The 60,948-nt window shown below is 38.1% G+C and overlaps 1 protein-coding gene and 1 pseudogene across 2 annotated transcripts; one reads left to right on the top strand and one right to left on the bottom strand.

The window, feature by feature from the left end:
- Nucleotides 1–1,707: 1,707 nt before the first annotated feature.
- LOC309861995 (vomeronasal type-1 receptor 90-like) lies at nt 1,708–55,054 on the bottom strand (the record flags this gene model as incomplete). Its single annotated transcript, XM_082725244.1, is given in 3 exon segments — nt 1,708–2,734; nt 54,427–54,561; nt 54,563–55,054. Coding segments are annotated over 3 exon segments (651 nt in total). The 3' UTR covers nt 1,708–2,710.
- LOC309861901 (vomeronasal type-1 receptor 90-like) lies at nt 24,713–25,794 on the top strand (annotated as a pseudogene). Its single transcript has one exon. The product of its transcript is annotated as a vomeronasal type-1 receptor 90-like (transcript).
- Nucleotides 55,055–60,948: the final 5,894 nt, after the last annotated feature.

Here is a 60,948-nt window from a genome sequence, read left to right as displayed (position 1 = left end):
GGTCTTTGGTGGATTACGTCATCAGGGCTGACCAGGAAATTCCAAACTGGTTAAGGCTGCATTCTTGAGGAAGATTGAAACTGCATTCAGGTTGGGTATGAAGCCCTGTTTAGCAACACAGGTGACTCCATTTTGGATCTATTGTTTCTTTTTAACCGTTTTCTCTCTTTTCTGGTGGATTTTCTCTCTTCTTCCTGGTGGATTTTCATTTGTGAGGTAACAGATGCATCAGTGTGGACAAATGGGTGATGACCCTGACCATGTTTTCCCTGAGCTGACCTCCCTGGGTGTGTTCAGAATCCTGCCAGGACTGAGGGGCAAGGGCGAGGAGTGAAACATGGGGACCAGGGAACAGTAGGGGACCAAAGGTGGGAGCGGGTGCTGAGGCTGGGGACCTGTCTGGCCTGGAGGGGTCTGCGTTTGATGTTAGATTTCAATGCCTTCTAAAAATGAAAGGTAGGGTCGCCTGGGTGGCTTAGTTAAGCAGCTGCCTTCTGCTCAGGTCATGATCCCAGGGTCCTGGGGAGTCTGCTTCTCCCCTGCTTGCCGTTCCCCCTGCTCGCGCTCTCTCTTTCTCTCACTGTGTCAAATAAATAAAATCTTTTAAAGAATAATAAAAAATTATGTGTTCACACATGACAACTGAAATTCTTTTTTTTTTAATTTTTATTTTTTAAATTTCTTTTCAGTGTTCCAGAATTCATTATTTATGCAGCACACCCAGTGCTCCATGCAATACGTGCCCTCCATAATACCCACTACCAGGCTCACCCAACTTTTCACCTCCCTCCCCTCCAAAACCATCAGTATATTTCTCAGCGTTCACAGTCTGTCATGGTCATCTCCCCCTCCAATTTCCCTTAACTCCCTTCTCCTCTCCATCTCCCCATGTCCTCCATGTTATTCCTTATGCTCCACAAATAAGTGAAACTGTATGATAATTGACTCTCTCAGCTTGACTTTTTTCACTCAGCATAATCTCTTCCAGTCCCCTCCATGTAGATAAAAAAGTTGGGTATTGGGCACCTGGGTGGCTCAGTGGGTTATGCCTCTGCCTTCAGCTCAGGTCATGATCTCAGCATCCTGGAATCGAGTGCCGCATTGGGCTCTCCGCTCAGCAGAAAGCCTGCTTCCCCCCTCTCTTTGCCTGCCTCTCTGCCTACTTGTGATTTCTCTCTCTGCGTGTCAAATAAATAAATCTTAAAAAAAAGTTGGGTTTTCATCCTTTCTGATGGAGGCATAATACTCCATAGTGTATATGGACCACATCTTCCTTATCCATTCGTCCCTTGTGGCCATTGCTGCTATGAACACTGGGGTACAGATGGCCCTTCTTTTCACTACATCTGTATCTTTGAGGTAAATACCCAGTAGTACAATTGCAGGGTCATAGGGAAGCTCTGTTTTTAATTTCTTAAGGAATCTCCACACTGTTTTTCACAGTGGCTGCACCAACTTGCATTCCCACCAGCAGTGTAAGAGGATTCCCCTTTCTCCACATCCGATCCAACACTTGACAACTGAAATTCTTAAAGGCCACTTAGCCTTTCTTATTACAAAAGCAATACGTTTGCATCTTAGAAAATCAGGAAGCAGATGATAATAAAAATATTCACACTTCCACATTCCCCCTCGTCTCTATTTATACCTGCCAAATTTCTTTCTTGCATAAATAAATAAAACACTTATTCTTCAATAAAATTCATGAAGGCACAGAAATATTTATTTAGCTTTATATGAGTGGAACACTTATATATGCCCTGTACACTGTTTCATAACCATGTCAAATATTTACCTGTGTCAAAATTTTCCTCGCTTATCCTTTTTTCTTGATAATCTTCCACAAATGCTGGATTTCAGGCTTCCCAACAGGATTTCTGTAGAGATCAGTGGTTTGCCTCAGGTGGGGGGCCCTTGAACCTCCATCCGTTGTCCCAACCACCCTCTGTCTAACCTGGGCATGTCACAGAGAGCTTATAATTGGAGCAGAGGGGAGGGGAGGAGCACCACCTCTGTTCTGAGGCCCAGAGACCGTGCATGGTGGTGAAGTCCTGTCACGGGAAGACCTATGCTGGGCCCAGCTCTGCCTCAGCCATTTTGTCCTGCCAGAGCCTCTTCCTGAGGGGCAGGGACAACAGTGCCGGCCTCCCTTTAGGGTGCTTGTGAGGATTAGTATGCGTGAAAGCAACCGTCCATGTCTTTGAGAAATCTCTGTCCTGGGTGCTCTCTTTCCCCAGGTTTCCTTTTTGACCCCACCTGATGGTGGGAGGAAGGCGAGTGAGTACAGGCTTAGCTGTTGAGAGAAAGGGGCCTGGGTGGTCCTGAGGCTGTTACTCTCTCTCCTGCTGCCCCTTCAGGTTCCTTGAAATCTGGCTCTTGATACTAAAACGCTCGGACAGGACGCTGGATCAGATCCAGATGCATACAGCAGAAAACTCGTCACGACGTCTTAGGGAAGCGAGAGCCAGGTGGTCTAGGGCTCTAGGTGGGTCTAGGGCCCAGCTGTCTTCTGTCTCTGTGTCTCACTGCTTCGCAGGGGATTGCCATCCTAGATGTTACTCTTCGGCTGTGGGAGCTCTGGTCGGCATGCTCACATTTTAGGCAGGACGAAAGAGGAAGGAAGAAGGGCAAAAGGTGAATTCCTGTGGCCAGCACTCCTTTCTTGGAAGCCAGCAAACAGCCCGATTATAGCTCCCTGGCCGGAACCGGCTCACACAAACATACCACCAGCCTGCTGGAAAAAGTAACTGTTTAGTCAGATTCCTCTTACTAAGGGAGGGGCCAGTGATTGTGTAGGAAATTTTGGGACCTCTGGCACACACTGGGCCCAGGGGCCTGATTTAGGACAGTGACAGAGAACATTTGAGAGGGCAGGGTGGTGGAGAGATCCTGGGGAGTGCATTAGGAACCTTGACCTGGAGGGGGGCAGAGTTTAAGCCGCCTATGGCCCTAATCCTAGTGGACTGTGTGAGAAGCAAGGCCAGGGTGCTTCCGGGAGCGAGGCTTTCCCAGGGTCACACATGACAACTGAAATTCTTCTAGGTCACTTAGACCCAGAAATGCTTACTGAGAAGGGAGCAGATTGTTTTTCCTTAAGTGTTTTTAAAAAGGTTTATTTATTTGAGAGAGAGAGCGCACACAAATAGGGGAGGAAGGGCAGAGGGAGAGAGAGAATCCAAAAGCATATCCCCCCACCCAGCACAAAGCCTGACACGGGGCTTGATCCCAGGACTCTGAGATCTTGACCTGAACTAAAACCAAGAGTCAGGTGCCTGACCGACTGAGCCACCCAGACACCCACTATTTTTGACAGTATAGACCTCACATCCTTCCCAGACCCTCTGGCTGCTGGTGCACTGTTGTGGGAGACCCTCCAGGAAAAGTCAGAGAGCCTGGCACCTTCCGATTGATCCCCACTTGATGTTATAATTCCATTTTATTTTATTTATTTTATTTTATTTTATTATTCCTACTGCTCTTTCTTTCTAAGGGGAGGAGAAAGGACTTACTTACATTCTTGTGACCATTGCCTAAGCCATGTACCCAGGGATCTGTTTGCTTTTTCCCAGGAGATGCACAGTCCATCTGTGTTAAAAAGCAAAGGACTTTTATCTGAAGGGGTGTCAGTCTGGCAGCTGGAACAGAGACCCAACATGATCCTGGCCTAAATAAGATGGCCTGTTTCTCACTTGCTCAAGGATCCAAGTGGGTGTGTTTCTGGACAGCTCCAACACATCCACACCTACTAGGGACCCAGTCTTTCATTTGTCATCCTAATATCTTCAACACGCGCATCCCAGCTCCCAGTTAAAGATGATGTCCCGGCTTCGGTCAGGACGGAGGAGAGGATGAACTTTTTTGTTTTAGAATGATACCCAGACTTGTACAGAAGACCTTCCCTCACCTCCCACTCACAAGAACTTGTTCTTGCTCTCCAGCTTTCAGGGGAGACTAAGTAAATGGAGTGGCAGCCATGTGTTCAGCTAAAACTTCTCTCACCCTGTAAGATATGATGGTCAGTCAGTCTTCTCTGGGTATGAGCCATGTGGCCAAACCTATCAAAAACCTCTCCTTGAAGATAGCGTTTGCTTATTATTATTATTACTATTTTTTAAGTTTCTATTTAGGAAAAAGGAGCGCCCCTCAGCTCCAAATGGGGTAGGTGAGTGGTGGTCAGGCCTCACCAGAGCCCTTAATGCCCTCCTGGATGAAGATAACAGGAGCAATCCACCGTGGGACCAACCATGAAGCCATGCAGCAGGACTGAGGTCAGAACATGAAAAGGGACCCAGCTTCTGGTTTGCTGGGCTGCTCAAGCTAGGAGCCTTGGGCTGGGCAAAGCTCCCATGTAAGAAGTCTCATGACCCTGAGACTGTCTTGCTGGGGGCCACGGCCATGTGAGCGAGCCATTTTGCACCAGCCTGCTGACCTCCAAATGCACCTGCACAGGACATCCCAAGTGACCACTGCCCAGGCAAGACAAGCCCTTCCTGCATTTATGACCCACAAACAGTGAGCAAACTTAAGTGGTTGGGGTAATTTGTTAAGTAACGACAGTACCTGGTAGTCTATGTTCTGTCATGGAAATGTTAGAAGATTTTTCATAATCAGAAGGGAATGTTTGAACAAATACTTAATAAGAATAAGAATTTTTCAACATTTGCTCATCGGTACCTAGGAGTGAGGGTGTCTAATAGACTGGTTCTATTATTTAGATAGAAGTCCTAGAATTTATAGATGTAAATTGCTTTTTTTCTCCTAAGACCTTTCTCAATTTTATATTCAAGGTATTCCCCAAAGTTTTATTACAAAAATTCTCAAACCCACAGAGTTGAAGGACCCGTGCCAAGAAGATTCATATTTCTTCTACTGAGATGATTCAACAATTGGTATTTTGCCGTATGGCAAATACCTATAATTTTCTGTACTATTTGACTAGAAAGTTGAAGAATGAATTTTATTTTCAAATAACATTTTTTCCTGATCATATAAATAATATTGCTCATAGTATAGCTCTTGTAAAATGTAGAAAAAAATAGAAAATATAACAGTCCTTCTCCAAAATAAACTCTTCTAGATCTGAAAAAGAGAAAGAAAAAAGGAAAGTAAATAGTTTTACAAATAACCCAACTGACTTGATTCTTGGTTTCCTGAGCGCGCTGCGGATCTGAATTCTGTCTTCCTTGGGCAGGTACGCCCTCTGCTGACAGCTTGGTGATTTGTCAAGTAGTGGGATTTCCACTTGCTTGGTCTCTTGGGGGTTTGGGTTGAATGGATTCCTCAGATTCCTTATTCATGGATGAATCGAAAATTTGAGTATTTATTTATTTATTTGGTTTTATTTTACTTTTATTCATTTCATTTCATTTTTTCAGTTTCCAAGAGTCACTGTTTATGCACCACACCGCAGAAAAGATTCTTATGGACCTCTGCCTGGGGATTTTACCAGGGTCTTGGGTGAGGCCTGACCTCCAACAGCTCGTCTGACTTGTCTGATCTGCTATATTTCTCCTGCGAATGATGAACATAGGCTCCAAACTGCCCCCGGTGTTCTCCACCCCATGAAGACACATGTGTGTGGCTCCAAATACCGGTTTTCTCCCACTCATCTAACAACCTCGATTTTTCTTAGATTATTTTTCTGTTTCTTCCTTTGGTTCTTCCTTCTTATCTCTTTTTCTCCAATCATGTATTGTTTACACGTACCACTTCTGGGGCCACGGGGATGAATTCATTTTACTTTTCTTCTTTTTTCCACCAACTTACGTCTCATTGAAAATTAGCACATTCAAGTATTCACATTTCTATAACAAGGTCTCTATAAAATTTATAAAAAGAATAACACCTCTCTCCATCTAACCCCTGCTTAATATTCTGCCCACTTCTTTTTAAAAAAAATTATTTAAACTCAATTTAGTTGACATACAGTGTATTATTAGTTTCAGTGATTATCGGTTACTTGTTCCATCAAGTGCCCTCCTTAATGCCCGTCACCCAGTTACCCCATTCCCCCCACCCACCTCTCCTCCAGCAACCCTTAATTTATTTCCAAGTCTTAAAAGTCTCTTGTAATTTACCTCCTTCTCTGTTTTTATCATACTTTATTTTTCCTTCCTTTCCCCTATGTTCCCTCTTTTGTCTCTTGAATTCCACATATAAGTGAAATCATATGGTATTTGCCTTTCTTTGACTGACTTATTTCACTTAGCATAATACCCTGTAGTTCCATCCACATCATTGCAAATGGTAAGATTTCATTTTTTGATGAATATTCCATCATATATATATCTCACATCTCCTTTATCCATTCATCTGTCCATGGGGCATTCTGGGCTCTTTCCGTAGTTTGGCTGTTGTGGACACTGCTGCTATAAACATTGTTCCAAACATCCATCACACTGAGCTCACCTTTAATAACCTTGTTGTCTACCTTCATCCCATGTTAGGAACTGAAGTGATTTAAGGTAAATGAATAGAGTAATTTAAAAATTTCAAGGTTTACTGCCATAATCTTTCTACCAGGAGAACTCAAGGGATAATTTGGGTTTTTGATATGAGTGTGGTGAGTGGAATGAAGGAGGGAGGGAGGCATTTGAAGATCTCAAAAACTGGAAGCATCAATCTAGAATGGGCTGAAGTCCAACAAAGGGATAGGACTACATTACTCTCAGACTTTTCAGCCAATAGTTCCCCCATTGCCTCATTTTTTTGTACGTCAGGCAGCTCCTTCCCAAGGGGCTCCAAATAATAGTGCTTTGGAATGTAAAACTGTCCCAAACCTTTTGCTGTTTCAGCCATTCAGAGAACCTGATGTGATGTCTAGAACAGATGTGTCTCACAGTGCTCTCCACTTAAGCTAACGTGGACCTGCTCTCACCTTCCTTCCACTAGCAGGTGGGGAGCCTTCTTAAATACCTGACCCATTTTCAGTGGGTGGTGGACAACTGCCCTGACCCAGGCCACACAGAGTTCTTTGAATTCCAAATGTGTGGAAATAAAAATGAGCTCCATGTAGACAGATCTCAGGTCCCTCATTAAAATTAAATGTTGTCATCCAAATAGGCCTTTAAGAAAGTAGGGAAAAGGGCACCTGGGTGGCTCAGTTGGTTAAGCAACTGCCTTTGGCTCAGGTCATGATCCTGGAGTCCCAGAATCGAGTCCCACATCAGGCCCTCTGCTCATCAGGGAGCCGTCTTCTCCCTCTGCCCCTCGCCCCTTTCATGCTCTCTCTCTCTCTCTCAAATAAATAAAATATTAAAAAAAAAGAAAGTAGGGAAAAAAGTCATAAACTGTGAAGTAATCATTATAATATGTAAAATTGACAAGGGATTGGAACAATGGATAAAGAACTTTTACAGACCAGAAAATATATTCAAACGTTTTTTTCAGTAGAAAAAGGGCAAAAGATGTGATATGCAATTCTGAAAAGAGGAAAATCTTTTAGCCTTTAAATATATGAAATGCTTAGTGAAATAAGTCAAGCAGAGAAAGACAACTATCATATGATCTCCCTGATATGAGGAAGTGGTGATGCAACATGGGGGCTTAAGTGGGTACGAGAAGAATCAATGAAACAAGATGGGATTGGGAGGGAGACAAACCATAAGTGACTCTTAATCTCACAAAACAAACTGAGGGTTGCTGGGGGGAGGGGGTTTGGGAGAAGGGGGTGGGATTATGGACATTGGGGAGGGTATGTGCTTGGGTGAGTGCTGTGAAGTGTGTAAACCTGGTGATTCACAGACCTGTACCCCTGGGGATAAAAATATATGTTTATAAAAAAAATATATGAAATGATCCCTAATTTCTACTAATCAGGGACATGAAAACCAAAACCGCATTAAGATAATTTTATAGACACTTCATTGATCAAAATTAAGACATTTGACATTGCCAAACATAGAAGTGGATCCACTGTTGGGGGTCAAGGGAATGTGATTTAGAGCAACTGCTTGGAAAACAATTTGCGATGAATTCAGATCATTGAATATTTGCGTACTTTAACACCCATGAGTAGAACCTGAAAAATTCTTGCTCACGAATCTCAGGAGATGTGTGCAAAGATGTCCATACCAACACTGTTCATGGTAGCAAAAAATTGAAAACACTGAGATGCCCATTTGTGGGAGCAAGTAACATAAATTATGGTATAGCCGCACCATGGAATGGTAATCCCAATACAAGGAAGTGCCCCAATTAATGGGGGCAACTTTGCTGAGTCTTTGTAACAATGGTGAGTGGAAAAAGCAAGTCCTAGAAGAATATATACAGTACAATGCCATTTGTAGAAGGGAGCAAAACTAAACAATGTTGGTTAGGCATACATCTCTGTGTATCTTCCTCCCTGCTTATCTGTGATGCAAAGGAATTAAAAACACAAATGCAGACTAGCACTTACCACCTGTGGGGAGGTGTGTGGACAGGATGGTGCAGAAAACAGCGACAGATTACAATAGAGATATATGAATTATTGGAAATATATAGCTCTTGTGTCAGAGTGTTTCTATATAATGTTTATATTATAAACGGGTAAATTAATTCACACATAAATAAAACATGATGTGGGAGTCTATTGTTAAAGATGAAGAGGAGAATGGAGATAGAAGGTGAAACAGCAGGTGACTCTTGGATTTCTTGCAGGAGTAACTGAAGAGAAGGAGATACCATTGAATCATGAGATACTATGGACCCTGAGAAACAATCTGGGGGTTTCAGAGGGGAGGAGGGTAGGGGAAGGGGTAACAGGGTGATGGGTATTGAAGAGGACATGTGCTCTTATGAGCACTGGGTGCTATACTTAACTAATGATTTACTGAACACTGCATCAAGGGCTAATTATGTACTACACAGTGGCTAACTGAACATAATAAAAAAAGTTTTTTAAGAATTTAAAGAAAGAGAAAATTTTCAAATGATGTTGACAGGAGAAAATAAACCAAATGTAGTATATAAAATATCTTGCTTTCTAAGTATGCAACAGCCTTTGATTTTCTGATTGAGGTATCCATGAGAGCCTAGCTGATGATCAATTAAAAAGGAATTGTCTACAGCAGTAAATATTTACTCAGTGCACACATAATACACAAGGTATTCACTTATTCCAACTAAAAAAAAAAGAATTATAGGAAAAAATTGAGAAATGAATTGTGAGTGTGAGGATAATGAATTCACCTTTGAATGAATATATATATATATAAATTTTTTTTTTACTTGTCTGTGTGACAGCCAGTGAGTAGTGTAATCTGTGGGTCAGGATCTCAGAGGAGAGGTTTAGGACAGAAAAATAAATTTAAAGGTCAACACCAGAAGAGGTGGGCTGTGGTTGCAACATTTAGAAGTCAGACAGGGATGGGGCACCTGGGTGGCTCAGTGGGTTAAAGCCTCTGCTTTTGGCTCAGGTCATGATCCCAGGGTCCTGGGATTGAGCCCGGCATCCGGCTCTCTGCTCTGAGCCTGCTTCCACCTCTCTCTGTGCCTGCCTCTTTGCCTACTTGTGATCTCTGTCTGTCAAATAAATAAATAAAATCTTTTAAAAAAAGAAGAAGAAGTCAGATGGGGATGAAACCAAGCAAACTGTTTCATACAACGAATGGCCATTTGGATATCTTCTTTCAGAAATTATTCTCAAGTATTTGCCCATTTTTTTTTTAAGTGGGGTGTTTGTCTTTTGATTTGTAAATCTTTAAAAAACATATTCTGGGTATAACATCTTATTGTTTATATCTAGTGCACGTCATGTAATTTCTCAGTCTGTGCCTTCCTTTTTTATTCTCTCAGTGGCATTTTTTGATAAGTAAATGTTATTTTTTCCCCTCCTGTTCAAGTTTTTATTTACCTTCAAGGAAGGTAACAGTGATGCAGTGTTGGTTTCAAGAGTAGAATTCAGTGATTTGTCACTTACACGCAACACCCACTGCTCATCCCAAGTGCCCCCCTTGCCCATCTAGCCATCTTGCTCCATCAACCCTAAGATTGCTCTCAATTGTTGAGAGTCACTTATGATTTGTTTTCCTCCTTTCCTATATTTTCATCTGTTTTCTTTCTTAAATTCCACATATGAATGAAATCATATGGTATTTATCCTTTTCTGACTGACTGACTTACTTTGCTTAGCATAATACCCTCTAGTTTCATCCATGTCATTGAAAATGTAAAGATTTCATTCTTTCTGATGGCTGAGTAATATGCCATTGTATATATGTACCACATCCTTTTTTTAATTAAATTAATTTATTTATTTTCAGAAAAACAGTATTCATTATTTTTTCACCACACCCAGTGCTCCATGCAATCTGTGCCCTCTATAATACCCACCACCTGGTACCCCAACCTCCCACCCCCCCCGCCACATCAAACCCCTCAGTTGTTTTTCAGAGTCCATACTCTCTCATGATTCACCTCCCCTTCCAATTTACCCCAACTCCCTTATTCTCTCCAAGATCCCTTGTCCTCCATGATATTTGTTATGCTCCACAAATAAGTGAAACCATATGATAGTTGACTCTCTCTGCTTGACTTATTTCACTCAGCATAATCTCTTACAGTCCCGTCCATGTTGCTACAAAAGTTGGGTATTCATCCTTTCGGATGCAGGCATAATACTCCATAGTGTATATGGACCACATCTTCCTTATCCATTCGTCCATTGAAGGGCGTCTTGGTTCTTTCCACAGTTTGGCGACCGTGGCCATTGCTGCTATAAACATTGGGGTACAGATGGCCCTTCTTTTCACTACATCTGTATCTTTGGGGTAAATATCCAGGAATGCAATTGTCGGGTCATAGGGAAGTTCTATTTTTAATTTCTTGAGGAATCTCCACACTGTTCTCCAAAGAGGCTGCACCAAATTGCATTCCCACCAACAGTGGAAGAAGATTCCCCTTTCTCCACATCCTCTCCAACACATGTTGTTTCCTGTTTTGTTAATTTCGGCCATTCTAACTGGTGTAAGGTGATATCTCAATGTGATTTTAATTTGAATCTCCCTGAGGGCTAGTGATGATGAACATTTTTTTCATGTGTCTGATAGCCATTTGTATGTCTTGATTGGAGAAGTGTCTGTTCATATCTTCTGCCCATTTTTTGATATGTTTGCCTGTTTCGTGTGTGATGAGTTTGAGGAGTTCATTATAGATCCTGGATATCAACCTTTTGTCTGTACTGTCATTTGCAAATATCTTCTCCCATTCCGTGGGTTGCCTCTTTGTTTTCTTGACTCTTTCCTTTGCTGTGCAGAAGCTTTTGATTTTGATGAAGTCCCAAAAGTTTATTTTTGCTTTTGTTTCCTTTGCCTTTGGAGACATATCTTGAAAGAAGTTGCTGTGGCTGATATAGAAGAGATTACTGCCTATGTTCTCCTCTAGGATTCTGATGGATTCCTGTCTCACATTGAGGTCTTTTATACATTTTGAGTTTATCTTTGTGTACAGTGTAAGAGAATGGTCGAGTTTCATTCTTCTATATATAGCTGCCAGTTTTCCCAGCACCATTTATTGAAGAGACTGTCTTTTTTCCACTGTATATTTTTTCCTGTTTTGTTGAAGATTAATTGACCATCGAGTTGAGGGTCCATATCTGGGCTCTCTACTCTGTTCCACTGATCTATGTGTCTGTTTTTATGCCAGTACCATGCTGTCTTGGTGATCACAGCTTTGTAGTAAAGCTTGAAATCAGGTAATGTGATGCCCCCAGCTTTATTTTTGTTTTTCAACATTTCCTTAGCGATTCAGGGTCTCTTCTGATTCCATACAAATTTTTGGATTATTTGGTCCAGCTCTTTGAAGAATACCGGTGGAATTTTGATCGGAATGGCGTTAAAAGTATATTTTGCTCTAGGCAGTATAGACATTTTAACAATGTTTATTCTTCCTATCCAAGAGCTTGGAATGGTCTTCCATCTTTTTGTTTCTTCTTCAATTTCTTTCATGAGTGTTCTGTAGTTCAAGTACAGATCCTTTACCTCTTTGGTTAGGTTTATTCCCAGGTATCTTATGGTTCTTGGTGCTATAGTAAATGGAATCGATTCTCTAATTTCCCTTTCTGTATTTTCATTATTAGTGTATAAGAAAGCGACTGATTTCTGCACATTGACTTTGTATCCTGCCACGTTGCTGAATTGCTGTATGAGTTCTAGTAGTTTGGGGGTGGAGTCTTTTGGGTTTTCCATATAAAGAATCATGTCATCTGTGAAGAGAGAGAGTTTGACTTCTTCATTGCCAATTTGGATACCTTTTATTTCTCTTTATAGTCTGATTGCTGTTGCTAGGACTTCTAATACTATGTTGAACAAGAGTATGTACCACATCTTTATCCATTCATCTATCAATGGACATCTGGACTCTTTCCACAATTTGGCTATTATTGATAATGCTTCCGTAAACATCAGGGGATATGTGCCCCTTCAAATCTGTATTTTTGTATCCTTTGGCTAACTACCTAGTAGTGTAATTGCTGCGTCATAGTGTAGCTCTACTTTTAACTTGGTACTGTTCTGCAGAGTGGCTACACCAGTTTACATTCCCACCAACAATGCAAGAGGGTTCCTCTTTCTCAGGATCCTCGCCAACACCTGTTGTTGCCTGTGTTGTTAATTTTAGCCATTCTGACTGGTGTGAGATGGTATTTCATCACAATTTTGATTTGTATTCCCCTGATGATGAGTGATGTTGAACATCTTTTCATGTGTCTGTCAGCCTTCTGGATGTCTTCTTTGGAAAAATATCTATTCATGTCTTCTGCCCATTTCTTAACTGGATTCCTTGTTTTTTTGTTTGTTTGTTTGTTTTTTGTTTGTTTGTTTTTTTTAAAGGAAACATCAAATTTAATTTAAGGACAAAACAAAAACAAAAACAAAAACTCCAGAAATTGTCTGAGAAGACAACAGACCAAATAAATTCCTAAAACAAAGAGTGCTGCATGTTGGTGATCACATTTATTCAAACAGTTGGAAAAAAAATAAAAGTGCCCTTTAGATTAAGAATTCTTGAGTTATCAGCAAATTAAGTTCAGTAGTGGAGGAATCCTTGATCATGCCTTATATCAAAATTTACACAGGTTTTGGGACGCCTGGGTGGCTCAGTTAGTTAATCGGCTGCCTTCAGCTCAGGTCATGATCCCAGTGACCTGGGATAGAGTCCCACATCGGGCTCCTTGCTCTGTGGGGAGCCTGCTTCTCCCTCTGCCTCTGCTGCCACTCTGCCTGCCTGTGTGCTCTCACTCTCTCTCTCTCTCTCTCTCTCTCTGGTAAATAAATAAATAAAATCTTCAAAAAAAAAACAAAAAAAAATTTACACAGATTTCTATTTTGAATGTCTTCTACATTTGAAGAGGCAGCCATACGAAGTCTTCTGTATTCCATACACAATAAATTCTTTGTTTCGACCAACTCTTAATGGAGGAACAACTCATACGCTACCATCTCCTCTGACAAAAAGCATCAGAATATTCTATTTTGTTGATTTATATATTTCTTTCATGTGTTTCCTCATCAGTTTCTATAGCAGTCACCGGTTCCTCCAAATCATATTTAAATGTTGACCATAGGCATGTAATCTGGTTTGAAGCTTTCTGTCATTTCTCATTTTCATGTAAATTCATTCATCCAGGCTGAACCTGATGAGACCCAGGGATGGTTCTGCAGTGTTAGTCCTTTGTTGCTGGTACATATCATCCGCCATGTTTCAAACCCTGTGTCCTTTCCCCTGGCGTTGAATTTGATAAGTTCTGCATAGATTTTGGTTGCTAACCCTTTATTGGAAATGCCACTTGCAAATATCTTCTCCCATTTTGTTAGCTGCCATTTAGTCTTGTTGACTGTGCAGAAGCTTTTTTTTTTTAATTTTTAAAGATTTTATTTATTTATTTGACAGAGATCACAAGTAGGCAGAGAAACAGGCAGAGAGGGAGGAAGGGAAGCAGGCTCCCCACCAAGCAGAGAGCCCCACCTCGATCCCAGGACCCTGGGATCATGACCCGAGCTGAAGGCAGAGGCTTTAACCCCCTGAGCCACACAGGTGCCCTGAAGCTTTTTTATCTTGATGAAGCCTCAATAGTTCATTTTTGTTTTTCTTTCCCTTGCCTCTGGAGATATGTCTAGTAAGAAGTTGCTCTGGTGAAGGTCAAAGAGGTTACTACCTGTCTTCCCCTCTGGGCTTTTGATGGATTCCTGTCACACATTGAGGTCTTTCACCCATTTGGGGTTTATCTTTATGTACAGTATAAGGGAACAGTCCAGTCTTATTCTTCTACCTGTGGCTGTCCAATTTTCCCAGCACCATTTATTGAAAAGGCTGTCTTTTTTTCCATTGAACATTCTTTCTGCTTTGTTGAAGATTAGTTGACTATAGAGTTGCTGGTCAATTTCTGGGTTCTCTATTCTCTTCCACTAACCTGTGTGTCCATTTTTGTTTTAGTACCATGTTGGTGATTAGAACTTTGTAACACAGCATGAAATCAGGCATGTAATGCTTTGGTTTTCTTTTTCAACACTCCACTGGCTATTTGGGGTCTTCTTCTGGTTCCATACAAATGTGAGGGTTGTTTGTTAAAGCTCTCTGAAAATTGTCAATGGTATTTTGATAGGGATTGCATTGAATGTGTAGATTGCTCTGGGCAGCATAAACTTTTTCACAATGCTTATTCTTCCAATCCATGAGCATGGAATGTCTTTCCTTTTCCTTGTGACTTCCTCAATTTCTTTCATAAGTGTTCTGTAGTTTCTAGAGTATAGATCCTTTACATCTTTGGTTAGATTTCTTTCTAGGTAGCTTATGGTTTTTGATGAAATTGTAAATGGGATGGATTCCTTAATTTTTTTTCTTCAGTTACCTTGTTAGTGTATAGAAATGCAGTTTATTTCTGTGCATTGATATTGTATAATGCCATATTGCTGAATTGCTATATAAGTTCTAGTAATTTTAAGGTGGAGTCTTTTGGATTTTCCACATAAATTATCGTCACCTGCTAAGAGAGAGAATTTAACTTCATCTTTGCCAATCTGAGTACTTTTTATTTCTTTTTATTGTCTGGTTGCTGAGGCTAGGAATTCTAGTACTATGATGAACAAAAGTGGTGAGAGTGGGCATCCCTGTCATGTTTCTGACCTTAGCGGAAAAGCTCTCAGTTTTTCCCCATTGAGTATGATATTTGCTGTGGGCTTTTCATGGGTGGCTTTTATGATATTGAGGTCTGCTCCTTCCATCTATATATTTGATTTTTAATCAAGATAAGATGCTGTATTTTGTCAAGAGCATTTTCTGTATCAATTGAGAATATCATATGGCCTTGTCTTTCCTTTAATTAATGTGCTCTATCACATTGATTGATTAGCAAATGTGGAACCACCCTTGCCTCTCAGGATTAAATCCCAACTGGTCATGGTGAATAATCCTTTTAATGTACTGTTAGATCCTATTGACTAGGATCTCAATGAGGGTTTTGGCATCCATATTCATCAAGGATATAGGTCTGTAATTCTCCTTTTGGATGGGGTCTTTGATTTTGAGATCAGGATAATGCTGACCTCATAGAATGAGTTTGGAACTTTTCCTTCCATTTCTATTTTTTTGGAACAGCTTCAATAGAATAGGTATGATTTCTTCTTTAAATGTTTGGTATAATCCCCCCAGGAAGGCATCTGTCCCTGGACTCTTGTTTTTGGGGATTTATTCTAATTTATTTTTTATTTTCAGCATAACAGTATTCATTATTTTTGCACCACACCCAGTGCTCCATGCAATCTGTGCCCTCTATAATACCCACCACCTGGTACCCCGACCTCCCAGCCCCTACCCCTTCAAAACCCTCAGATTGTTTTTCAGAGTCCACAGTCTCTCATGGTTCACCTCCCCTTCCAATTTCCCTCAACTCCCTTCTCCTCTCTATCTCCCCATGTCCTCCATACTATTTGATATGCTCCACAAATAAGTGAAACCATATGATAATTGACTCTCTCTGCTTGACGTATTTCACTCAGCATAATCCCTTCCAGTGCCGTCCATGTTGCTACAAAAGTTGGGTATGCATCCTTTCTGATGGAGGCATAATTTTAAAAAGATCTTATTTGTTTATTTGACACAGAGAGACAGAGCGAGAGCAGGAACACAAGTAGGGGAAGTGGGAGAGGGAGAAGCAGACTTCCCACTGAAAAGGGAGACCGATGCAGGGCTCAATCCCAGGACCTTGGGATCATGGCCTGAGCCAAAGGCAGATGCTTAATCATCTGATCCACCCAGGTGCCCCTTTTGGGAGGTTTTTGATGACTGTTTCAATTTCCTTGCTGCTATTGGTTTGTTCAGATTGCCTATTTCTTCTTGTTTCAGTTTTGGTAGTTGATAAGTTTCCAGAAATGCATCCATGTCTTCCAGATTGCTTAATTTATTGCCATATAGCTGCTGGCAATGATTTCTAACAGTTGTCTCTGTGTCCTTGGTGTTGGTCATGATCTCTCCTTTTATTCATGATTCTATTAATTTGGTTCTTATTCTTTTCTTTTGGGTAAATCTGGCCAGAGGTTTATTGATGTTACTAATTCTTTCAAAGAACCAGCTCAAAGTGAGTCTTTTGTAGACAGCATATGGATTGGTCCTGCTTTTTTGATCCAATTTGATACCCCATGTCTTTTGATGGGAACATTCAACCCATTTACATTTAGAGTAACTATTGAAAGATATGCATTCAGTGCCATTGTATTGCCTGTAAAGTCCCTGTTTCTGTAGATTGTCTCTGGTACTTCTGGTTTATATTTCTCTTGGGGTTTCTCTTCACTTACAGAATCCCCCTTAATATTTCTTACAGGGTTGTCTTGTCCCATATTCTTCCAGTTATGCCTGTCCTGGAAGATCTTTATCTCTCCATTCATTCTGAATGACGGCCTTGCTGGATAATGTATTCTTGGCTGCATGTTCTTCTCATTTACTACCCTGAATATGCCTTGGCAGCCCTTTTCTGGTTTGCCAGGTTTCTGGAGATAGGTCTGATATTATTCTATGTTCTTCCCTCCATACATTAGGAACCTCCTCTCCCTAGCTGCTCTCAGGATAGCTTCTTTGGCTGTAAGATTCGCAAGCCTCACTATTATATGTTGGGGTATTGATCTATTTTTGTTGATTTGGGGAGGGTTTCTCTCTGCCTCTTGGACATTAGTGCTTATTTCATTTCCCAGATTAGGGAAGTTCTCAGCTATGATTTTCTCAAATATACCTTCTAGTCCTCTCTTTCTCTTCATCCACCTCAGGGATCCCAATTATTCTGACACTGGAACATTTCATGACATCATTAATCTCTCAAAGACTTTTTATGGGCTTTTAATTTTTTTAAAGGTTTTATTTATTTATTTGACAGAGAGAGATCACAAGTAGGCAGAGAGGCAGGTGGGGGTGGGGAGAAGCAGGCTCCCCACTGAGCAGAGAGCCTGATGCGGGGCTCAATACCAGGACCCTAAGACCATGACCTGAGCTGAAGGTAGAGGCTTAAGCCATTGAGCCACCCAGGTGCCCCCTTTTATGGGCTTTTAGTTGTTTTCCTCAAGTTCCTTCCTTTCCATCAGCTTATCCTGTAGGTCAGTTATTCTCTCTTTTGCTTCTTTGACTCTAGCTGTTTGCCTATCCTGTTTAGACTGAATCTCATCCATAGTATTTTTAAGAGTGGCCTGACTAGATCTTATTTCTGTACTTAGAGATTCTATATTGTCATTTATGCTTTTTTCATGCCTAGCTGTTAACTTTCATTGCTATCCTGAATGCTCTTTCTGACATCTTACTTATATTCATATCGATGATCTCTGTGGCAGAGAACACTGCCTCTGGTTCTTTTCTCTTTTCTTTTCTTCTTTCTTTCTTTCTGTGTGTGAATTCCTCCTTCTAATAATTCTGCCCAGAGAATGATGGGTGGGCAAGTGAACAGAGTCCAAAATATCAATAGGACCCAAGCAAGATGAACCCTAGAAAAACCTGGAGTGGTCAGAAGCCACCACAGAAAAATAAACAAAGCCAAAAGGAAACACAAGGATAAAATTGAAAAAAAAAAAAAATAAGGGAGGGGAAGGGAGACTATAATCTCACAGTGTGGAGAAAATATGGTGATTCACTTATTCCTGTGTGAGTTTTGGTCTGTGTGTTAGAAGACAATACATTGCAAGGAAAGTAAAACTTCATATATGTGTATGTGATATGTATACACACATACACATATATGTGTGTGTATACATATATATGCACATATACATGTTTATATGTGTATACACACATATGTATATATTTACACATACATATATTTATGTGTGTATACACATATACACGTGTATATGCATATGTATATATGTGTATGTACATATACAGTATACATATGTATACATACCACACACATATATGAAGTTTTACTTATGTATATATATACACTTATACATAATACATATACCTATGTATATGTATATATGTATACACATATATGTATATATACATATATATGCTTTTATATATGTATATATACATATATATGCTTTATATGTGTATACATATATACATATATACATATATGTGTGTATATATACATATATACATATAAATATATAAAGCATACATATATATGCTTTATATATATAAAACTTTATATACATATTATGTATATAACTTTATATATGTGTGTATGTGTAAAATTGAATAAAGTAAAAAAAGAGTAAAATGACACATATATCTATAAAATGTAGATGTGAAAAAATACAAGTTAAAAAGCAACTATGAAATATAAGTTGGTATAATAGGTATCTAGTCTAAATAGGAAAAAGGAAAAAAGAGAAAAGAGAAAAAGCATAAGAAAGAAAAAATAAGAGTTTTATCTGAAAAATAAGTGAGTCATGTGGCAACACCTGGAGCTCAATATACTATTCTACCCTGATGCTGGAATTTTGCAGTCTTGTGGAATCCATACACTTGTCATCATCTGTTCTCCAGAATATTTTCTGGGGGAGGACCCCACCACACTATTTCTCAGGTATCCCTGCCTGGGCAGAGTTGTCCCACCCCCTGTCACGGAGATGGGTTCAGTGTAACTTTTGTTTCCACACTTCTTTAGAGGATCAGAGCAAAAATGTCTATGCCCAAACCTCTGGCCCAGAAAAGTCTAGCCTGGCATTGGAATTTTACAGTCTTGTGGGATCTGTAGGCTTGCAGTCCACCTGTTCTTCCAGCCCATCTTCTGGGGGAGGGGCCTGTTGCACTGTTTCTCACCTATCCCTGCCAGGGTGGAGTTGGCCAGGGGGATGGACTCATTTCAAATTGGTCAGGGGGATGGGCTTAATGCAAACTGTCCTCTGTGTGGCTTTTGTTCCCTGGAGGCTTTCTGCACCTCTTCAGAGGATCAGAGCAAAAATGGGCATGCCTGCCGGGCCTGGGTGGCTCAGTGGGTTAAGCCTCTGCCTTCAGCTCAGGTCATGATCTCAGGGTCTTAGCATCGAGCCCTGCATCCGGCTCTCTGCTAAGCAGGGAACCTGCCTCCCCTGCCTCACTCTTCCTGCCTCTCTGCCTACTTGTGATCTCTGTCTCTCTGTCAAATAAATAAATAAAATCTTAAAAAAAAAAAAAATGGCCGTTGCCCAAACCTCTGGTCCAGAGCAACAAGATCGCAGTCTTTCTGGACAAATAGTCTCCACTTCTGTATGCATTGCTGAAAACAACAGCCTCCCGTGGTGTGTACCCACAGCAGCTCTCTCAGAGGTAGTCCCAGGGACCCAGGAGTGCCACTGCCCTTTGTGATTCCAAAACTGTAAGTGGCTGAGGGCTCCCATGCACAACCACAGCTCCTGGATTGTGTTTGGGTGTCACCCTAACGTCCTTTCCAGGATGCTATTGCCTGCAATCTTTTCCCCAGTCGTGGGGACAGCTGTTTCCCCCTCCCAGGGGATGGTAAAATGCCCCCAAGTTCCAGTCCTCAGGCTGCTCAGGAAAAGAGTGATTACCAGCTGGCCTGGATCATGGTTTATGGCAACCCAAGCTGAGAGTCTTCCCGTGGCTCACGGACCATATCCTGCTTCCCTGCTCCACTGTTCAGGCACTCTACAGGTTCTGGCATGCCCATTCACTCTGTGACTCCTTGGATTGCCAGACCACAGTGCCTCACCTAGAATTCTGCCTTTTCGTTTCCAGAGCCCCTTTAGAGGGCTGCCTCTCAGTTGAGCAGATTACTAAGGGTTCCAAATTTTTGCTCCAGTGCTACATCACTTTCCAGGAGCCAGCTTATAGAGGCTTTCTCCCCGTTCTGTTTATCTTCCAATATCTCTCCTCAGATTCATGCCTCTGCATGTCCTACTTTGCAAAAAGCAGTCACTTTTCTTCTTGTAGAGATCCATACACATAAAATATCTCAGGCTGATTTTGTGGGTGTTCCAAATGGTTTGAGAGATAACCTGCTAAATTCAGGGGACCCGCTGAAACGGGATCCCCTACTCCTCTGTCATCTGGCCTCTCTCTGCCAATGAATTCTTGAACCATTGGAGGTACACTGGGCAATCTGACATGGCGTACTATTCATTTGAAGGTAGGGTTATTGGTAGTTTTTGCTGACATGCACTGACTCATGAACATGTACTGACATGTACAACTCACCAGGAAGGTTACATAAGAAAATGATCATTCACATAGAAAAGTTGGGCATCCAGGTGTCCTCATCTATTGTTATCCAGCAATCAGGTAATTTCAGTTTTCCCTGTGGTTGTCTCCTTCCTACAAATCCCAAAGCTAGGGCTGTCCTGCTTCTACAGCTAACATGACACTAATGGGCATTGGGGAGACGAGTTGAGGACATCGCTTCCCTACAACTACTTATAGTCTCATTTCACACAAGCAAACTCACTCTAAAGTCTCACTTGGGTAAGTGACCATTTCTCAGTTTTAATAACAGAGAATGCTCAAGAGTTAGATGGGAGTTTTTGTTGAAGTGTTAGAATTCCTTTCTCATATTTTCAGTCTTCTATCTTTTTTTTTATTTGATATTTTATTTTATTTTTTAAAATTTTTTATTTTTTATAAACATATATTTTTATCCCCAGGGGTACAGGTCTGTGAATCACCAGGTTTACACACTTCACAGCACTCACCAAAGCACATACCCTCCCCAATGTCCATAATCCCACCCCCTTCTCCCAAACCCCCTCCCCCCAGCACCCTCAGTTTGTTTTGTGAGATTAAGAGTCACTTATGGTTTGTCTCCCTCCCAATCCCATCTTGTTTCATTGATTCTTCTCCTACCCACTTAAGCCCCCATGTTGCATCACCACTTCCTCATATCAGGGAGATCATATGATAGTTGTCTTTCTCTGCTTGACTTATTTCGCTAAGCATGATACGCTCTGGTTCCATCCATGTTATTGAATTATAACTACCATTAGTCCTTTCCATATTAAAGGTAAGTTTATTTAATGTTTTCAGGATACAGATTTGTAGATTTATGGAATATTTGTGATGTTCTATTTGAATTTGAATGCTTTTTACTTTTCCTCACATTCCCTGCCTGTGCTTTCCCCCAGAATTACTGAGAATATAGTGCCTTTAAAGAATGGTATCTTTGTCAATAAGCATTGTGTTTTAAGGCAGTCAGAGAAAGACAAGTTGCTGCTTTTCAGTTCATTCAGTGGTATCTAATAGTTAACATACTTATTCTTTAGGCATCTGTACATTTTACGAAATATTTTTGTGCAACTGATCTATGTAAAAAGTTATTTTTTCCTTCTTGAAATTGCCAGCTCTGTTTCTCATGGCATCCCTATTGCCACTGAACCAACCAACTTACCTGCACTTTGTCACTTGTAATTCTCATAATGACTTTGTGCTTTCAATGACTAATCATAGGTTTTACAGTGTTTTTATAGAATATGGTAAAATTAATGAAGAATATAATATTACGAGTGACACAATAATAAAACAGAAACGAAGATGTGATTTTGCCATATAGATTATGCTTTTTATTTATTTTTATAATATAAATATAATATATATGTGTGTGGCAGTCTGCAAACAACTGTATATATTATATAACTTACTAAAATACAACTCTAAATGAAAGATTTTTTTCTAAAGACGAAGAAATACATTTTATCAAACTATATTTTCTCCAATAAAATATACAATAAAGTATAGTTAATGAGAAATATTACTTGAGTTCTTGTGAATGACCTTCCTTTTATTATACCTCATTATTTTGGACATTTCAGGCCAGTCCAAAGAATTTGTGATGAGTGTTTCATCCCAGGTTTATTTATTGGTGATATTTATCCACCTTTATCTATGATTATATATATAATTTGGGTTTAAAATATTGAGAATAACTTCAGGTGAGGCTATAATGAGAAGAAACTTCAACAGCATTATTTGTCTTCTGGGACTGCTCATGGGCTTTACCCTCGACCCCAGGAAAAACTAACTGTCTTGTCTCAGAGCGAGTGCTGAGAATATTTTCCAAATCCTATTATTTCTCCATGGTAAGGTTGCCAGATTTACTGAATAGAAACACATGATGCAGAGCAGTTTGAAATTCAGAAAGACAACAATGACTTTTTTGTACCATTATGCAATATTTGCTTACTTCCATGTAATATGTGTATGCAATATTTAGGACATACATATACTAAAATAATTTGTCATTATTTGCCTGATAATCAAATTTAACCAAGTGTATTACATTTTATTGCTCAGCTTGATTCTATGAGAAACATGGTGCTTTCCTGTACAGGCTCAATACCCTCAAGACTGTCATTGGAAATTTTTTTATATATATCCAGCAGGAATACACTTTTTCAGTAAGTGATGGCGATTTACAGAAAGCAGGCATGAATTTGAGGTGGCCAGCAATATATCTCATGAACTGATAAAATAATAAAATTTTTAAAAATTTTTAACTATTAAATTTTTTAATCTATGTCATTTTATTTAATATATTTTATTATCTCTTTTTGGGATATGGCTTGTGATACATGCTCTATGTCTTTAAAATGATTCACTTGTACAGTTATTAAATAATTATGCTTTTGTTAGTGGTCAACACCCAAATGCTGTTTTTTTTTTTAAAGATTTTATTTATTTATTTGACAGAGAGAGATCACAAGTAGATGGAGAGGCAGGCAGAGAGAGAGAGAGAGAGAGAGAGAGAGAAGCAGACTCCCTGCTGAGCAGAGAGCCTGATGCGGGACTCAATCCCAAGACCCTGAGATCATGACCTGAGCCAAAGGCAGCGGCTTAACCCACTGAGCCACCCAGGCGTCCCCCAAATGCTGTTTTACTGGTACTGGACTGTGATCCCTAAAATTTGAATATCATTTGTGTCTTTAAGCAAATATCGCCCTAATCTCTAGGACTCAACTCAGCAGAACCCAGGTGTTCTGTGAGTACAGATATATGCTTGTAGGAACTACTAGTTTTTTGGCTCTGGCATTGGAGGTAAATTTGTCACATCACAGATTAACATTTGGAAAAATGGTTATAGACATTTAATCAAATATATACTTATTGCTTTGTAAAATCACATATATCGGGTGATAATAGAGTGATGTTTACCTCAGCAATAACGTTCTGAGTTTCAGCCAAGAATATTAACTCTCAAAATTTCTCCCCTGAAAACAAAAATGAATGCTCTTTCCTTTAAATAGAAGGATAAATAAAAAATAAGTAATATAGCTATTTTTTAAAAAATTCTTATATCACATTAATTAGGTAAAATAATTATGTTTTCCTAGAAGGCAAACAACGTGATAAAATAATTGCAAAATTATTCAGTGACATTTTACAAAGTGTTCTGATATTGGAAGTATTCTGACAAGACATGAGGATTCTTAAAGGCACAGGAGGATATCCTTTTATTAAATTAAGTCACATGAGAAAAATCTTCATATAAACATTTTGATACAACTTTGTGGATGACATAATGTAGAATTGTGTGTTTGTTCTTCTGAAAATTGAGAGTTGGTCTTCAGCAGTTCCCTTCTGATGTAAAAAGAGATTATAGAAGGAAACTCTGTGATTGAAAATAAAGGGGAGTGATCTAGGATCATGTTGAATAAATTTTGTTAATAAGATTTGTAATAAAAATAAATAGTCCACTTCCAAATCTTCATGTCCTTAGTGTGAATGCATTAGGTTATATGACAATGACAACTAAAGCTATAGATACAAGGAAGATTAATAATTATCTGATTTTAAGGTGGGGAGATTATGCTGAAGTATCAGGATAAAACAAATGTAATCATGCGGGTCCCTAAATGCAGAAGGAGGAAGAAGAGAAAATGTCACAGTGTGATGTAACAATGACCTGGATGTTATTTTTTCCTAATTGCTTGGTGATTCTTTTTATATTACTAAAAGTTACAACATTTCAATTATACAAACATCTATGAGTCCTTATATGGCTTTTTAGTATTCTTGGTATTGAGTATGAGACAGGGCAATGCACAATGGGAAAGCAAAACTTTCCATGAAAGAAATGCATAAGAGTATGGAGAATGGGTACATTATCCTGGCATGATTATGGATATGTTGTTTGAGATCTGTCTCCCTCTCTCTCCCCACCTCTCTCTTAACCTCTTTTTCCTTTTCTCTCTCTCTTTGTAGATAGATGAAAGATAGATAGACAAATAGGTAGATAGATGGCATATATATATATACATGTGTGTATATGTGTATATATATATATATTCACACACCCAAATTGGTGAACAAATAATGTTGAGACTGCATTTCTCAGACTTCATACAACATAGTTTTACTGATTAATTGGGCAAAATAAAAATTAGGTGAAATAAAAATTGTGATGGTGGTGATTTCGACAACAAAGATAATGACATTGATGATGTGAGGTCTATTTTTTTCAGATATACAAAATAAGTTTTTTTGCCACTATGGTGATCACATCTGCCATTTATGTTACTGTTAAAATATGCCAATTTTTACAAGCTGGTCTTGGAGTCTCAGCCAACATCCTCCTCCTTGTGTTCAACATCTTCGTGTTCCTTCTGGATCACAGGCCTAAGCCCACTGACTTGATCATCTGTCACTTGTCCTTTGTTCACCTAATGAAACTCTTTACTGAGCTGTCTTTATTGTCTGCAGAAGTGTTGGAATCGCTGAGCTCTATGAATGATGTTGAATGTAAGGCTTTATTCTGCCTGAACAGGGTGACGAGGGGTCTCTTCATCTGCACCACCTGCTTCCCGAGTGTGCTCCAGGTCATCCCATCAGCCCAGCACCTCCTGGTTGGCCAGGTTTAAATCTAAATGCACAAAGTACATCTTTCATTCTTTTATCATCTTATGGTTTCTCAGTTTGTCTCTCAGCAGTAACTGTGTATTGTTTTCTGTCGCATCTTTTAACGTGACCCAGACCAATCTATTGAATGTCAGTAAACACTGCTCACTTTCCCCCATGGACTCCGTCATCAGTGGGCTGATCTTAGCATTGATGATATCCAGGAATGTCTACTTTGTAGGAGTCATGCTGCTCTTGAGTGCATACATGGTGATTCTCCTGTCCAGGCATCAGAGGCGTTGCCAGCACCTTCACATCACCAGCTTCTCCTCAAGAGCCTCTCCAGAGAAAAGGACCACCCAGACTGTCTTGTTGGTGAGTTTCTTTGTGGTCGTGTACTGGGTGGACGTCATCATCTCATTCTCCTCAACAATGCTATGGACTTATGACCCAGTCGTCTTGGATTTCCAGAGGCTTCTGTCCAATGTCTATGCCACTGTTAGTGCTTTGGTACTCATTAGTTCTGATAAAAGGATGAAAATGTGTTTCAGGAGTGTGGAAAAATTATAAACAATTTCTAACTCCTTATTCATAAGATAGGTACCCCCCAAAATGATTATTTGGCCTTTCTTCAAATGACATGGTATTTACTTAAATAACATTTAAAATTTAATTTTAATTTAAATAGTAATTTTAAATGATATTTGAATTTATCTAAATATTTTTGAAACCTGTAATATCATCAATTCTCCAGTTTCTTTAGTTTACTATCAAGGAGATTCAATATTCCTATATGATTACAAGTTCCTTTCTAAAACTCTCTTAAGGAGGGGTTAACTGTACTTTAAAGTACTAATCAAAGAACTATAATTAGTAATTAAATTAAAGTGGTTAATAATCGATTAATTGATTTCATAATTATTAATTGCTTTAAATAAATAAAATTATTTTATAATAAAATTATAAATAATAATTATAATGAATAAAAAATAAACTTTAACTAAAAGTAATTAAATAATTTAATAGTGATTAAAGTGATTAATTAAAGTACTAATTGTACTTTCATTCAATATTGGTATTACCTATTGGCAATGTAATATTTTCTTGAAAATTAAACTTATTCTTTTTACTTCAAGAGATTTAACTACGTACCCAATTTTAGTTGAACAGTAGTCTCTCTCTGCCCTCTTTATTTCTCTGTGTTCTGGCTTCCGTTAAGGCTGGAGAGATTTTGCTCTCACTTTTGTAGGTTTCTCTCCATTTTATCTTTCATTGCCTTTCAACATTTTCCCCTTTTTTCAGTGCTTTTATTTTTTTCCTTTCATTTTGTGTTACATGGTTTATTAATATTTCTGGCATTTTTATTTATCCATTTTTGTTACAATGCATTTCTCACTTATAATATCCTTTTTAAAAAAATATCTTTTGAAAGTAGAAAATTTTCATTTCTTTTTTTAAGACTTTAAGGTTTTTTTTAAAGATTTTTTAAGATTTTATTTATTTATTTGAGAGAAAGAGAGTGCAGGATCATGAGCAACCAGGAGTGGCAGAGGCAAAGATAGAAGAAGACACCCCTCTGAGCACAGAGCCTGACACAAGGCTCAATCCTAGGACCCCAAGATCATTACCTGAGCTGAAGACAGATGCTTAACTGACTGAAACACCCAGGCTCCCCTCATCATCATTTCTTTAATTTTGTTTTATTACACTGGTATACTCTAGTGAAACGATTAAATGATTTTTATTTCTTTTCATTCAAATCCTCATTTATGTATAGTGACTACAGAATTTTCCATAGATGTCTTCTCTTTAATGTCCTTGGTTGCAATATTTATGCTCCATATTCAAGTTGATTTTTCTCTCATCAATTCAGACTAATTTAATATTTCACAAAAAGTTGTGTACAAACTGAGTTATTTTATTTTTCAATGGCTTACCTATATTCGGCTCCTTTCCAAATATTCTTGACAAATGTGTATTTTATTGCTCTTGCCACATTTTTATTTTGTATTTTCTCATTGTCTATTAAAGAAATTAAATTTTAAACAAACATATTGCTGATATCTTTAGCATGTGACATGTAATTTCTTCTGCCCCTTCATTCATTAGCTTACTTATTTATGTCTTTCACCCGTTCTTTTTTCTTTTAATTTAATTTTCTTTTTTTCAGTGTTCCAGAATTCATTGTTTATGCACCACACCCAGAGCTCCATGCAATACATGCCCTCTGTAATACCCACCGCCAGACTCACCAAACCCCTCAAAACCCTCAGTTTGTTTCTCAGAGTCCACAGTCTCTCATGGTAAAATTTGGGACACCGCATTTTCGAGTTTTCTAGGCACTTCTTTTCTTCCTTTGTTCCAATCACCCTGGAGGCAAGTTTGGTAATCTACACAGGTTTGAGCTCCTAGTGGTCAGCTAGTGTCTGGATGGAGAAATGGCTTCTTAGTTTGACTACTTCCCTAGATTCTTTATTTACTTCAGGTCCTGGTTCTTTTATTTTCTTGTTAGTTTTGTTGGGCATTTTAAGGATTCTTTTAACTTTTGAATAACTTTAGGTATCTGTAGTAAAGGGAGTTTGGAGTTTATATATTTTATACTAAAACCACATATATCCACGTGCACACATGAGAAAATACTTTGCATAGATATTTCTGTGGCAGACAAGAGCATTAAAAAATATTTATTTGAGAGAGAGAGAGAATGAGTTGTGGGGAGGGCAGAGAGAGGAAGAGTGGGAGAGAGAGTCTTAAGCACCCTCCATGCTGAGCATGGAGCCTGACATGGGGCTTGATATCCTGACCCTGAGGTCACTATCTGAGCTTGAAACCAAGAGTCGGACACTTTAACAACTGCACCAATCAGGCACCCCAGCAGACAACAGCATTTTATAAAGATTTCTATTTTATGTATTTGGACAAATTCTTCCATCTTCTAAGTTACCATATCACAATACTATTTGTAGAATGTGATTATTTTGATAGTGTTTGAAAATACTTTGTTTTGCACAAATTTCTAATGGGATAATCTTCCACTATTAATGGAGTATGTCCATACATCACAATTGCTTTATTTATTTATTTTGTGACATTAAGTTACTCTTGGTAGAACTAGTTTTGTAAACTCCAGTCCTTGTGTTCCACTTGCCATGTTTCTTTAGTACATCCAAGTCTTTGAAGAAGTATCTCTGTTTGAATGTTCTATCTAGTAGTTGGTTACGCAAAAGATCTTACTTGAAATACTCATTTAGTGAGACACCATTTAAATCAACAGTTTGCATTATAATTTCACAGAGCCCAGAGAATATGTCATGTAGGGTTTCTGCTTTCATGCATTTTATGGTTTTTTTTAGGCCTTGAGTAGTGCCATTTAGAATAATTTTCTCTGGCAAATATAAAATGTTCATCATCTCTTTTCTCAACAACACTCCCAATTTGTCTGTCTCCTGGACTACTCAAACTACCTAATACAGTTATTTAATAAAGTTACTTAGTACTTATAAAGAATTTGTTTTTCTATATATACAAACTCTTTATTAGTATGATAGTTTTATTGCCACCTAATACAAATATAAGTGGCTTAGTGTCTGTCTTGCAATGAATACTTGTTTCATACATAAATTCTTCAGTATTATATCTGTATGTGGATATGGTTTGGACATTGCAAGTTATTAGCTACTCCATTTAATTAAATTCACATATCAATGCCATTCTTTATGTCATTTTATATGTTTTAGCTCAAATTTATTTTTGCTCTGTAATTATTGATGCAGAAGTGAAGGAAGTGTTAGTCTGTGGTCTTGACAAGATCCAAAATCAAAAGGCAGTTTCCTATTTGTTTTGATTTTGTATTGTATTTGTCCCACATAAAATATATGAGTAGTAAGTATAGCAGTGGTAGTAATACTCTCCTTCTTAAAACAGAAGAAACTGTGAGTGTGGTATTTATAGTTGCCTTCAAAATCTCATTCTTCTACATTATTAATCCTTATTTTTCCATTTCAGCTGGTGGAAGTATAAAAACATGAAATGCTACTAATTAGATTAAATTCCAAATAAGCATATATTATCTAAGTAAACTCAAGAAGGAATATATGAATAGACCTATAACAAGTAAAGAGAGTAAAGAATTGTTTTCACAGACATGAAGAGTGTCCAGACTTACGTAGATTTCCTCTTAAATTAATGAAACATTAGTTGTTTCTTCTTTTGTTTACTTGTTTATTTATTTGAGAAAGAGAGAGTGTTGGGGGAGAAGCAGAGGGAGACGGACAAGCAGACCCCATGCTGAGCACAGAGCCTGACATGAGGCTGGATCTCAGGACCCTGAGATCACGGCTTAAGGCAAAATCAAGAGTCAGATGCTTAATCGACTCTTTCACAGGTGCCTCTATGAAATATTAAAAAAAAATTTTGAAAATAACAATCCTTTACAAATACTTTCAAAAGAAGAGAACTAGAAAATTGACCAATTCATTTACCAATACATTTTATGAAGCAATTTATTACCCAGAAAACAGAGCCAGACAAAACCATCATGAGTAAACTATAGACTATTATCTCTCATGAATATAGACACATAATTTAAAAATGTGCAAACTGAATCTACCAACATATAAAATAATTATACACTATGAATCAGAAAGGTTATATCTCAAACATAAATTTTGTTTAATTTTTTCTTTATTCCCAAATCCAGCAATGTAATGCAACATACTGACAGATTATAGAATTAAAAATAATTATTACAATAAATATGCAAAACACTTGAAAAAGCAAAGACCCAATTGAATAACTCTCAGCAAACTAAGAGTAGAAGAAAAATTTTTAGACTCACCAAAGAGCATCTATGAAAGATGTACAGCCAGTGTCACAGTTAATGGTGAATAACCAAGTATTTTATAGCCCATTGTTTGGGATTACAAAAAGAAAGTCCTGGCTGAGCCCAGCTGTGCACCGTCAGCCACCAACACATGCCAGGCCCAGCTGCATGCCCCAGCTGTCTTTACTCACCAAATTCAGCTGCATGGACCCCTGGCCGCCTTCTTGCACCACACCTATCCACGAAGTGCACAGCTGCAGCCACCCACCTCATCTAGCCACTTCATCATGCCCAGCCACATGACCCTTGGCCACTTAGTGCCCCACTTCAGCCTCACCACCTTGGTTGTTCAAGTGCACAGCCCCCAGTCACTACAGTATTTCAGGAAACCCAGCACAGGACTAGGGCAAATTTTAATAACACTGCTGCCCCTCTCCCAAGTTACCCAATGGGAATGCCACCATAAAGCTGGCCTGTGTGGGTCCTGGTAATAACACAGAAAGCAAGCACAGTCCTCAACAGGCAGAGTCAGGGCAGATAGCTACACTGAAAAGAAAAGTGAATCAGACATAATATTAGGGTGTAAGCAACAAACATAATATACTCTCTTGAAATGTCAGATTCTGGTAAACAGGGAACAAAACAGTACAGGACCCCTTCATCATAAAGTCACTACTTTCAAGAGCAGAAGACACAGTTGACTTTTTTTTTTTTTAAGCACAGAGAAACCGACACAGAGAGGCAGATGAAATGAGGAGACAGAAATTTACCCCAAATGAAAAAACAAAAAAACAGGACAAGGCCACAGCCAGAGATCTAAATGAAACAGATATAAGTAACATGCCTGATAAAGAATTTAAAGCAAGAATCACAAGGATACTCGCAGGACTTGAGAAAAGAATGGAAAACATGAGTGGGACCCTTAATACAGAGGTAAGGAATAGCATAATAGAGATAAAGGGCACAATATATGAAATGAGAAACATGCTTGATGGAATGAAAAGAAGGATGGAAGAAGCAGAGGAACAAATGAGTGACCTAGAAGACAGGTTAATAGAAAGTAATCAAGCTGAACAACAAGAAAGAAAGAAAAAAAGGAAGGAAGGAAGGAAGGAAGATAGAAAGGAAGAAAGAAAGAGAGAGAGAGAGAGAGAGAAAGAATTATGCCAAGTGACAATAGACTTAGGGAACTCAGTGACTCCAGCAAATATAATAACAAGTGTATTATAGGAATGCCAGAAGGAGGAGAGAAAGATGGGGGGCAGAAAATTTATCTGAAGAAATAATAGTAGAAAATTTCCTTATCTAGGGAAGGAAGTAGATATTCAGATCCAGGACACAAGAGGGCCCCAAACAGAAACAACAAAAGCAAACAAACAACAAGATATGTTGTAATTAAATTTACAAAATATAAAACATCTCAAAAGCAGCAATACAAAAGAAGTAATTGACTTACCAGGAAAGGCCCACAGGCTAGCTGGAGATGTCTCAACAGAAACTTGGCAAGACAGAGGGAGTGTCATAATATATCCGAAGTGCTGAATGGGAGAAATCTGCAGCCAAGAATACTTTATCCAGCAAGGCTATCATTCAGAATAGAAGGAGAGATAAAGAGTTTCCCAGGAAAACAAAAACTAAAGAAGTTCATGACCCCTCAGTCAGGCCTGCGAGAAATGTTAAGAGGACACCTTGAGTGATCAAAAGAGACCAAGAGTGACAAACAAGAAATGATCAGAGAAAATCAATGTTTCTCTGTAGATCAGAGAAAATTTACAGAAACATTGACAAAATAGGTAATAAATTGGCAATAAATATATATCTATCAAAATTACTTCAAATATAAATGGACTTATATCTCCAATAAAAAATATAGGGTGTCAGAGTGGATTAAAAAAAAAAAGACCCATCTATATGCTGCCTACCACAGACTCATTTTAGACTTGCATATTGAAAGTGAGGAGATGCGGGGAGGAGTCAAGATGGCGGAGAAGTAGCAAGCTGAGACTGCTTCAGCTAGCCGGAGATCAGCTAGATAGCTTATCTAAAGATTGCAAACACCTGAAAATCCATTGGCAGATCGAAGAGAAGAAGAACAGCAATTCTGGAAACAGAAAAACAACCACTTTCTGAAAGGTAGGACCGGCGGAGAAGTGAATCCAAAGCAACGGGAAGATAGACCCCGGGGGGAGGGGCCGGCTCCCGGCAAGCGGCGGAGCAACCGCGCACAAAATCAGGACTTTTAAAAGTCTGTTCCGCTGAGGGACATCAGTCCAGAGGCTAAACCGGGGCGAAGCCCATGCGGGGTCAGCGTGGCCTCAGGTCCCGCAGGGTCACAGAAGGATCGGGGGTGTCTGAGTGTCGCAGAGCTTGCGGGTATTGGAATGGGAAAGCCGGCTACAGAGACAGAGCCGACAGTAAGCTCACAGCTCGGTGTTACCTTGAACCGGTCGCAGGCTCGGTGAGCTCGGAGCGCGGCCGGAGGTCAGGCAGACGGGAATAACTGGGCGCTGTTCTCTGAGGGCGCACTGAGGAGTGGGGCCCTGGGCTCTCGGCTCCTCCGGGCCGGAGACCAGGAGGCCGCCATTTGTGTTCCCGTCCTCCGGAACTCTACGGAAAGCGCTCAGGGAACAAAAGCTCCTGAAAGCAAACCCGAGCGATATACTCACCCCGGCCCCGGGTAAGGGCGGTGTAATTCCGCCTGGGGCAAAGACACTTGAGAATCACTACAACAGGCCCCTCCCCCAGAAGATCAACAAGAAATCCAGCCGAGACCAAGTTCACCTACCAAGGAGTGCGGTTTCAATACCAAGGAGAGCAGCAGAATTCCAGAGGAGGAGAAAGCAAAGCACGGAACTCATGGCTTTTTTCCTGTGATTTTTTTTTAGTCTTGCAGTTAATTTAATTTTTTCTTTTTCATTTTTTTTTTCTTTTTTTCTTTTTCTTCTCGCCTTCGGGTAAATTTTTTTTTTTTTAACTGTTACCTTTTTCTTTTTTAACGATTTTTTACTAGTTTATCTAATATATATATTTTTTCTTTTTTACATTTTTCTCAGGTGTTTTCTTGTTTTAAAAAAATTTTTTTTTCTTTTCTTTTTTTTTCTTTCTTCCTTTTTGAACCTCTTTTTATCCCCTTTCTCCCCACTCACGATTTTGGATCTCTTCTAATTTAGTTAAAGCATATTTTCCTGGGGTTGTTGCCACCCTTTTAGTATTTTACTTGCCCCTTCATTTACTCTTATATGGCCAAAATGACAAGACGTAAAAATTCAACGCAAAAAAAAGAACAAGAGGCAGTACCAAAGGCTAGGGACCTAATCAATACAGACATCGGTAATATGTCAGATCTAGAGTTCAGAATGACAATTCTCAAGGTTCTAGCCGGGCTCGAAAAAGGCATGGAAGATATTAGAGAAACCCTCTCGAGAGATATAAAAGCCCTTTCTGGAGAAATAAAAGAACTAAAATCTAACCAAGTTGAAATCAAAAAAGCTATTAATGAGGTGCAATCAAACATGGAGGCTCTAACTGCTAGGATAAATGAGGCAGAAGAAAGAATTAGTGATATAGAAGACCAAATGACAGAGAATAAAGAAGCTGAGCAAAAGAGGGACAAACAGCTACTGGACCACGAGGGGAGAATTCGAGAGATAAGTGACACCATAAGACGAAACAACATTAGAATAATTGGGATTCCAGAAGAAGAAGAAAGAGAGAGGGGAGCAGAAGGTATACTGGAGAGAATTATTGGGGAGAATTTCCCCAATATGGCAAAGGGAATGAGCATCAAAATTCAGGAGGTTCAGAGAACGCCCCTCAAAATCAATAAGAATAGGCCCACACCCCGTCACCTAATAGTAAAATTTACAAGTCTCAGTGACAAAGAGAAAATCCTGAAAGCAGCCCGGGAAAAGAAGTCTGTAACATACAATGGTAAAAATATTAGATTGGCAGCTGACTTATCCACAGAGACCTGGCAGGCCAGAAAGAGCTGGCATGATATTTTCAGAGCACTAAACGAGAAAAACATGCAGCCCAGAATACTATATCCAGCTAGGCTATCATTGAAAATAGAAGGAGAGATTAAAAGCTTCCAGGACAAACAACAACTGAAAGAATTTGCAAATACCAAACCAGCTCTACAGGAAATATTGAAAGGGGTCCTCTAAGCAAAGAGAGAGCCTACAAGTGGTAGATCAGAAAGGAACAGAGACCATATACAATAACAGTCACCTTACAGGCAATACAATGGCACTAAATTCATATCTCTCAATAGTTACCCTGAATGTGAATGGGCTAAATGCCCCTGTCAAAAGACACAGGGTATCAGAATGGATAAAAAAACAAAACCCATCTATATGTTGCCTCCAAGAAACTCATTTTAAGCCCGAAGACACCTCCAGATTTAAAGTGAGGGGGTGGAAAAGAATTTACCATGCTAATGGACATCAGAAGAAAGCAGGAGTGGCAATCCTTATATCAGATCAATTAGATTTTAAGCCAAAGACTATAATAAGAGATGAGGAAGGACACTATATCATACTCAAAGGGTCTGTCCAACAAGAAGATTTAACAATTTTAAATATCTATGCCCCCAACGTGGGAGCAGCCAACTATATAAACCAATTAATAACAAAATCAAAGGAACACATCAACAACAATACAATAATAGTAGGGGACTTTAACACTCCCCTCACTGAAATGGACAGGTCATCCAAGCAAAAGATCAGCAAGGAAATAAAGGCCTTAAACGACACACTGGACCAGATGGACATCACAGATATATTCAGAACATTTCATCCCAAAGCAACAGAATACACATTCTTCTCTAGTGCACATGGAACATTCTCTAGAATAGATCACATCCTCGGTCCTAAATCAGGACTCAACCGGTATCAAAAGATTGGGATCATTCCCTGCATATTTTCAGACCACAATGCTCTAAAGCTAGAACTCAACCACAAAAGGAAGTTTGGAAAGAACCCAAATACATGGAGACTAAACAGTATCCTTCTAAAGAATGAATGGGTCAACCGGGAAATTAAAGAAGAATTGAAAAAAATCATGGAAACAAATGATAATGAAAATACAACGGTTCAAAATCTGTGGGACACAATAAAGGCAGTCCTGAGAGGAAAATATATAGCGGTACAAGCCTTTCTCAAGAAACAAGAAAGGTCTCAGGTACACAACCTAACCCTACACCTAAAGGAGCTGGAGAAAGAACAAGAAAGAAACCCTAAGCCCAGCAGGAGAAGAGAAATCATAAAGATCAGAGCAGAAATCAATGAAATAGAAACCAAAAAAACAATAGAAAAAATCAACGAAAGTAGGAGCTGGTTCTTTGAAAGAATTAATAAAATTGATAAACCCCTGGCCCGACTTATCAAAAAGAAAAGAGAAAGGACCCAAATAAATAAAATCATGAATGAAAGAGGAGAGATCACAACTAACACCAAAGAAATACAAACTATTATAAGAACATACTATGAGCAACTCTACGGCAATAAATTTGACAATCTGGAAGAAATGGATGCATTCCTAGAAACATATAAACTACCACAACTGAACCAGGAAGAAATAGAAAGCCTGAACAGACCCATAACCAGTAAGGAGATTGAAACAGTCATTAAAAATCTGCAAACAAACAAAAGCCCAGGGCCAGATGGCTTCCCGGGGGAATTCTACCAAACATTTAAAGAAGAACTAATTCCTATTCTCCTGAAACTGTTCCAAAAAATAGAAATGGAAGGAAAACTTCCAAACTCATTTTATGAGGCCAGCATCACCTTGATCCCAAAACCAGACAAGGATCCCACCAAAAAAGAGAGCTATAGACCGATATCCTTGATGAACACAGATGCGAAAATACTCAACAAAATACTAGCCAATAGGATTCAACAGTACATTAAAAAGATTATTCACCACGACCAAGTGGGATTTATTCCAGGGCTGCAAGGTTGGTTCAACATCCGCAAATCAGTCAATGTGATACAACACATCAATAAAAGAAAGAACAAGAACCATATGATACTTTCAATAGATGCTGAAAAAGCATTTGACAAAGTACAGCATCCCTTCCTGATCAAAACTCTTCAAAGTGTAGGGATAGAGGGCACATACCTCAATATCATCAAAGCCATCTATGAAAAACCCACCGCAAATATCATTCTCAATGGAGAAAAACTGAAAGCTTTTCCACTAAGGTCAGGAACACGGCAAGGATGTCCATTATCACCACTGCTATTCAACATAGTACTAGAGGTCCTAGCCTCAGCAATCAGACAACAAAAGGAAATTAAAGGCATCCAAATTGGCAAAGAAGAAGTCAAATTATCACTCTTCGCAGATGATATGATACTATATGTGGAAAACCCAAAAGACTCCACTCCAAAACTGCTAGAACTTATACAGGAATTCAGTAAAGTGTCAGGATATAAAATCAATGCACAGAAATCAGTTGCATTTCTCTACACCAACAGCAAGACAGAAGAAAGAGATATTAAGGAGTCAATCCCATTTACAATTGCATCCAAAACCATAAGATACCTAGGAATAAACCTAACCAAAGAGACACAGAATCTATACTCAGAAAACTATAAAGTACTCATGAAAGAAATTGAGGAAGACACAAAGAAATGGAAAAATGTTCCATGCTCCTGGATTGGAAGAATAAATATTGTGAAAATGTCTATGCTACCTAAAGCAATCTACACATTTAATGCAATTCCTATCAAAGTACCATCCATCTTTTTCAAAGAAATGGAACAAATAATGCTAAAATTTATATGGAACCAGAAAAGACCTCGAATAGCCAAAGGGATATTGAAAAAGAAAGCCAACGTTGGTGGCATCACAATTCCGGACTTCAAGCTCTATTACAAAGCTGTCATCATCAAGACAGCATGGTACTGGCACAAAAACAGACACATAGATCAATGGAATAGAATAGAGAGCCCAGAAATAGACCCTCAAATCTATGGTCAACTCATCTTCGACAAAGCAGGAAAGAATGTCCAATGGAAAAAAGACAGCCTCTTCAATAAATGGTGCTGGGAAAATTGGACAGCCACATGCAGAAAAATGAAATTGGACCATTTCCTTACACCACACACAAAAATAGACTCAAAATGGATGAAGGACCTCAATGTGCGAAAGGAATCCATCAAAATCCTTGAGGAGAACACAGGCAGCAACCTCTTCGACCTCTGCCGCAGCAACATCTTCCTAGGAACAACGCAAAAGGCAAGGGAAGCAAGGGAAAAAATGAACTATTGGGATTTCATCAAGATCAAAAGCTTTTGCACAGCAAAGGAAACAGTTAACAAAATCAAAAGACAACTGACAGAATGGGAGAAGATATTTGCAAACGACATATCAGATAAAGGACTAGTGTCCAGAATCTATAAAGAACTTAGCAAACTCAACATTCAAAGAACAAATAATCCAATCAAGAAATGGGCAGAGGACATGAACAGACATTTCTGCAAAGAAGACATCCAGATGGCCAACAGACACATGAAAAAGTGCTCCATATCACTCGGCATCAGGGAAATACAAATCAAAACCACAATGAGATATCACCTCACACCAGTCAGAATGGCTAAAATCAACAAGTCAGGAAATGACAGATGCTGGCGAGGATGTGGAGAAAGGGGAACCCTCCTACACTGTTGGTGGGAATGCAAGCTGGTGCAGCCACTCTGGAAAACAGCATGGAGGTTCCTCAGAATGTTGAAAATAGAACTGCCCTATGACCCAGCAATTGCACTATTGGGTATTTACCCTAAAGATACAAATGTAGTGATCCAAAGGGGCACATGCACCCGAATGTTTATAGCAGCAATGTCCACAATAGCCAAACTATGGAAAGAACCTAGATGTCCATCCACAGATGAATGGATCAAGAAGATGTGGTATATATACACAATGGAATACTATGCAGCCATCAAAAGAAATGAAATCTTGCCATTTGCGACAACATGGATGGAACTAGAGCGTATCATGCTTAGCGAAATAAGTCAAGCAGAGAAAGACAACTATCATATGATCTCCCTGATATGAGGAAGTGGTGATGCAACATGGAGGCTTAAGTGGGTAGGAGAAGAATCAATGAAACAAGATGGGATTGGGAGGGAGACAAACCATAAGTGACTCTTAATCTCACAAAACAAACTGAGGGCTGCTGGGGGGAGGGGGTTTGGGAGAAGGGGGTGGGATTATGGACATAGGGGAGGGTATGTGCTTTGGTGAGTGCTGTGAAGTGTGTAAACCTGGTGATTCACAGACCTGTACCCCTGGGGATAAAAATATATGTTTATATAAAAAAAAAAAAAAAAAAAAAGAAAGGACAAATACCCAACTTTTGTAGCAGCATGGACGGGACTGGAAGAGATTATTATGCTGAGTGAAATAAGTCAAGCAGAGAGAGTCAATTATCATATGGTTTCACTTATTTGTGGAGCATAACAAATAGCATGGAGGACATGGGGAGTTAGAGAGGAGAAGGGAGTTGGGGGAAATTGGAAGGGGAGGTGAACCATGAGAGACTATGGACTCTGAAAAACAATCTGAGGATTTTGAAGGGGTGGGGGGTGGGAGTTTGGGGTACTAGGTGGTGGGTATTATAAAGGGCACGAATTGCATGGAGCACTGGGTGTGGTGAAAAATAATGAATACTGTTATGCTGAAAATAAAAAATAAATTTAAAAAAAATAATAATAAAAAAAAAAAAACTAAAAAAAAAAAAAAAAAAAAAAAAAAAAGAAAGTGAGGAGATGCAAAAATAATTATCAAGCAAAGGAACATCACAAGGAAGCCAGACTAGTGATATTTATATCTGACAAACAACTTCATTATTATTTTTTATTTTTATTTATTTTTAATTTAAATTCAATTCATTAACTTATAGTGTGCTATTAGTTTCAGAGATAGTTTAAGGATTCATCAGTTGCGTATAACACCCAGTGCTTATTACATCAAGTGCCCTCCTGTATGCCCATCACCCAGTTACCCCATCCTCCACCATACCTCCCCTCCAGCAACCCTCAGTGAGAAACTAAAACAGTGTTTTATTTATTTATTTTTAAAGATTTTATTTATTTATTTGACAGAGAGAGAAATCACAAGTAGGGGGAGAGTCAGGCAGAGAGAGAGAGAAGCAGGCTCCCGCTGAGCAAAGAGCCCTATGCGGGGCTCGATCCCAGGACACTGAGTTCATGACCTGAGCCGAAGGCAGCGGCTTAATCCACTGAGCCACCCAGGCGCCCCTAAAACAGTGTTTTAAAACAAACATTGTAACAAGATGAAAAGGGCCAATATAAAACAACAAAAGGAAAAAACCAGGAAGAAGATATAACCATTGTAAATGTGCACACAAAAGAGGAACAACAAAATATATAACACAATAACAAAAATAAAGGAACTAGCTGATTACAAAATAATAATATTAGGGGGATTTAACACTCCAATTACGTCAATGAACACATCACTAAACAGAAAATATATAAGGAAACGATAGCTTTGAGTGACACACTGGCCCTAATGGATGTAACAAATTCAGAAAATTCATCTGAAAACAGCAGAATACACATCCTTTCAGTATACAAGGGACAATTTCCATAATAGATCACAGATTAAGTCACAAAATAGACTTCAACAAAGAAAAAAAGGTTTAAATTCATACCATGCATATATTTTTTTTAATTAAATGAAATTAAATTTTATGTTGTATTTTATTTAAATTCAGTTAGGCAATATATAGTATAGCCTTAGTTTTTGGTATAGTGTTCAATGATTCATTACTTGCCTCCCAGTGCTTATCACATCACATGACCTTCTTAACATCCATCACCCAGTTACCCCATCTCCCCACCGACCTCCCTTTCCACAACCTTTTTTTTCCTGGAGTAAACAGTCTCTCATGGTTTTTTCTCTCCCTATGATTTATTCCAGTTCAGCTTTTCCTCTCATCCCCAGTGATCCTCAGTGCTATTCCTTATAATCCAATCCATAGATGAGTGAGACTGTATGACAATTGTCTTTTTCTCCTTGACTTATTTCACTTAGCATAATCCCCTCCAGTTCCATTCATGTTGATGTAAATGGTAGGTATTCATCCTTTCAGTAGGTTGAGTAATATTCAATTGCATATATGAACCACATCTTCTTTATCATTCATCTGTTGAAGGACATCTCAGCTCCTTCTACAGTTTGGCTATTGTCCACATTGCTGTTTTAAACATTAGGGTGTAGGTGCCCCTTTGGATCACTACATTGTGTATCTTTGGAGGTAAATACCTAGTAGTGCAATTGTTGGATCATAAGGCAGCTTTATTGTTAATGTCTTGAGGAACCTCTATATTGTTTTCCAGAATGGCTGTACCAGCTTGCATTCCCACCAACAGTGTAAGAGGTTCCACTTCCTCCACATCCTCGCCAACATTTGTTGTTTCCTGTCTTGTTAATTTTAGCCATTCTCACTGGTGTGCAGAGGTATCTCATTGTGTTTTTTATTTGTATTTCCTGGATGCCAAAGTCCTGTGGAGCATTTTCTCATGTACCTGTGCCATTTGTATGTCTTCTTTGGAGAAGTGTCTGTTCATATATTCTGTCCATTTATTGACTGAATTATTTCTGTTTTGGGTGTTGAGTTTGAGAAGTTCTTTATAGATCTTGGATACCAGCCCTTTTATGTAATGTCATTTGCAAATATATTCTCCCATTTCAGGGGCTGCCTCTTAGTTTTGTTGACTGTTTGCTTTCCTGTGCAGAAGTTTTTATCTTGATTAAGAAAAATCATAATCTATCACATTGATTGATTTGCAAATTTTGAACCACCCTTGCATCCCAAGAATAAATCCCACCTGGTTGTGGTGAGTAATCATCTAATGTACTGTTGGATTCTATTGACTAGGATCATGTTGAGTATTTTACCATCCATGTTCATCAGGGATATTGGTCTGTAATTTTCCTTTTTCTTTGTCTCATTTTGGGTTCAGGATAATGCTGACCTCATAGAATGAGTTTTGAAGTTTTCCTTCTGCTTCTATTTTCTGGAACAGTGTAAGTAGAATAGGTATGATTTCTTCTTTAAATGTTTGTTAGAATTCCCTCAGGAAGCCATCTGGCTCTGGAGTCTTTTTTTTTTTTAATTTTATTTATTTATTTGACAGAGAGAAATCACAAGTAGATGAAGAGGCAGGCAGAGAGAGAGAGAGAGAGGGAAGCAGGCTCCCTGCTGAGCAGAGAGCCCGATGCGGGACTCGATCCCAGGACCCTGAGATCATGACCTGAGCCGAAGGCAGCAGCTTAACCCACTGAGCCACCCAGGCGCCCCAAGGCTCTGGAGTCTTGTTTTTGGGGAGGTTTTTGACTACCGCTTCAATTTCCTTGGTGGTTATTGGTCTGTTCATATTGTCTATTTCTTCCTCTTTCAGTCTTGGTAGTTTATAAATTTCCAGGGATGCACCCATTTCTTCCAGATTGCTGGTTTCTTGGCATATAGTTACTGGTATTAAGTTCTAATAATCGTTTCTATTTCCTTGGTGTTGGTCATGATTTCTCCCCTTTCATTCATGATTTTATTAATTTAGTTCCTTTCCTTTGTCTTGATAAGTCTGGCCAGAGGTTTATCGATCTTATTTATTCTTTTTTTTTTTTTTTTTTCAGAGAACAAGATTTTGGTTCTGTTGGTCTTGTCTATTGTTCTTCTGGTTTCTATTTCATTGATTTCTGCTCTAAACTTTATTATTTCTCTTCTTCTGCTTGATTTGGGTTTAATTTGCTGTTCTTTCTCCAGCTCCTTTAGGTGTAAGGTTAGCTTGTGTAGTTGGGATTTTTCTAAAATTTTGAGAGAGGTTTGAATGGTTATGTACTTCCCTCTTAGGACCACCTTTGCAGCATCCTCTATATTTTGAAATAATGTGTTTCATTCTTGTTAGTTTCAGTGAATCATTAAAGTTTTTCTTTAATTTCCTGTTTGGCCCATTCACCCTTTAGCAGGATGCCCTTTAACTTCCAAGTGTTTGAGTTCCTTCCAAATTTTTCCTTGTGGTTAAGTTCCAGTTTCAATGCACTGTAGTCTGAAAAGATGCAGGAAAAAATCTCAATCTTCTGGTATCAGTTGAGACCTGATTTGCGACCCAGCATGTGGTCTATTCTGGAGAAAGTTCCATGTCCACTTGAGAAGAGTGAATATTCTGTCATTGTAGGATGAATGTTCTGTATATATCTGCAAAGTCCATCTGGTCCAATGTGTCATTCAAAGCTCTCATGTCTTTTTTTGATACCTGCATAGATGATGTATGCATTGTTGTGAGTGGACTGTTGAAGGCTCCTGTAATTAATTTACTATTTTTAATGCTGTTTTACTTTGGTTATTACTTGGTTTACATAATTTACTGCTTCCAAGTTGGAGGCATAGATATTTAGAGTTGTTAGATTTTCTTGTTTGATAGATCCTTTAAGTATGCTATAGTGTTCCTTTACATCTCTTACTATAGTCTTTGGTTTAAAATCCAAATTTTCTGATAAGAATTTCTACCCCACCTTTCTTCTGAGGTCCATTATCATAGTAAATGAGTCTCCATTCCCTCACTTTCAGTCTGGAGGTGTCTTTATGTTCAAAATGAGACTCTTGTAGACAGCAATGGATTGGTCCTGCTTTTTTTTTTTATCCAGTCTAATAGCCTGTGTCTTTTGACTGGAGCATTCAGTCCATTTATATTCAAGGAACTATTGAAGATATGAATTTAGTGCCATTGAATTGCTTGCATCGTGGTTTCAATTTGTATTTCCTAAAATGTTTTTAAAGGTTTTTTATTTATATGATGCAGAGATAGAGAGCACAAGTAGGCAGAGCAACAGGCAGAGGAAGAGGGAGAAGCAGACTCCCTGCTAGCAGATAGCCCTCTATGGGGCTCGATCCCAGGACTTTGGGATCATGACCTGAGCTGAAGGTAGACGCTTAACCAACTGAGCCACCCAGAGCCCCTCAATTTGTATTTCCTTGATGATAAGTGATGTGGAGCATTTTCTCAAGTATCTGTTGGCTATTTGCATATCTTCTTTGGAGAGATGTTTGTTCATGTCTTCTGCCCATTTCTTGACTGGATTATTTGGGTTTTGGGTGTTGAGTTTTATAAGCTCTTTGTAGATCTTGGATACTAGCCCTTTATCTAATATATCATTTGCAAATGTTGTCTCCCATTCCACAGGTTGCCATTTAGCTTTGTTGACTATTTCCTTTGCTTGCATTCATTACTTTCAATGATTTTATAAGTATCATGGCATCTGCAAATAGTGACAGTCTGACCACTTTCTAATATGAGTGTCTTATTTCTTTTACTTGTGTTATTGCTGTGGATAGAACTTTCTGTACCATGTTTAAGAAAAATGGTGAGAATGGACCTCATGGTCTTACTGTTGACCTTTGAGAGAAAGGCCTCAGTCTTTCCCCATTGAAGAACATATTTGCTGTGGGTTTTTTTTCTATATGTCCTTTATTATTTTGAGGAATGTTCCATCCAAACCTACTTTGTTGAGAGTTTTTTTTATATCATAAATATATGTGGACTGTCATCAAATACTTTTCCTGTATCTGTTGAAATGACCATACAACTTTTATGCTTTGTTTTGTTAATATGCTCTATTACACTGACTTGAGAATGTTATGTCATCCTTGGATCTATGGAATAAATCCCACTTGATCATGGTGAGGCATCATTTTTCAAAAGATTTTATTTATTTATTTGACAGACAGAGATCACAAGTAGGCAGAGAAGCAAGTGCGGGGGGGAGGCAGAATCAGAAGTCTCCCTGCAGAGCAGGGAGCCCAATGTGGGGCTCGATCCCAGGACCTTGGGATCATGACCTGAGCTGAAGGCAGAGGCTTTAACCCACTGAGCTACCCAGGCCCCCCAGTGAGGGATCTTTTTAATGGAAACAGCCCAACTATCCATCAATAGAAGAGTGAATAAAGAAGATGTAATATGTGTTTTCATATCACATCAAATACAAATCACTCAATAATAAAAAAAGGATAAAATTTTTCCATTTGTGACAACATGATTAAGATGGTATTATGTTAAGTGTAATAAGTCAGACAAAGACAAATACCATATAATTTCACTTCTATGTGGAATCTATAAAGCAACAAACAACCATCAAAAAGTAGAATCACACCTGTAAATACACAGAGAAAATTGATAGTTGCCAGTAAGGACATGGCTGAGGGATGAGCAAAATGGTTGAAGGGGAGTGGGAGAAATAAACTCCTAGTTATAAAATTCATGTCATGAGAATCAAATTTACAACATAAGGAGTATAGTCAATTGTATTTTAATAGTAGTTGTATGGTGACAGATGGTATCTTGTGAGCATAGTGTAAAAACATATAGTTGTAAAATCACTATATTATACACCAGAAACTAAAGTAACATTGTCTATAAACTATATTCAAATAAAAAACTTTTTAAAAAATAATAAAATACTTGTTTATTCATGATTAAATATTACAATAGCTGTGTGTTTCTTAGATATGTTTTGGTAGATCTAAAAAGTTCCTTTTATACATCTAGTTATCTGAGGGGTTTTAAATTATCAGGTCTTTGGGTGTTGTATGTAAATGATGCATCACCAAATTATACATCTGAAACTAAAATTTCACTGTATGTTAACTTACTGGAATTTAAATACAACTTGGGGGAAAACATGAAATAAAATAAAAATAAAATTATTGGGTCTTTGTTTTGCCAAATGCTTTTTATATTTATGGAAATAATTATTTCTAGTCCTATAATTTCCTAATATGTTTCATGACATTGATTTTTGGATGTTAAGCCAAGTTTGCATTTGAAAGATAATTCTACATATTCAGAATGTGTAATTTTTTTTATACACTGGTGGACTCAGTTTGCAATTTTTTAAAAATATATGCGTCTATATTCATGAGATATGTAGTCTACAAATTGCTTCTGATGGTGTTGTTGGTTCTGTTATCTGGATAATAACTACCCTCATAAAATAAATTGGTAAATGAATTGGTAAATTTCCTAGTTTTTCCCCACTTTTGGAAGTGTTTCTGAAGGACCAGTAATTATTCTTTATTATACGTTTGATGACTTTTTCAGTGAACCTATAGGGGTCTGGGTTTTCCATTGTAGAAAAATACTTCTTTAAACTCTTTACTTGCTATTCATGTATTCTACCCCTTCTTGAGTTTACTTAGATTATTTATACCTATCTAGGAATTTAATTCTAATTGTTAGTATTCTATGTTTCTCAATTTCCATGCAAGTTGAGATGGAAAAATAATGAATAATAATGTAGGAAAATGAAAATTTGGGGGCTATTTATGAGTATCGCGTCACAGGTTAATCTGTTGATCCACTGCAGGATAATATATCTATCACTGCTATAATACTACTTATATTTATTGTTTGGAACAAAGAAAGTACAGAATCAAAACAAATAAGGAAATGTATGATTTGATTTTGGATTTTATCAAGACTGGGGAGTAACTTCCCCTTCTCTTTTGCAACAATATTTAGAACACAAAAATGAATTTGAATACAATTATATAAAGTGACATATAAATAAAGAATGGCATTGTGATGCAAGAATTTTAAAAACTAGAATAGTTAATAATTACATATATGAGTTAGGCAATGTCAAAATATATAGATATAGATAAAGACATATAGATATAATATCAAAGAGTTTAATGTATAAAATGAAATTTTATGTAAGACATTGAGATAATTACAATTATATTAAGAGATAACATACTAATGAATTCTTTATAGAGTGATAAATAACTTTATTAGAATTAATTGTATTAGAAAGTTTATTAGAAAGTTTGAATAGTTCAGGAAACAGACAAATTGTCAGCATTTTGACAAGTAAAGAGAAGACACAGATTTTTCAAGTGGCAGAGCAGATCATTTCAATTAGCAGTATTTAGACCTAAAAAAACCCCATTAAATTCATTAAAGCATAAATTCTATATATGATATTTTCTGAGCACTGAAAAAATGACAATAGAAACTATAAATGTAAGTATAATCAACAGACAACATCTAGTTAAATGCATATTTGTAAAAGAAATTTTGCAAAGCTACAGGTACAAAATTCAAACTGAGATTACATCTACAAGGTCCTGGATATACTGCAAAGGGAGCACGGCAAGTAGAGCAAAAAGGACTAAAATCATTAAAATAATTCTACCAACATTCTAATTCTACCATCAGTAAAGCATTGCTATGCACAAACTAACCATTGATACTGAAGGATTATAGCATCAGAAATTTCTGTAAAACATGTAAATAAATTCAAGTATGAGGAAAATAATCACATCCTACAAATAATTTTGTTAAATGTAATATAGTGGGTAAAGGGAATGATCCAAATACATTAAATGGAAACTTCTCATAAGATGCAGTTGTCTGCCTCAAAATATCTATGTGAAATATTCCCCTCATTTGTACAATGTGGGTATCTGTGGTTCTAGTAAAAAGCACATTGAATTCAAAAACTTATTTTATTGTAGACAACTAAAAATACTCAAGAGTTATAAGAATATTTAAAATGTCCAACACAGCCAGAGAAAAAACATGTAAGAGCATTCCAGGTCCTGAAGTAAGTCAAAAGAAGGATGTAAAGAAGTAATCAAAGTAAAAAGTCTGTCCACATATTGACTTATCAAAGCCTGTGTGGGTACTCCAGGACAATTGGAATAAACAAAGAAAGAAAATGACTAAAGACATCTCAAATTTCACAACAAAACTGTGAAAGGTAGAACACATAAATAAATAAGCTAATGAGTGGAGGGTCGGAAGAATTTATGTGTCACATAATATAGATATCAGCAGTATGTTTACAATGTTTAAGTAAAGCCAATGGAAAACAAAAGAAATCAAAGTACTGTGGAAAGAGTAAGAAACTCGAAACACTTGTCAAGAACATTAGGAAAAGAGGAGGAGTCAAGATGGCGGAGAAGTAGCAGGCTGAGACTACTTCAGCTAGCCGGAGATCAGCTAGATAGCTTATCTAAAGATTGCAAACACCTGAAAATCCTTCGGCAGATCAAAAAGAAGAACAGCAATTCTGGAAACAGAAAAACAACCACTTTCTGAAAGGTAGGACCAGCGGAGAAGTGACTCCAAAGCGACGGGAAGATAGACCCCGGAGGGAGGGGCCGGCTCCTGGCAAGCGGCGGAGCAATGGCGCACAAATCAGGACTTTTAAAAGTCTATTCCGCTGAGGGACATCGCTCCAGAGGCTAAACCTGGGCGAAGCCCACGCGGGGTCAGTGTGGCTTCAGGTCCCGCAGGGTCACAAAAGGATCGGGGGTGTCTGAGTGTCGCAGAGCTTGCGGGTATTGGAACGGGAAAGCCGGCTACAGAGACAGAGTCGACAGTAAGCTCGCAGCTCGGTGTTACCTTGAACCAGCCACAGGCTCCGTGAGCTTGGAGCGCGGCCGGAGGTCAGGCAGACGGGAATAACTGGGCGCTGTTCTCTGAGGGCTCACTGAGGAGTGGGGCCCTGGGCTCTTGGCTCCTCTGGGCCGGAGACCAGGAGGCCGCCATTTGTATTCCAGTCCTCCGTAACTCTAAGGAAAGCGCTCAGGGAACAAAAGCTCCTGAAAGCAAACCCAAGCGGATTACTCACCCGGGCCCCTGGTAAGGGCGGTGCAATTCCGCCTGGGGCAAAGACACTTGAGAATCACTACACCAGGCCCCTCCCCCAGAAGATCAACAAGAAATCCAGCCGAGACCAAGTTCACCTACCAAGGAGTGCGGTTTCAATACCAAGGAAAGCAGCAAAATTCCAGAAGAGGAGAAAGCAAAGCACGGAACTCATGGCTTTTTCCCTGTGATTTTTTTTTAGTCTTGCAGTTAATTTAATTTATTTCTTTTTCATTTTTTGTTTTTTTTCTCGCCTTCTGGTAAAAAATTTTTTTTAACTTTTACGTTTTTCTTTTTTAACATTTTTTAACTAGTTTATCTAATATATATATTTTCTCTTTTTTATATTTTTCTTATTTGTTTTCTTTTTTTAAAATCTTTTCTTTTCTTTTTTTTTCTTTCTTCCTTTTTGAACCTCTTTTTATCCCCTTTCTCCCACCTCACAATTTGGGATCTCTTCTAATTTGGTTAAAGCATATTTTCCTGGGATTGTTGCCACCCTTTTAGTATTTTAATTGCTCCTTCATATACTCTTATCTAGACAAAATGACAAGACGGAAAAATTCAACACAAAAAAAGAACAAGACGCAGTACCAAAGGCTAGGGACCTAATCAATACAGACATTGGTAATATGTCAGATCTAGAGTTCAGAATGACAATTCTCAAGGTTCTAGCCAGGCTCGAAAAAGGCATGGAAGATATTAGAGAAACCCTCTCGAGAGATATAAAAGCCCTTTCTGGAGAAATAAAAGAACTAAAATCTAACCAAGTTGAAATCAAAAAAGCAATCAAAAATGGAGGCTCTCACTGCTAGGAAAATGAGGCAGAAGAAAGAATTCATGATATAGAATACCAAATGACAGAGAATAAAGAAGCTGAGCAAAAGAGGGACAAACAGCTACTGGACCACGAGGGGAGAATTCGAGAGATAAGTGAAACCATAAGACGAAACAACATTAGAATAATTGGGATTCCAGAAGAAGAAGAAAGAGAGAGGGGAGCAGAAGGTATACTGGAGAGAATTATTGGGAAGACTTTCCCCAATATGGCAGAGGGAACGAGCATCAAAATTCAGGAGGTTCAGAGAACGCCCCTCAAAATCAATAAGAATAGGCACACACCCCGTCACCTAATAGTAAAATTTACAAGTCTCAGTGACAAAGAGAAAATCCTGAAAGCAGCCCGGGAAAAGAAGTCTGTAACATACAATGGTAAAAATATTAGATTGGCAGCTGACTTATCCACAGAGACCTAGCAGGCCAGAAAGAGCTGGCATGATATTTTCAGAGCACTAAACGAGAAAAACATGCAGCCAAGAATACTATATCCAGCTAGGCTATCATTGAAAATAGAAGGAGAGATTAAAAGCTTCCAGGACAAACAAAAACTGAAACAATTTGCAAACACCAAACCAGCTCTACAGGAAATCTTGAAAGGGGTCCTCTAAGCAAAGAGAGAGCCTAAAATGGTAGATCAGAAAGGAACAGAGACCATATACAGTAACAGTCACCTTACATGCAATACAATGGCACTAAATTCATATCTCTCAATAGTTACCCTGAATGTTAATGGGCTAAATGCCCCTGTCAAAAGACACAGGGTATCAGAATGGATAAAAAAACAAAACCCATCTATATGTTGCATCCAAGAAACTCATTTTAAGCCCGAAGACACCTCCAGATTTAAAGTGAGGGGGTGGAAAAGAATTTACCATGCTAATGGACATCAGAAGAAAGCAGGAGTGGCAATCCTTATATCAGATCAATTAGATTTTAAGCCAAAGACTATAATAAGAGATGAGGAAGGACACTATATCATACTCAAAGGGTCTGTCCAACAAGAAGATATAACAATTTTAAATATCTATGACCCCAACGTGGGAGCAGCCAACTATATAAACCAATTAATAACAAAATCAAAGAAACACATAAACAATAATACAATAATACTAGGGGACTTTAACACTCCCCTCACTGAAATGGACAGATCATCCAAGCAAAAGATCAGCAAGGAAATAAAGGCCTTAAATGACACACTGGACCAGATGGACATCACAGATATATTCAGAACATTTCATCCCAAAGCAACAGAATACACATTCTTCTCTAGTGCACATGGAACATTCTCCAGAATAGATCACATCCTCGGTCCTAAATCAGGACTCAACCAGTATCAAAATATTGGGATCATTCCCTGCATATTTTCAGACCACAATGCTCTAAAGCTACAACTCAACCACAAAAGGAAGTTTGAAAAGAACCCAAATACATGGAGACTAAACAGCATCCTTCTAAAGAATGAATGGGTCAACCAGGAAATTAAAGAAGAATTGAAAAAAATCATGGAAACAAATGATAATGAAAATACAACGGTTCAAAATCTGTGGGACACAACGAAGGCAGTCCTGAGAGGAAAATATAGAGCAGTACAAGCCTTTCTCAAGAAACAAGAAAGGTCTCAGGTACACAACCTAACTCTACACCTAAAGGAGCTGGAGAAAGAACAAGAAAGAAACCCTAAGCCCAGCAGGAGAAGAGAAATCATAAAGATCAGAGCAGAAATCAATGAAATAGAAACCAAAAAAACAATAGAACAAATCAACGAAATTAGGAGCTGGTTCTTTGAAAGAATTAATAAAATTGATAAACCCCTAGCCCGACTTATCAAAAAGAAAAGAGAAAGGACTCAAATAAATAAAATCATGAATGAAAGAGGAGAGATCACAACTAACACCAAAGAAATACAAACTATTATAAGAACATACTATGAGCAACTCTACGCCAATAAATTTGACAATCTGGAAGAAATGGATGCATTCCTAGAAACATATAAACTACCACAACTGTACCAGGAAGAAATAGAAAGCCTGAACAGACCCATAACCAGTAAGAAGATTGAAACAGTCATTAAAAATCTCCAAACAAACAAAATCCCAGGGCCAGACGGCTTCCCGGGGGAATTCTACCAAACATTTAAAGAAGAACTAATTCCTATTCTCCTGAAACTGTTCCAAAAAATAGAAATGGAAGGAAGACTTCCAAACTCATTTTATGAGGCCAGCATCACCTTGATCCCAAAACCAGAAAAGGATCCCATCAAAAAAGAGAGCTATAGACCAATATCCTTGATGAACACAGATGCGAAAATTCTCACCAAAATACTAGCCAATAGGATTCAACAGTACATTAAAAGGATTATTCACCACGACCAAGTGGGATTTATTCCAGGGCTGCAAGGTTGGTTCACCATCCGCAAATCAGTCAATGTGATACAACACATCAATAAAAGAAAGAACAAGAATCATAGGATAATCTCAATAGATGCTGAAAAAGCATTTGACAAAGTACACCATCCCTTCCTGATCAAAACTCTTCAAAGTGTAGGGATAGAGGGCACATACCTCAATATCATCAAAGCCATCTATGAAAAACCCACCGCAAATATTATTCTCAATGGAGAAAAACTGAAAGCTTTTCCGCTAAGGTCAGGAACACGGCAGGGATGTCCATTATCACCACGGCTATTCAACATAGTACTAGAGGTCCTAGCCTCAGCAATCAGACAACAAAAGGAAATTAAAGGCATCCAAATCGGCAAAGAAGAAGTCAAATTATCACTCTTCGCAGATGATATGATACTATATGTGGAAAACCCAAAAGACTCCACTCCAAAACTGCTAGAACTTATACAGGAATTCAGTAAAGTGTCAGGATATAAAATCAATGCACAGAAATCAGTTGCATTTCTCTACACCAACAACAAGACAGAAGAAAGAGAAATTAAGGAGTCCATCCCATTTACAATTGCACCCCAAACCATAAGATACCTAGGAATAAACCTAACCAAAGAGGCACAGAATCTATACTCAGAAAACTATAAAGTACTCATGAAAGAAATTGAGGAAGACACAAAGAAATGGAAAAATGTTCCATGCTCCTGGATTGGAAGAATAAATATTGTGAAAATGTCTATGCTACCTAAAGCAATCTACACATTTAATGCAATTCCTATCAAAGTACCATCCATCTTTTTCAAAGAAATGGAACAAATAATTCTAAAATTTATATGGAAACAGAAAAGACCTCGAATAGCCAAAGGGATATTGAAAAAGAAAGCCAACGTTGGTGGCATCACAATTCCAGACTTCAAGCTCTATTACAAAGCTGTCATCATCAAGACAGCATGGTACTGGCACAAAAACAGACCCATAGATCAATGGAACAGAATAGAGAGCCCAGAAATAGACCCTCAACTCTATGGTCAACTAATCTTCGACAAAGCAGGAAAGAATGTCCAATGGAAAAAAGACAGCCTCTTCAATAAATGGTGTTGGGAAAATTGGACAGCCACATGCAGGAAAATGAAATTGGACCATTTCCTTACACCACACACAAAAGTAGACTCAAAATGGATGAAGGACCTCAATGTGTGAAAGGAATCCATCAAAATCCTTGAGGAGAACACAGGCAGCAACCTCTTCGACCTCTGCCGCAGCAACATCTTCCTAGGAACAACGCAAAAGGCAAGGGAAGCAAGGGAAAAAATGAACTATTGGGATTTCATCAAGATCAAAAGCTTTTGCACAGCAAAGGAAACAGTTAACAAAATCAAAAGACAACTGACAGAATGGGAGAAGATATTTGCAAACGACATATCAGATAAAGGACTAGTGTCCAGAATCTATAAAGAACTTAGCAAACTCAACACCCAAAGAACAAATAATCCAATCAAGAAATGGGCAGAGGACATGAACAGACATTTCTGCAAAGAAGACATCCAGATGGCCAACAGACACATGAAAAAGTGCTCCATATCACTCGGCATCAGGGAAATACAAATCAAAACCACAATGAGATATCACCTCACACCAGTCAGAATGGCTAAAATCAACAAGTCAGGAAATGACAGATGCTGGCAAGGATGTGGAGAAAGGGGACCCTCCTACACTGTTGGTGGGAATGCAAGCTGGTGCAGCCACTCTGGAAAACAGCATGGAGGTTCCTCAAAATAGAACTGCCCTATGACCCAGCAATTGCACTATTGGGTATTTACCCTAAAGATACAAACATAGTGATCCAAAAGGGCACGTGCACCCGAATGTTTATAGCAGCAATGTCCACAATAGCCAAACTATGGAAAGAACCTAGATGTCCATCAACAGATGAATGGATCAAGAAGATGTGGTATATATACACAATGGAATACTATGCAGCCATCAACAGAAATGAAATCTTGCCATTTGCGACATCATGGATGGAACTAGAGCGTATCATGCTTAGCGAAATAAGTCAAGCAGAGAAAGACAACTATCATATGATCTCCCTGATATGAGGAAGTGGTGATGCAACATGGGGGCTTAAGTGGGTAGGAGAAGAATCAATGAAACAAGATGGGATTGGGAGGGAGACAAACCATAAGTGACTCTTAATCTCACAAAACAAACTGAGGGTTGCTGAGGGGAGGGTGTTTGGGAGAAGGGGGTGGGATTATGGACATTGGGGAGGGTTGTGCTTTGGTGAGTGCTGTGAAGTGTGTAAACCTGGTGATTCACAGACCTGTACCCCTGGGGATAAAAATATATGTTTATAAAAAATAAAAAATTAAAAAAAATGAATATTTGGAAAAGAGCCTAATAGAATTAAATCATTGAATTTTTTTATAAAAATAACACTAAATTTAACACACAATATTTTGGTGAATAATAAAATTAGTCTGAATTGATGAGAGGATATATAAACTAGAAGATTGAGCAGAAATATTGCAACCAAGAAAAAAAGAAATATTTTAACTTGAGGACATATAGAGAGAGGTGGTTATGGAAAAAAGTAGTCACTAAGGATATATGAAATAGAATAAGAAGAAATAAAATTTAATTGTTTTACTAGTGTATACAAAAAAGAAATTAAATAAATGATGATAAACAAATTTCTAATTTTATAATTAGACAAGGAACTTACAAATCAGAAATGCATTGTAACAAAAATGGGGAAAATAAAAATACTCACCAGAAAAAAAAATTGCATAAAACAAAGGAAAAAGAAAAATTTAAAGCACTGAGAAAAAGAGAAAAAAAGTTCAAAGTACTGAAAGATAAACTAGAGAAAAGTGAAAGCAAAATCTCTACAGCCTTTCTAGAAGACAGAGCAGAGAGAAATAAACACACATCTTGAGAGAAATTGTTGCTCAGGCTTAAGTTGGATACTTAGCTTAATATCTTGAAATAAAAAGAGTAAATTTAATTAAAAAGAATTGATTGGGTTACAAAGGGAAGCTACTTTATAATTTTTTGGAATAGAAATAAAATTTTCCTTCACAAAGTTTGAGAAAGAGAATGAGACGAAAGAACTTGTAAGCACACAGAAGGTCCTTGGCATCATAGGTTTCAAAAATATTTAGGTAAAGTATAATGTTATACATTTTAAACATTATATAAATAAATTAAGTGTCATTTGAATAAAAGGAAAAAGAGTTTTTGGATAATTATTTCATGATTAACTTGTTTAAAATTGATTGAGTTTGCTACTTTTTTGCAACATTTTTATCCTTCTCTCAGAACAAATTAATACCAAAGAACTGACAGTGGCATTGCTCAAAAGCTTCTGGAAGTCTAGTATAAGAGGGTCATATGCCCATAATAGGATTATAGGTGATGAGATGATGAAGTCCACCCAGTAGACAACCACAAAGAAACTCACCAACAACAGGACAGTGTGGGTGGCCCTTTTCTCTGGAGAGGCTCTTGAAGAGAAACTGGTGCTGTGAAGGTGCTGGCAACGCCTCTGATGTCTGGCCAAATGAGTCACCGTGTATGCACTTGAGACCAGAGAACAGCATGACTCCAAAGAAGTAGACATCCCTGGATAATGTCAAAGTGAAAAGCAGTGCCCTGATGGTGGGGGCTATGGAGGAAAGTGAGCAGTATTTACTGACATTCAGTAGGTCGTCGTTGGTTGTATTAGAAGATGCAACAGTATAAAAGATGGAGTTCACACTGAGAGACAAACTAAGAAACCATAAGATGACAAAGGAATGGAAGATGTAATGTGTGCATTTATGTTTAAATCTGCCCAACCAGGAAGTGCTGGGGCTGATGGTGATGGCCTGGATTATGCTCAGGAGGCAGGTGGTACAGATGGAGAGACCCCTCATCACTCTGCTCATGTAGAATAAAACCTTACATTTGAAATCATTCAGAAAGTTTGGTGATTCAAACAGCTCTGTAGGCAACAGAAATAGTATAATGAAGAGTTTCATTATGTGGACAAGGGCCAAGTGACAGATGATCAGGTCAGTGGGTTTAGGCCTCTGATCCAGAAGGAGCATGAAGATTTGGAAGAGAAGGAGGAAGGTGTTGGCTAAGATTCCAGTGCCAAGTTGTAAAAATTGACATATTTTAATAGTAACGTGCATAGAAAATGCAATTATCATAGTGGAAAAGAAGTGTATTTTGTACATCTGAAAAAATATAGACCCCATATTATCCATGATATTTATTTTGTAGTCAAAATCATCGTCATCATCACAATTTTTATATCTCCTAAATAATCCGTAAACCTACATTGTATAAAGTCTTAGAAATAAAGTCCATCTATCTATTGAGAGATCTCACACAATGTATCCACAGTCATGCCAGAATAATGAACCCATTTCCCATACTTCTGCGGTACATGCATTTCTCCTCCTTTCTCTCTTTCTCCCTTTTTTTTATTAAAAGATTTTATTTATTTATTTGACACACAGAGAGAGATCACAAGTAGGCAGAGAGGCAGTCGGAGAGAGGGGGGAAGCAGGCTCCCTGCCAAGCAGAGAACCCAACGTGGGGCTTGATCCCAGGGGGCTTGATCCCAGGACCCTGGGATCATGACCTGAGCTGAAGACAGAGGCTAGAGCCCACTGAGCCACCCAGGCGCCCCACTTTCTCCTTTTTCTTCTTCTCCCCCAATCCTTCTTCTTTCTCCTTCTCCCTTTCTCTTCTTCTCCTTCATCTTCTACTTCTCCTCCTCCTCTTCCTCCCCTTCCCTTCCCTCTCTTCCTCCTCCTTCTTCTCCTTCTCCTCCTCCTCTACCTCCTCCTCCTTCTCCTTCTTGTTCTTCTCCTCCTCCTCCTCCTCCTCTTCCTTCTTCTCCTTCTTCTCCTCCTTCTTCTTTTTTCTTTACTGTTCTGTGTTGCCCTGTCTCAGCACCAATGATAGTAATGGCCATACAAAGACTTAAATGTGTTTGTACAGTTGAACTGAAGTAAATTTTATGCTACGGGGGAATTAATCACCAAAATAGACAATTAAGCAAAAATAATGTCCAGGTGAGTCTTCCAAAACATATTGTTGACACTTGTTCTTCTTCATCCTTTTTCCGCATTTAGGGATTACATTGGGTTTATCCTGATAACTCAACATAATCTTGTACTTTAAAATGAAATCATTACTAATCTTCCTTCTATCTACAGCCTTTATTTCCATTGCTGTATAGCCTACTACATTTATATTGAGGGTCTGAAGATTTGGATCTCAACATCCTGGGTATAGGGATAATTATTTTTTGCCATAAATTCTATAGTAAAAATTTATTCAAAATGAACTTGGCTCACTCCCCTTTATTTTCAATCACAGATATCCCTTCCATAATCTCTATATCAGGAGGGAATTGCTAAATAGCAACTCTCAATTTTCAAGAGAACAAATGCACAATTCATTTCATGATATCCACAAAGTTGTATCAAAATATTCATATGGTGATCTTTCTTATGTGGCTTTAATACAAGGATACCTTCCAATGTCATTAAAAATGCTTATTACTGTATGGTAACTAACATAACATAATAAAAAATTCTTTTTTTTAAAAAAGATTTTTATTTATTTATTTGACACAGAGAGAGATCACTAGTAAGCAGAGAGGCAGGCAGAGAGAGAGGAGGAAGAAGGTTCTCCACCAAGCAGAGAGCCCGATGTGGGGCTCAATCCCAGGACCCTGGGATCATGACCTGAGCCAAAGGCAGAGGCTTTAACCCACTGAGCCACCCAGGTTCCCCCATAATAAAAAAAAAAATACTTACATCTCCAATAGAAAATATATTTCTCTTCAGGTCTGATCAGGATATTTCCAGGATCAGAACACTTTGTAAAATGTCATTGAATAGTTTTACAATTATTTTACCATGTTATTTGTTCTGGATGCAGGCATAGTCCTTTTATCCAGTTAATTTGATACAGGGCTTAGAAAATTTTTCTTTCTTATTTATTTTTCTTATTTATCCTCCTGAGCAGAAAGAATGTTCACTTTTTTTATGTGAAGAAATTTTGACAGGTTATGTTGTTGGCTCAAACTCAGAATATTATTGCTGAGTTTTCTCTATAATTACCTGATATATGTGATTTTATATAGGAGACATGGTATATTTGATCAAATGAACTGTAACTATTTTTTCATGTGTTTAATCTTTTATATGTCAAATTTCTCTCCAATGCCAGAACCAAAAAATTAATAGTTGCCACCAACATATATCTGTAACAAAAGCACATTTGGGTCCTGCTATCATGCTGGACCCTAGAGAAATACTAAAATAATATTGACTTAAAGGCACAATGCTATTCAATAATTTAAGAATCACCAGTAAAACAACATTTGGGTGTTGGCCAGTAATATATGTGTAATATTTAAAGATTTTATATGTAAATCATTAAAAAAATAAAACGTATCATAGGCAGTCTCCCAAAGAAAGATAATAAGATATATTCAGTACAACAACAGAGATAACAACTTTAATATTTTCTTTTACTTTCCTATGGGATAGATGGTTGACCACCTCTAATTCATGCCCACTCTCTCTAAATGACAGTTACATACTGAAGAAGCATTTCTGCTGGATTGACAATGCTTTTTTCCAATGATACTCTTAAGGACTTTGTACTGAGCCTGAACAAGAAAGCACCATATTTCCCATAGATTCAAGTTAACAAATAAAGTGAAAGAATTAAACTCAATTAAATTTGAATTTCAGGAAGATCATGAATATTTTAGCATATGTCCCAACTATCACATACACATATTACATGCAAGTATGCAAATATTGAATAAGTTACTTTAAAAAGTTAGGTTGTTTCTAAATTTTAAACTTCTCTCCATCCTGTATTCACATTTTTGTGAATCTGGTGACCCTCCCATGGACAAATCATAGGATTTTTTAAAACATGGTGCATATCTGAAAAATGGAATATAAAAAAAAAAACACCACAGAAGTCATTATAGGCTAATAAGAATGTGAAGGAGAATTTGATCTTAGGTGAAATCCTAAAAACATAGATCAGAATGCCCATCTCAGCCCTTACTCTGAGAAGAGACAATCAGGTTGTCTTGGGGCTGAGGTTGAAGCCCTTGAGCAGTCTCAGAAGGCATATAATGCAGATAAAGTTTCTTCTCATTATTATGCCTTACTTGGGATCATTCGGAGCATGTAAGCCCAATTTAGAGAGAGAGAGAGAGAGATGTGAAAGAGAGAGCATGAGATGGGGGGGTCAGGGGGAGATGCAAATTCCCTGCTGATAGGGGAGCTCGACATGGGACTCAGTCCTGGGACTCCAAGAACATAACCTGAGCCAAAGGCAGTCACTTAACCAATTGAGCCACCTAGCTGTCCCTAGAGTATTATTTAATAAATTATGTAATTTTCATCAGTTCTTTGCACACTGCCTGATGTATATATTTCATGGTATAATCTATATGGCAAAATCCCATCCTGCCTCCTGTATTATTAGTGTACTACTCAATAACATTATATTCCTCATTAACCTTACTATATTCTATAGAAAGTTTTGTAATACATGACTAGTTAATAGCATAAAGTCATTGTACTAATTGCAAGTGACAAGGTGGAGGTAAGTTGGTTGGTTCAGTGGCAATAGTGTCATCATGAGAAACACAGCTGGCAGTTTCAAAAAGGAAAAAGTCTTTCTAACTAAATCAATTCCATGAAAATGCCTTTGAAAAAGGTACAAACACCAAAAGAACAAATGTGTTAAGCATCAGATACCACTGGCAATTCTAAGTACAGATGAGATCACAAGTCGTGCTGCAAAAGATAGCATGCTTCTAAGGCATTTAATTCTCAGCAATCCAAGGCAAAGACATATGTGGAGAAAGTTATCCCTGCAAAAGTAGGAAATGGAAAAACACTGGAAGGGCTTGATCACAAATTGTGGCTTAGGAATTTTGAGTAGCCCTTGAAAATCTGTCCTGTATTTTCTTCAATGAACACAACCACAAAGGTATCTGCAAAGTATGACATTCTTTTTTCAGGGAGTTTATGACATGTCTTGTCACATATTTATGCATCACAGTAGTAAGAACATGAGAATAATGCCAAGTGTGTCACTTATGAATTGAGAAGAAGATAGCATACCCTCTATATTACTATATAGTTATATATAGTAATATACTATAAAGAATTCTGTTTAGGGTCAGTCAACCCCATATCACAAAACTTCTCATTCCTAAATGCAGGAAAGTCAGGGACTTTCAACATGAATTATTTTAAGACATGCTTAAAATACTCTAATGTTCAGACACATAATGATTATTTACTGACAAACGTGACTAAGATCTTAATGTCTTCATGGGACAAAAATAGAAAATCAATCACTATCATTTTGTTACTTTCTGTTTTCTACCTATACTGAGTCCATGCTCTATGTCTTTCATTTAAGGAATTAGACATTCTTACTGAATGCAGAAAACATTGATTTCTGAATTTCAACACCTAAATTGAAATATACTTGTCACTTGTTGTGAATATATGTTTCATAGAACAGATTTCAATGGCAACTTTCAAAAAAGCAAGGATACTAAATTTAGAAGATTCTTTTTACAGTAAGAGATTATAGTGCCTTCAAATTTTGCAAATTATTACTCTATTATCACAAAATAACTTCATCTAAACAAAAATGAACAGCAATTTAAAGTTTCCATTTACTTAGAAAATATAAAATGTGAGAAGTGAATGTAATGTTTCAAGCATGTTGAATATTTCCAACCCCATTCATGTAAACTAGCCATTAACTATACAAAGACTTAATAAACAGCAAAAGGGGGCGCCTGGGTGGTTCAGTGGGTTAAGCCGCTGCCTTCGGCTCAGGTCATGATCTCAGAGTCCTGGGATCGAGTCCCGCATCGGGCTCTCTGCTCAGCGGGGAGCCTGCTTCCTCCTCTCTCTCTCTGCCTACCTCTCCATCTACTTGTGATTTCTCTCTGTCAAATAAATAAATAAAATCTTTTAAAAAAATAAACAGCAAAAGGTTTTATTTTAGCTAGGTTGTTTTGTGGTAGCTTGAAAATAACTCTACTATAAAGAATAAAATATGTCTTTTCATCTACTAAAATTTAATTATTATAAAATATTTCACAGATGTAATGCTTTCTGACATCCTAATTTTAAGCAGCAAAAACTAGAAATATGCCAAAATATGTCAAAATTAAAAGAATAAAGAAGGGAGTTGGGGGAAATTGGAAGGGGAGGTGAACCATGAGAGACTATGGACTCTGAAAAACAATCTGAGGGTTTTGAAGGGGTGGGGGGTGGGAGGTTGGGGTACTAGGTGGTGGGTATTATAAAGGGCACGAATTGCATGGAGCACTGGGTGTGGTGAAAAATAATGAATACTGTTATGCTGAAAATAAAAAATAAATTTAAAAAAAAAAAAGAAAAAAAAATTAAAAGAATAAAGAAGTATGACTAAATCATTCTAAATTAATTCATATTCAGAGAAATGCATAAAGTAAGTTCTAGTTCAGCTAATTTGTTAATAAAAGCATTCATAAAAAGTGAAAAAATTCAAATTGAAATAGAGTATCACAAAAACACAAATATCATTCCATGAATTTATGAATGTATATCCTTATAACATTAATTAAATCTATATTTGATCTGGAAACATCAACTGAATGCAGTTATAATTCAATATGACATGACTGAAACTATGAAAAAATAATTCTAATACTTCAACAAAAACATCTTGCCTCATCCCAACTCCCATCTGACTGTTGAGACCTCTTTGTCAGTGAATTTGAGAAACAGTCACTTACCCAACTGTGGCTTTAGAGTGATTCTGTTTATGGGAGATGGGACTACAAGAGGTGGTTATAGGGAAGGGATGTCCTCAGCTTATCCCCCTGCTAAGCCCATAAGTGTCATTTCACCTGTAGAAGCAGGACAGCTTTAGCTCTGCG

The sequence above is a fragment of the Mustela nivalis genome (genome assembly GCF_964662115.1).
Source record: "Mustela nivalis genome assembly, chromosome: 3".
Lineage (NCBI taxonomy): Eukaryota > Metazoa > Chordata > Mammalia > Carnivora > Mustelidae > Mustela > Mustela nivalis.
Note: the sequence above shows the minus strand (reverse complement) of the source record. Positions and strands in the feature narration are given on the sequence as shown.